The 72089-nt window shown below is 37.7% G+C and overlaps 1 pseudogene; it reads right to left on the bottom strand.

The window, feature by feature from the left end:
• Nucleotides 1-45971: 45971 nt before the first annotated feature.
• On the bottom strand, nucleotides 45972-46726 carry LOC114108329 (translationally-controlled tumor protein-like; annotated as a pseudogene).
• Nucleotides 46727-72089: the final 25363 nt, after the last annotated feature.

Below are 72089 nucleotides of genomic sequence, written 5' to 3'. Positions count from 1 at the left end.
TAACTAAAACCTGCTCAGGAGAGAGAGTAGAGGAATATCCATCTGGTCAATTCTTATTTAATAGGGCAAAGGAGGATCAGAATGTTCAATCCAATATATGGTGAAATACTCAGTGACCTTATAATGAACTAAAACTTTTTAAGGGGGGGGAAAAAAAAAGAAAACCAGCAATGAGAAGAAGGAATCAGAAGATCTAGAAAGGACAGACGGAAAATTTGTTTTTTATTTAAGAAGTACAACTTGTATTATAAAATATGGAGAGAATATTGGAAACCTAGGTTTTGTGGCATTAATCACAGGGAATGTTTTCAGTTTATTTAAAAATAAGTATATTTTATTCTGGAAGTACATAAGGATGTTGAGTTTTAAAAGGTGATTAAAGATAAAAGAAACTGGGATTATTTAGCCTCAGGAGGTTGGAAATTACTTAATATCTGACCCACCATCCCAGGAAGTTATGCCTGGGATTTTAGTTAGCAAGAGACCCATATTTCCTTAGTAGAAGAAATAAGGTCAGGCCACACACAAAGTTTAGTTTTAGGGAAAAACTCCTTTAGTGCTCTGAAATACGTTATTAAGAGGGTATATCATGCTATTAGCTTCTCCAAAGTTGATTCTTTGTTTGCAGTAGTTTTGATTTTCTGTCAAAGAAAGTGGTCCTCAAACTTCAATATACATTAGAATTAAGGGAGAACTTTATAAAACAACATTCTGGGTCCCACCTGAAGAATTTCTAATCAGTAGTTTGGCTGGGGCTGGAGAATCTATTTCCAAGTGCCCTAATAGTGTCAATGCTGTCCAAGAGCCACACTTTTTGGACCACTGGACACGAAAGCCTTTTACTCAGTTCTACTTTCTAGAATAATGCATTCATTAAGTAGTAAAACCCACCATCTGTAGTACTTCTTTACCATGAAACTCCAGGATAAATATGCATATTTTGCTGCTTTTCCTAACCAAGAATAGGAAAAGGAGTAAAGGAAATGACATTACCCCTTAATAATACTTTCACAGTAGGCAATGAATTTGATTTCACTTTGAGCTTAAAAGCAAGCATTGGAGCCTAGAATAAATGCCTTAGACAAATTTAGATCATCCATAAAATCTCCAAAGGATTTCAGCTAACCAACATAGTAAGATTCAAGTGTATTTGATTTTACCACTTTGGAACACTTTAACTTTTGGTGATTCAAGTATAATAATGTACTTGAAATCAAGACCTATTTTAACAGAGCTCATGGTTTAACTTTGATCTGGAATGGGTCAGATGTTCTAGGAAAAGACATGTCAGAAATACTTGGCTTCTTAGTCTGAAGGTTCTGAGTAGACAATCTCTAGAGCTAATGAAAATATTAGTTCCTTGGCATTTTCAACACTGTAAATGTTTGAAATTGTCTTTTGTCTTTTCAGTATGTACTCTGCCAGTATTATACATAGTTAAGCTCAGTTCTTAGTTGTAGACAGCATAACTCTTTTTAGGATAAGCAGAAAAGATACTTACTTTTCAAAGCTTGTTGATATCCAGGGAAGACCAGATAGTTGGACGTAGGTGCAGCCAGCTCTGAACATGCGCAAACCACTCTTAAAACTTAGCAGTGAAGACTCATTTGTTACTGGAGCCTTTGTCACCCTTGAAAGCTGGATTTATCACAGCAGTGATAGGAGGATTCTTCACATTGCTCTGTTGGGTATCAAATTCCTGGGCAGTATGTCTGAGTGTAGGGCCTTGGTCATGTCCTTCTGTCCTAGCAGTCAGCTAAGAAAACAAACCAAGTCTGCCTTGGGTAGAGCATATATTATTCAAAAGATGCTGGATGGTCAAGGAATCATGACAGTTGTCAACTACAATATAACAAAGTGGAGCTGGAGAGAAGGCTTACACTTTTTGGTAGGAAAGGACTCTGCCCTTTAGCTGTATTTTCATTTTCAGTTAGTCTCCAAAGATGACCTCTGCAAAGTCTCCCCTCACCTCTTGGTCTCATACAAATAGATGCAGAGAAGTATTATGGAGCTTTATGCTCTACCAGCAATATTTAGTGGCTTTTCCACTAAATACTTAAAAGTTCTGTTTAGATAGCTGTTTGTTGACTTTCTACCAAGAGTAATGACTGTTTTTTTTTCTAATTCTTTCCCTCCTCTTCCACCTAAACTCATCTGACTCAATGATTATATAATTTTTATGACATATCTTTTAGACTTTGAAGTACACTTACAGCTGTACCATATGGTTTATTAGCTTTAATAATCTTTCTGTTCTCTGTTCTACTAGATGAGAAATTCAGCGTACCCAGCCACACCTTGTCCTTTTTGTCTCCAAACCTTTTCTGTGTTATTTCTGTAATGTTGGAGATTATAACATTTAAATTCTGTTCTGTGACCATAATATCCACACTTGTTTATTCTTTTTAAAAATATTTTTATTCGTTGTTGATGAATTTTATTCATTTATTTTTTTGTACATGGTGCTGAGAATCAAACCCAGGGCCTCACACATGCTAGGCAAGCACTCCACCACTGAGCCACAACCCCAACCCCACACTTGTTTATTTTTAGTCCTAAAGTTAGGTGGAGTCAATACTCAGGACCTGTTCTCCCCATTTATCTCTTTGATTTTCAGAGTTTGGCCTCTAGTGGTTTCTTCAAGAAGGGTTTCGGGACTACATTCCCTCAGTTTTTCCAAGTTCAAAATGTTTCTTGTCCCTACACTTTAATGACTATTTAGCTTTGTACATTTCTTAGATCACACCCTTTATTTCCCTAAGGATTTCATCCCATTGTCTTTGAGTTTTGAACTTTGCTGTGAAGAGTAGCATTCAACTTTGTGCCTCATTTCATAACTGATTTTTCTCTTAATTCCAGTAACGTTACTAAAACATGAATCAAAGTTGAATGTTTTGTGTCAATTTTTCCTGGGTTTCAGCATGCCCCCTGAAGTCTATAGATTCATGACTTATTTTTCTGAAAAGTTACTTTGAAGTATACCTTTGATCTTTTTCCTGTTTTCTTAGGATTTTTTAACCTCTTCTTCAGGATGCTGGTTGTTAAATACAAAGTCTTTTTTATCTGTCCTTTCTAGCTATTATTTTATCCAGTTCTTTTGAATTATTTTTTTCTACTTCATTTTGCACTCTTTTCCATTCCTGTCATCCTTGTTATTTCCATATTTCCCCCCACAGTCTGGTTGCTGCCAATATAATGTTTATGTCCTGGGCTCTATCAAATCATGTTTCATTTCCTATTGTCTTGCAGTATCTTCCCTGAGCCCTTGTATATTTGATATAAACTCTTGCTTTATAGATAAGGTAGTTTTGTTTAGTTTTTTTTTGTTTTTAAATTGATGGCAATAACTTTGGTTCAAATTTTTATCTATTCCATGGAAATGTCTTTCCTGGTGAGTAATCTTTTTTTCCCCATTTTTTTCTCATCTATTTCTTATTTTTTCACAGTAGTTTTATATAGGTGCTCATTTCTTAATGAAGTCAGTTTTTTTCTGGGCCTGCTACAGACAAAAAGTTGTATGGAGATATGTCATACCCATGCTTAGTGGAAATTTATGTTATTTGCAGACACTTAAGTTCCTTATGACACAGAAATGAGTATTTGTTTTTTATTTGGGCCTTCATTCTCCCTAGCCACTAGTGATCAACAGGTTTTAGGGCTACTCACTATGCCATTCTTTTCTTTGGCCCTTCCTCAACAACAGGATGCTTCTGGCAAATATAGTTTGCTATATGATTTTTCTTTTAACTTTACTTCTCCTCCTCCTTTTTGATGCCAGACTGGGTCGTGAGCAATGTCTGGTGCCAGCCCATGAATATTCGTAGAAGATCTAGGTTCATCTTCCTGGTTTGTGCCACCTACTTTGATCTGTTGCCTTGGTCTGAAGCTAAGGAGTTAGAATTTGTATTAAGTGTTACATTTGAATAGGAAGAATTGTTATGTTTGGAATGAATATAAATTCTAATTCACTTTGAAATAGTAGAAGCAACAGCAACTCTAAGACCGAAAGTGCTAAGAAATTGGGGCTGAAGCTGCAATGCCTGAGGCATCTGTTACTATTCAGTATCTCACCCTCAGATAAAATTCATCTTCCCCACTGGAATGTGGAGGGGAATAATAAATAAAACTGATTCTGAGAAGCGCCTGGCATGTAGAAACTGTGCTAAAATTCCAGTTATTCTCTACAAAAAAGGTGGAAAATCAGACGTTTAAAAATAGACTTATTTGAGCAATACAAGACTAATCTTTTTATATGCATGAACATGTGCTTTCTGTTCCAGTTCTACCTACTGGGCACCCTTTAAGCTCATTCGTCACTAAGCAACATCAGAAAAGAAGGTTCAAATCAGAAGCCATTTCTCACTTTTTTTACTTACTGTAACAACTGGTTTCTATCATTCTTACAATAAAATTATTGCATTTTGTCTTTTTCTGAGTCTCTTTCTATGGCAGGCAGGTTGCAGAAACAGGAGGAAGCAGTGTGGGGAGGGGTTTATGCTATGTAGTGTCAGCATTACAAAGCAGTGCTAGTAGAGGGATCTCTAACCTGTAGCTTTGCAAGTCTGGGACTCAAAGAATCAAGTGGAGAGAAATCTGTCAGTAAAAGGCTCTCAGTGCATCAGCAAAGACATAATTCTGGGATGGATATAGGGATCCAGACTTTAAACTAGGAGATTGCAGACTAAGGACATGGGGGCTGGTGGCAAACAAGTGAAACAGGGATGGTATAGGTCAGAGATCTGATTGGCCAGAGTTTTCTTCCTTCATCACGATAGCACACTATACCTGGAACTTGCATAGGGGCAGTCTTATGTTTGGTTTGTCCCTTGAGTGGGAATTCTGAAGGGTAACCTTGTAACCAGCTCTGAGCCCATTATAATATCCTGTGCAGCACCTTACAGTGAACGAATGCTCCAGTTTTACTTGTTTATTTACAAGATAAGTATTGATTTGGATAAATACAGATGTTTATAAAATGAGACCAGTCCATAAGTTAATCATACAGTCCAAAATACAGATAGAGCATATACAACATTGCTAGGGACCTAAGTTCCAATAGTAATTTTTCATAAAATAACCAGCTCAACTTTGATATATTTTAACTTTAGGGCTGTGATACAGAAATGGTACATTTTCCACTGACTTTTCTAATTTCGGATGCTGAAACTTGCTGGATAAGTTGCAAATGTATGAAAAAGGGTTTGGGAAAACAATTTTTATTCATTAAGCTGTTTGTTTTGATAGACAAAAAAGCACATATCTTTTTTTAAATGATGTTTATTTCATGTTTTGAGTGGCAGCAAAAAATAATTGAATGTTTGAAATCTTTGAAATCTGTTTTAATGCTTTTAAAATGACTTGAGAGCTAATGTGCCAAATTTACTTACTGTATAAGCCATTCCATGGTTGAAAGTCAGTTTCACTTTCCAAACTATGGAACTACTTAATATGTTATTATATTATGTCCTTTAAACTGCAGTCACTGTATCTGGTAGACTGATTCAAACATTTGGCACACCTGGAGCAAGGTTTTACAAAGGAAGAGAGATTATAGTTGTATGAATGCTTGATTTGAGCTTTAAAAGTGCATATGAATATTTTTGGATATAATATAATAGAATTATGTAAACATTGCCTTATAATAGGATTTCAGTTGGTAGACTCAATATTTATGCTGAGAATTAGTTTTCAAAAAAGACTAACTGCCTTTATAATTTGAAAAACCTTTTGTTTTGATGAGTCTGTGTTAAAAAGGTTTGGATAAGGTCCGTTAAACTCAAACCTAAGAACAGTCTCCAGTGTTTCTTTTGTGCCTACTAAATGTGTATCTCAAGTTATGGTGGATTCAGAATTCCTTGTACCCATATTAGGTAGGTAGTAATTGATAATTTATTGTACATTTAGTATGTGGTGGGCACTGTGCTATATGCCTAATCTATATTAAATGTTTGATCTTACAACAAGCCTATGAAATAGGTATGATTGTTATCATCATTTTACAGATGCGTTGATAGATGAAGTCACGGAGAAATTAGTAATTTGTCTTAAGGCTACACAGAGCCAGGATTTGAGGCCAATTAACTGCTCCGGCTCCAGTGCCTGTGCTTTTAATAAATATCACAGACTGTGGGCTAGACACTCTGGGAAAATGATGCCTTCATGCTAACCTTTCAAGAATTTCAGGTGGGTAAGAATACACCCCAAAGTCATTTAATCTAGCCATCTAGCCAGTGACCATGTTCTCATGCAGTTTGTGGGCTGCTGTAGAGATAGGGGGAAATAGCAGTGCAGTGGAACCTCTGTAATGAGCCGCTTAGGGACAAAACAGTGCCCTCCATTAGGTTAAACATGCTATATGAGGCTCTATTATATTTACCAGTGGTCTTAAGTTCTGGGATTCAGCCCATGTTATTTCCAAATCCTTAAACGATGAACTGTGACACTACAGTTTTCTGTTATTATAGCTATAAATATGAAACACACAAAGGCATCCACCCCAAGAATAAGCTAAGAGGAAAATAAGAAGAATAAAACACACATTTTTAGGTTTAGAGGATAATTAGATAGCATTGGTCTGGCTAGATCTAGATAGGAAATGAGGGTAATTTGTAAAGATTTCAGGGCGAGGGTAAAAGTTGGATAGATTTGTGAGGGTCAAATGATGCAGACAGATTTCAAATGATGCAATGACACGTGTAAGTTATTTTGCAGTGAAATAAGGATGTCTGTGTGCATGGTGCTTCAAAATTTGTTGAAAGAAAAAAAATGTCAGGAATAAAAACTCGGAACTGTATCAGAGATGCTGTCAGATATCTTTTCCCCTATTTTTTGAAGGTAGATATAGCATCTTATTTGTATTTTTATCCTTGGAACCCTGTATAAAATATCTTAATATCACTGAAATTTGTTTTATGTAAAACAATGCCATGTGGCAGAGGGGAGACTACATTAGGAAGTTAAGTGAAGTTTCACGCAGGAGGTGATGCTTGAGAATGAGTAGAGATTTTGCAGGTGGAGAATGTGGGCTGGGCTGTGGGAGATTGTTGAATGGAAGATAGACTTTATCCCCTTCCCTGTTTTCTATGAAGAGAAGTCCTTAGTGTACCACTCCTGGTTTCTTTTTTTCTCTCAGTCCTCCCTGTCCAGAAAGATGGAATGCTTTTACCTTGTTTGGGATATGGGATTAGAAGGATGAGGAACTGGGTATTTGTATGTGGCTCCAGTCTTTCCTTGTTCCTCCCCTTAGGAATGAGCCCTTTCTCCATTATCAAAATGTAATTGTGGGGTAGGCGACTGTATCTGGGAAGTCTAGTGCTGCCTGCAGATCTAGGGGTAGAATATTAAGAAGCCCATTGTTGCCATACAGTAAGCTCCATTCTTCAGAATCAACTCTTAGGCAATTAGAATGATACAGGGTTCTCTCCCTGTGTGTTTCTTTTGTTCTGCCTCCGTTTATTAAGAAGTTGGAGGTTGTTTATATTTTTATTTTTTTATTGGGTAACCCCTAAAGCCCCAATCTCTATAGGACAGGCATTTTTGGAAGACAGAATAATATGTGTAAAAGCATGTAGAACTGAAAATTCATAATGTATTTCAGAAGGAATCAGAATTCAGAATGGCTTTAAGAAGAAATATGCCAGAGAAGAAAACCGAGGAAGATTTAGGGTTGAATCATGAAGGAATTTATATATGACATGTCTAAGAATTATATGTCACTCTTGGATTTTATTGTTCCTAAAGTCCAGACACCTCTAGGGGATACAGTAACTTTCCAAGAGATTCATAAAGCCAAAACTATATCCAAATAATACCAAGATATTATTATTATTAATTTATTCTTGCTCTGATGAGTATATGAGGGGGGCCCAGAAGCTACACAATTATAGGAGATTGAATGCAGAAGTAGATAAGACCTTTCAGCTTCTTTCAAAACAGAATGTCTTCTTTTAAGCCTGTTACTAAAGGTATAATGCAATGCCACATGCCTCACTAGTAGTTCTTTTTTCTTTCAATAGGTATCTTTCATTAAAAAACTTATTTGTTGGGCTTGGGATGTGGCTCAAGTGGTAGCGCGCTTGCCTGGCATGCGCGGGGTGCTGGGTTCAATCCTCAGCACCACATTAAAATAAATAAATAAATAAAGATGTTGTGTCCACCAAAAACTAAAATATTAAAAAAAATCGTCTTTCTCTCTCTAAAAAAAGTTATTTGTCTTAACACAGAATAGATAAATGATTTCTTTGAATTGTATATGTTAGCATACATTAAAATATTAATATATCATATATTAAATATTAGCAAATATAATCAGCATGAACAAAAGCTCTTATTATGAGGTCCTGATACTAAAAAGTTTGAGGATGGCTAGCATAGACAGTGGGGAGACATTTGGGGCTTCATAGAATCAACAAAATTCATATTGATACTTAATTCTTCAAAAGTCAGAGAGACTGGCTGTGTCTGGTGTTGGCAATGGTGTGGAAAGTGAGTGTTACTCTGTTCCACTGCAGGAGTAGGAATTGAAACAGCCTTTAAGAAGGGTCTTTTGGCAACATGGACCAAGGCACTGGAAGTGCATACTCTGACTTAAAGATTTGCACATTTAGGACTTATCCTAAGGAAATTGCTGGACAGATGTTAAAGATACAAATATCATATATAAATGTTATGATAATAGTGTTTATAATAATTAAAAACAAGAAAACAACTTTAATGCCCATGTTTTAAGTTTTGTTCATTGTGGAATTCATTCCACTGCCTGGGACAGGCTGTGACTTGATATTTTTAATTATAATAAGATGGAGAATTCAGCATTTCAAGAAACAGGCTGGTCAAAGGATCCATGTGCCCTTTATTCTTTATCAAATTCAGCACCCAAATAATATTCCAAACTTACCCACTCTATCACTGGCTATTTGCATCAAGATGAAAGTATTTAAAGTCCAAAAGGTTCAGATTTCTAGAGTTGGTATTGTTTTCTCAAGGACCCAGGAGGCTGTAGGGATGGAGAAGTCTGCAGATTTGACTGGAATACCCTTCCTGAGACAAAATTGTCTACAATAAAACTCAATTATATCTTCCTATTACCATATTTGGGATATAAAAAATTAGGTTTTCACAAAACTTATGAAGACATATTGAAAATTACAAAGTAACATGGTTTATAAACTAATAGGGTCTAATCAAAAGATTCACAGGTGTGACTCATTTCCAATAGTGCAAATGTTTAGATTCCTCAAGGTGTTAACAGTATGGTGACTCTTAACAATATTAGATTTTTTCCCCAAAGAAGAAAAAAAATGCTTAGTTGACCAGAATTTTTAAGCCCTCTTGGAATTTCCCCAAGAATCCCTAACAATAATACAATAATAGGGCATTGGTAAAATAGTGGTGTGTGAGTAAAATGAACTTCTACTAACCTCAAGAATGAAGATATAAAGGTGATTTTTAAGATGTGGGAAGAAGTTTATAATATGTTCAATATAGGAAAATTGCTTATAATAATAAGAACATGCTGTATGATTATAAAATGATTATATCAATCTATCACAGTGTATTCTTCTGGTTATAGAGAGCAGAAATCAGGCTAATGTGGGACTTTATTATTACTAACTGGTAAGACTAGAATAGCAACCAAAGCCATGCAATCAGGCTTCACAGGAAAGCAAGGAACTATGGTTCTGCTGGGATTCACGGAGCCTCTCCAAGCCATCATGGCAGCAGTGTTGGTCATTCCTCTTGTGCTCTTAGCAGAATTCAGTTTCTGCCCTTCCTGGTATTTGCCATCTGTCTTAGCTCTGTATCTTCCAATACTTGTTCTTTTCCCAACTGCATTGCTCTCTTTTTATCTTTCTAATTTAAATTCTTTAGAGAAAATCTGATCATGCAAGTTAATATTTGTTTTCTTCATTTGAACCATGCCTTTGACTGGGTTGTCTGGTTGGCTCCTTTACCCAACACTATCAGTCACATTTAAGGAAGCAGAGTTACATGGTGTAGAGAATGGGGACCTACTTACAAGGAAGGACTTGGAGCTACTTTCCTCAACAAGAAGATGAAGATACAGTGCCTTAGAAGAAAGGCATGGGCATGGTATAACATGATGAGCCTTGCCCTGTTCAGTAAAAAATGTACTTACCTGTGTTTTTCAGTGTAGAAAAAACTCTGGGAGATTACTTTCTGAAGTTTCACCAGCAACAGTTATCTTTAGGTTGAACAATTACAGATATATTTAAAAATTTTCTTTTGACCTATTTATTATCTTGAGTTTCTTTCATTTAAGACAATGTCTATGAGATGTATCCATATGGTTGCTGTATCAAGAATTTGCTCCTTTTTATTGTTGAATAGTATTGCATTGTATATCAAGAGGTTTATCCATTCACTTGGGGATGGGTATTTGGATTACTTCCAGTCCAGGATTTTTATGACTAAAGTGGCTAGCTAAATTCCTGTATAAGCCTTTTCAAAAACACATTTTAAATTTTTCTTGGGTAAGCACCTGAAAATGGAATTGTGGAGTCATTGGGTGGGCTCTGTTAAGCTTCAAAAGAAGCTCCCAAGGTAGATATGCTACTTCACGTTCCCACCAGCAGTTTTTCTGTGTTCTGATTACTTCATCTCTTCCCCAAGAGAATGGGAATATCAGTCTTTTAGTTTTGTCCATTTGACTGGGTATGTCGTTGTCTCATTTTGATTTTATTTGCATTTCTTTGATGACTCAGGATGTTGAGCAATTTGCCCTCATTTCTAGTCCTTTGTGCTGAACTTGATGTCCATGATCACATAGGGATGTTACAATTTAAAATCCACATCAACTGTGGAAACTACTTGGTGCAGTTTGCTTATTGATTTACTTTATTCCCACCCGGTTGAAGTATAATTGTACCTACACCTTAGGACATTGTGTTAGTTTCTATCTCTTCCATGCATTTTTTTCTTCCATTATTTAGTTGGATTTAACATGAAGTAACTACTTTCTAGGTAAAATCCTCTTGATAATTTATATGATAATCATGAAGTGGAGCCTTTCAGATTACTTAATGCCTTGTATTTGGAGCATGTCTTTCTTCAGGAGTGCTCTAAGCCCTTTGAAGTTAATATTCACAACATCTTTGTGAGGTGGGTAGGAAGCACTGGGAGAAGAAACTGAAATTCCAGAAGGTGAAGCAACTTAGCCCACATCTCAGAGTAAACCAGCGAGATTCAGACTGTCACTCGTATCACAGTCACTGGACGTGTCGCCAGACTCCAACCTAGCAAAAAACCAAGTTACCTCTCCTTATAGGGCAATAAAAGTTTCAAATAAAGTCAAGCAGCTTCATCTGCTGATGTGAAGTTAATATAGCTCCCCCCAAGTCTTTCAGAACAAGAAAGTGTTCATGATCTGTGCCATGCAGAGTCCCTGTGGATTTGTTCACGATGGTTATAAAGAAAACCAGAGTCATTCTGCCCACAGAAAAAGATGTGTGAGAATGCAGTAATGCAAAAAGCAAGTTTGAGAGAACAATGCACAAAATCTATCGTCTCATGCACACATAAATATTTTCAAAAAAAGAAGAGTCTGTGTTTTGAGGGAAAAACAACAAAGGCAGGCATAAGACCTCTAGCAACAAAGAAATAAAACACACCGGTGTTCCAGGTTTGCTTTTCCTGTATCTGAACATATTGCATATTTAAAGAGTCACTCAAAAGTAATATGTCTGATGTTTAACAAACATGTCAGAATCCACACACCCAAATAGGTACTTTTTTTTTTCCCTCAAAGGAGGCATCTGGGGATGTTATACACCTACTTCAATGTCACTTTGTCACTGATAAAAACATTTTTGGAATTGCTGCTTTGGAATTGCCTTCAGAGCCTTAGGAACACGTGAATATCTTCAGGATTCTGTAGTTACATAAAAAAGATGCTTCAAATATTCTCTCACAATTTTATTCCCTTAAGTCTTAGGCTCCTTATTCTTGGTTTCTTCTTACTCTAGAGCTCCACCCAATTGATTCTCATCCCCAGTTTAAAAATTTTTATTGACACATAATAATCACATACATTTATGGGGTACAGTGTGATCATTTGTTACATGTATATAACATGTAAATGATAGAATCAGCATAATTTGCATTTCATCTGCTTAAACAGTTTTCATTGTTTTGGAAAATCTCAAACTCTTCTAGTTTTTATAAAACATGCGATACCTTGTTGTAAACTATGTCACCCTTCTTGGCTGTAGAACACTAATACTTACTCTATCTCCCTGTGTTTTGGTATCCATTCCTGATCCCCTGCCCCACCTTCGTTTTTCATTGGCACTGGGAATTGTTCCTAGGGTCTCACGCATGCTAGACAAAGAATCTACCACTGAGGTACATCCCCAGCCCATATTTTCTGTTTTTTGAATCTATTACTTAATGTCTTGCTAACTTCTCATGATTCAGACAACAATTAACCCCACAATTTTTACTTCTTTTATTGACCATAATCCTGATTTTTCTTCTGCCCAATGTACTACAGGCTACTTTAGGTAAAAATCTTGGTGCAGCCTGAGCCTGACACCTAGAGTTCTTAACTGGTCCCACCCTAGACATATTAGGACACACCTACTGCACACATCATCTCCATGAGCTATGGCTAGTGACTTGGTGTCTGATGATCATCTTCTAAGAGCAATAATAATTTTTCAAAATAGCCCAAACATTTAGTACCAAACCTGGCGAATGGCATGAAGATTTGAATTCTATAAGGAAAATAAAGTATAAAATAGTGGCTACAAAGCCATGAGGCTGGAGTACCCTATGGCTCTAAGTGCTGCATTGAATCACTTGCTGTGGACGAGGGAATGCTGCTTCCACCTGCAGCCAAGGTTCATATTTGCTCTCACTACCTGCAGGTCAGCTGGCCTGTGCTTCCTGATGACTTCATTCTGCATCCCATGCCAATGGGACTCATCTCCCAAGAGGGGAAAATGACACACAGTGAACCACACAAACATTTGGGGATATTGATGGTAGACTAGGAATAAGCATAGATGGTTGAAGGAAAACTAATTTTGGTGTTTTTAAAAGTGTTTTTGGTTTAGTTTTATATATCTTTATTAGGGGAGAGTGCTCATGTTTGATATGTCTCCAAAAACTTTGAAATATTCATTTATCAGTAATGTATGGTTAAATAAAAACGACAATAATAAATATACATTAGTATTATTTTGGGGATAGTGCACTTTTATATTGGCATTTTCAATTTAATTTCCTAATTGCATTTTGCCTGGGTTAATATAAAAATGAATTTATATTTCCCAAGCATGGGAGAATAGATTACCCCAAACAGAAACAGGCAAGCCGACTGTTTGGCTATGGTCATCCCTCATGCTGGAAGATGACATACTTGTGGAATCTCTGGATAGTGTTTATGTGTCGGCTTAAGTCAAAAAGTCCGGTGCATCATTTGCAATGCTTCTCAGGTTGGATTTACCTGAAGAATTTCATTTAAAAACAAAAGCAACTCACCTAACAAAAATGCTAAAGATTAGTGCCAGGATTCACAGGAATGAATAAGAGAAGCTGGTAGTTCTCCAAGCCCATGTGGGAAGGAGGGAATCATCAGAATTGGCACTGAGGGCAGGTCAGGCCAGGCAGGAGGAATGGGGAGGCCTAGGCAGCAAGGCCCTTTTCTCCACTGGCAAGGCTGGAACCTAACCTCATGAAGGGAAGAGGAGACACGTGCAGGCAGGAAGTTATATCTCATTTTGTCTTCCCTCCATGCACTTAGCTCAGGGTTTCCGACGTGCAGGGAGAGGATAGAAAGGGCGCTCTGTCAACGCTCCATCATACAATCCTACAAAGGAAACAGATTTTAAAAGCTGCAAGAAGGATTTATGACTTCAGGGACCTTTGTGAGTCCTTTTATTAGCCTAGTACATCACCTCTCTCCCATCTTTATGCTGACAACACTTCTCAGCCCTTCTCTGGATTTCTTGTCAAACTGGGCAACTATAAAATGAACAGACAAGAGCTGCTGCACAGAGCTGATTGATTCCAGTGTGCGCCTGCACCATTAGGAGCAATCTTATTCTGCTAAGAGGTTCTCTTATGCAGTCTTCCAGTGGGGGAATCTTGGATTGTTTCTGACAACTATGTGTTTTTAAGGAGTTTTATTTTTTCTTATGGTCTTCCTAAGAGCATAAGTCAACATGTAAAGAGTATAACACACTAGCCTAAATAGTTCTACAAAAGTTGTTTGAAAGTTTGGAGTTGGCTCTGATGAGTTTGGCTTGGTCATTAAGGTCAGTTAATGGTGCAGGCCTCTTCAAGCCTGACTGCCCCCACCCACCCTTTCCAATTGCTTCACTTATGAATGTGAAGTTCAGAAGGGGCAGCCCGATTGTAAAGCCCTTCTCTGTAAAGCCTCCCTTGATTCCTCCAGATCATTAATGTCTTCTCCCTGTATTCCAGCAACAAAAATTAGTAGCAAAATTCATAGTTATAAAAATTGGATGGACATCTACATGTTCTCTTGACCTTAGTCTAGGTACACAGACTCACCAGTTCTCTTCAACAATCCTAAAATGACTTTACGGTGATTTTATGAGGCCCAGCATAGTTCAGTGACTTGTCCAGGATGATACAACAAGAAAGTGGACTTTAACCTAGAAATAGGCAGATGACTCCAGAACCTGCATTCTTAACCTTTTTTCTGTGGCTTCTGTTTTAAATTCTTAATGGCACAAAACTTCAGGAACAATTAGAACCCCAGTAGCCATCATTTTCCAAATGCCATGCAAAGCTAACTTCAGTGTTTTCATTTGACTTAGTGAGATGTGAACATTCTGTTCATGCTCTCTACTTTTGGATTACTGATGAGTAAAGAAGGATAGAAAAGAAGTGAAACCAAGTGTTGCCCTGTCTTTGCCTTTCCTTCAATGCCATCATTTTCAGCATAAGAAGCAGAAAAGTAGGAGAGGATCTAACAGGCTTCCTTAGTTGTTCATATTTCTTGGAATGCAATTCTCTTCTTTCTCTATTTTGAATAGTTCTGATTCAAAGGGAAAGAGTGGCCTCTTGGGCTGTCAGTCCTTGCCTCATCTACTAGTCATAGATGTAATGCACCTAGTGTTTGCTTTCAATCTCTCTGACCTTCCATCTGTGTCAGGTCCACTGGAATTGTGTGGGCATGAGGCATCTCTAGTGCTCTGCAGTAATGCAGTGGCAATGGACTGAGGCAGACTCGCTACCTGTGCTATTGCTTCTGCTCAGTGCATGCTCCAGGCTCTCATTGGGCTTTGCCGCAGTCTGGCTGGGCACAAAATCACGAGCCACCACACAGCTTGTAGATTCAAACAGCAACTCTTTATTCCCGAACTCACACCAGCCGTCTACACACGTTCTGGGGAAATCCACGTTCTCTGCCCAAATCCACCCCCACTGGGCTTCTGTCTCCCAAAAAATACTGTCTGAATCCCGTGAGAACTCAAGGGGAACTCAGGCAGCAGGATACGCCCTATTCCCAGCAGGAATAATCTTAAACCTGGAACCACCCTAAACTCGGATCATCCTAAACCGGGAACACCCTAAACCCGGATCCGCCTTGGTCCTTGAGCAAGGTCACCTACATGCAATGTCACTGCAAAATGTCCTATTTCCACGAGTCCTTCCACTAAGCAACATGGGGTACGCTGGCAAGGAAATTGTCATACCTACTTGGCTAATGGCTCCCAGCAGGGCTTTACTTACAAAATACAAGTTCAAAAAAAATTATTGTGAAAGTGACAACAGAGCATCCAGCCAAGTGCAGGGCCCTCTGAACACAGCTTTGTGTGACCTACACACAGGTTGCATGTACATGAAGCCACCCTGGCTACAAAGGAATTAGTTACTTTAATTTTCATTTTTCAGAAATGGACTTGGTAACTTAAGTCCAATAAATGGTAATTGCAAAAGTCTGGATTTGAACCCAGGTCTGTCTATCTGAACCCAAAGTTCACACTCATAACTATTTAGTACAGTAACTCAGTTATGCAACTGTCTAAATTTTGATTGATTTTAGTTATCTAAAAATAAGCATTAAAATGTGAGTTATAGAAAGTTCAAATTTTCTTCCTTTGTAGTCATTCTCCATGTAGCATTTGACTAATGCACCGTGCCTTGTATTGCAGTTTATATTTTTCTAAATACTTTGCCAATACATTATTTCATTTGATAACCAACACAATCTTAAGAGAACCAGAAGCTGTTATTCATTTTGTAGGTGAAGAAATTGAGGATCAGAGGCAGAAAGTGACTCCTCCAGGTAGCATGCAGCAACAAAGCAGTTTTCTCTAAAGGAGAGAAAACCAGCCCTTACCAGATGCTGAATCTGCCAGTTCCTTGATCTTGGACTTTCCAGCCTCTAGAACTGTGAGAAATACATTTTCATTATGTATAAATTATCTAGTTTTAAATATTTTGTTATAGTACTATGTATTAGTCCATTTTGTGTTGATTTAAGAGAATATATGAGATTGAAAGTCCAAGATTAAGAGGCTCCATCTATTTGTACTCTGGTGCGGGCCTCGTGGCTGCATCACAACATGATAGAGAAGCAGAAAGGGAACCAATTGTGTGCTGAAGGGTGTAGGGTAAACTCGTTTTAAAATAGTCCTCTTCCTGAGAACTTGCCCTGTGGGACCATCATTAATCTCTCTGAGGATGGTGCCCTCAAGACCTAACCATCTCCTACTACATCCCACCTTTTACACATTTTACCACTTCAGCATCAGAACACTGGAGAACAAGCCTCCAGCACCTGAACCCTTGGGAAACAAACTACATCCAAGCTTCAGCACAGCAAAAACAGACTAAGGCAACAAACCACTTCTTGAGTCGGAACTGAAATAAATACCGTAGGACTTGTACACAAATGATAGGAAAGGAAGAACACTGGGTCATAAAGCAAAATGAGGTTTTTATACAATTCCCTTTATGTGACAGAGAGCATGGTTAGTGGAAGGAATCTGTGAGCTGAGGTCTCAGACTGGGTCCAAGTACAGCTCTGCCCCTTCATTGGGAAAACTTGGCTACTTTCATTTCTGAGCTTCAAAGTCTTCATATGCTAAAAGAAACATTAGTATTTACCTTGAAGGACTATTGCATCAGATGAGAAAACAGCTGGGGCCCGTAACAGCGAGTTTCACTGTCCTGTGGATCATGATCTACAGGTCATTCCAGCAGTGGAGAGCTCAGCATCCTCTACTGCAGGGAAGCTCACTGCCAGACATGAACTTGGTGAAGGAAAGCTCCGAGGGTCTTGCATTGATTCTTCTTCCTCCCAGTCTCTGCTTCTGCTTCTATCATGTCATCAGCATTTGGTTTTGAAGAAGAAACACCGTCAGGTACTGTGATTAATACATAAAGATGTGCAAAATGTGCTGGGCTGTGAACATTCCAGTCTTCCTGCAATACTAGTTGAGAGATTTCATTGTGAAATCATTTTAAAGGATGAACTAATGGGTAGTTTGGCTGTACTCATTAGATTTGAAATCATTATTAATTTTTTTAGTACCACAATAACATTGATTCAGATGAACCTTTATAACACAGAAAGTGTATAGTATTTAGGAGTAATTAACATCCTTTAATTAGGAGGAATTGCCAAGTAGTTCTCTCTCTTGGCTCTGTTGTAGCTAGTGCAGCTGGATAAAATTTAATCACAAAGGAAACAGCTTGTGTTTTATGTTATATTTGCCTTTAATGAATTAAAATATTCATTGGTATTATATTTTATCATAAAAAGGTACGTTCGAATCATCAATGTTACAAAATGTGAATAGTCCAAATGCCATAAACGTTATGGATAAAACCTTTCACCTAGATATGCACACACAGGGTATAAGTAAGTTTAGAAACTTGATCTGTCTGTCCATATGCTCACTGAGTTGTGTAGATCTTAATACTGGCTTTGCTATTTTTATTCCTCTAGGATCACAATATAAAGTTTCATATTTTCATGTGCATTTAGAGTAAATGTTACTTCTTGCTAACCAGAGAGGCATTTAGGCAATCACTGGGTATGAAAATTGCTGACATTTTCTGAATTTCAGATGACAAATGAAATGCTCCTGTCAGTTTACTGTGTAACTCCAGAGCATATGGTGCTTCTGCTGGTGGGTGTTATTTCAAAGTTTGCAAATCACACCATGAGAAAGTCCCTCTGGTGGGCTCCTGGAATACTTAGCAACTGTGAATCTGAAGTGACAGTACAGAGAGAAGGGACAAAAAAAAAAATACATAGCTTTTTACCCCCCTTTTTTTTTTTGACAAGGAGAAGGCAGTACGAAGTGAATGATAAGTTAATTCAGGGAGGTGGAGGGGTAGAAGTACTAATCTAGCAAGAGAAAAAGAAGCAGTTTCTCCTTTTATAGGACAAACTAGGAAATCATCTAAATTCTTAAAACAGTGTTTAATATCAGATTTCAGAGAAAGAATAAAGATTTAGGCAATGACTAGAATTAGAGGAATTGTCAAAGACCCTAACAAAAGCTTAGAAAAAGGAGGAAAGCGTTGTTTCAAGCAGTAGAGAATGGTGACAAAATTATATCTCTCCCTGAAATCACAAAACAACTCCAAATAATGAAAACTTGAAAAGAAAGCCTCTTGCCATTCAAGCTGGGGAAGTTTATTTAAATCTAGTTCCCAGCAGAGCCTCATTTCTTTCATTGTGTCTATTTTAATGGGGCACTTTGTTTTGTTCAATAATGCCTGCATTCAAGGGCATTTCTGCAGTGGTCAAGCAACCAGTCAATTAAATGGAAAAGCCAGTGAAATTGGTTGCTGGGACTAATTGATCAGCCAGTTCCACTGCAGTAGTTTGCCAGCTGTCCTCAGGACACTGTCCAAGGCTTGTGTTTTCTTGTATATTTATTCCTCCTTGGAATCCAAAACTTTCCACTGGTCTTCCACCACACACATGATTTTTTTTTTAAATTTATGCCTAAAGGGTACAGAAGAGATGTGAGTGACCTAAAATGATGATATTTCTCTAAAAGTTGAAAGTAATTTTACCCCCAAATTAATGGAACCCTAGATTTTTCATATGGGAAATGCAGAATCTTTAGTAAACTATGCAAGTGTGCTGACTGGTCTTGAATCCCTTCAGGTATTCTTAAACCTTCAGGTATTAGGAGTAGACCTCAGATAATAACAACAATTAATAAATAAAATGCATTGCATTCTAAGTATGACATGTGAATTATATCATATAATCCTCACAGTCACACACAAACTTACTATCGCCATTTCACAGATGAGGAAATTGAGGACTGGGAGACCAAGCATCCTACTTAAGTTTCCTTGGGAAGTAGTGTAGCATTTACTTCTCTGTAGTATTGATGTACAGGAAAATTTGATTAGTTTTCCTTTAAAACCTTCAGGCCCTCCAAACTCCCACACACTCACCAGCCCTACGCTGAGTCATTACAGACCCACATTTGTGTTTTATGACTCTGACTTTTCTTCTCAGGCTATATAGGTCATTGGATCTAAGGGTGGATCATATATAGGCTGCACTGGGCCCATCGTTTCTTTTTGTTAATCAAAGCTTCTGGACTTATCTTAGGTTTGGGGTAGCACAGAGGTACCTGAGCAGGAAAAAGAGGCTAGCAGGCTGACAGAAACAAGAATCCTAGTAGAGATCAGTGGGCATGAGGAACCATGTTAACCTTGGAGAGAAGGAAAAAGCAAACTCTGTTGTTGGTGCTTTCCTCCCCATTCTTAGCTACAGATTTGATGGACTTCTTACAATTGAGTTTTGTGGGAAATCCCTCTGATCTTCTGCTGAAACCCTTTATTTATTTTTTATTAACCATGTTTGAGTGAGTTTTTGTTATATATCTATATATCTATCTATATCTATATCTATATCTATATCTATATCTATATATCCAAATGATTTGTTATAGTCAGGTTTTTCACTGCTGTGACTAAAAAATCTGACCAGAACAATTGTAGAGGAGGAAAAGTTTATTTGAGAGCTCACAGTTTCAGAGGTCTCAGTCCATAGATAGCTGGCTCTATTCTTCAGTGCTCAAGGTAAGGCAGAACATCATGACAGAAGGGTGTGGCAGAGAAAAGCCACTCATATAATGATCAGGAAGCAGAGAGAGACTGCCTTTACCACATACAAAATATATACCCAAAAGAATGGCCTCGGTGCCTCACCTCCTCCAGACACACTCTACCTGTCTTTTTTTTTTTTTTTTTGTGAGGGGGCGGTACTGGGGATTGAACTCAGGGGCACTTGGCCAGTGAGCCATATCCACAGTTGGCCAGTGAGCCATATCCAAATTTTATAGTTTATTTAGAGACAGAGTCTCACTGAGTTGCTTAGCACCTTGTTATTGCTGAGGCTGGCTTTGAACTCATGATCCTCCTGTCTTGGTCTCCCAAACTGCTGGGATTATAGGCATGTGCCAACATGCCCAACTCTACCTGTTTTCAGTTACCACTCAATTAATTCTGTCAGGGGATTAATTCATTGATTGGGTTAAAGCTCTCATGACCCAATCATTTCTCCTCTAAGCCTTCTGGTATTTTCTTGCATAGAAGCTTTTTAGATACCTATGGTTATCTAAACTATAACATGTTTCTTAAGAAAATTATGACTCTTCTTGGAGGAGCTTATGTTCTACCTAACCCCAACCACTCTGAATAGTTACTCCAGACCAGGTATTCATTTATGGACTTCAAAAATGCCCTTCTTCTTCCCAGTATTGATACTGTTATCAGAAGACAGGACTGACAGAATGAAAATAAAGATGCTAAGTACCTCTTATTGCCATGAAGACTATGAATGAGTTTTAACAATATAGTTTGTCAGGTAACCCACTATATGTCTCTTTCATTTAAAGAGACATATTGGTCTCTTTAAAAATGTTTGTTTTCCTCAATTCCATTTATTCAGTAAAATATAGCAAGTATGGGTTTTATCATTTATAGGTTTTGCCTCTGGAAATCTGTTCTTCCATAAATATGTTAACACACATTAAAGTGGATGTCTCTATTTTCAATTGGGGACATGTAAGTGGCACAGTACATTAAAAGTGGAGTCAGGCTGGCCCATAATAGCTATAGCTACTTTGTAGGCTCAGAAGAGTGCATGGCTCACCAAAAGAGTTCAGAGAATGCTAAGTAGCATTAATTATCATTTTGGTAACATCATTACACTTTTGGCCTCTTTCCTTTTTCAACTGCATTATTCCTACACTCTTTTGATTGGTACTAACCAATATTGTTCTTTAAATTCAGTGCAAGACATCATTGATGAGTAAATTTGATTTATAGTAGCTGTTTTTCCTTTCTTAAAAGTAATGGTCATTAGCTTTCTGTATCTTATTTGCTTGTGAATCTATTTTTTTTCAGTATGTCTCCAAAAAATATAGAAAAACACTCAAAGATTCTCTGTAGATTTTTAGTTTGTGTTATAGTTTTATAGAATGTAAAAATTGTTCCTTCCTTCCTTTCTTCCTTCCTTCCCTCCCTCACTCCCTCCCTCCTCACCTCCATCTCTCCCTTCCTCCCTCCTTCCCTTCTTTCCTTCTTTCTTTTTTAAAAAAATAGGATATAAGAAACTACTGATCAGAGATGTCTTACCAGAACCAAATTAAATGTACTTTCCAACTCTTTCCTTTGTCTATGATTCTTTAGTAATTGAGGATGTACATCTCAAGGGTGGTTTGTAGTGATAACCAACAAAATCTAGAACATGGATTTTGATGCAGCTCTTCCAAAAATATCTTCTTGATATTTTATTTAATATCAAAATATAAGAGAAATAGTGTAAGAAAGAGTTTAGTGCAGAGAATCCAACAGGAAGCCATGACAGAAAATAGTAGGTTGTATGTTACTTTAGGATATATCTTCTGCTTATAGCTTCACTCTCAATCAATGTCGACTAAACCAACTGATTTTTAATTCTGCTTTAGTACACTGGAAGTAGAATGTTTTCATCCATCATAAGTTAGTGTATTTCTTCAGAGCGGCAGAATGAACAGCTTGGTGTTTACGGCAATACTATCATTTCATTTATAGAAAAATAATACATATAGGAAGAGAGGAGAAGCTGTAGTTTTATGCTGTGTATCTCTATGCAAGTATCTATTACTATTATATCCCTTTTAGTGAAGATACTGTTGTGACTTTGTATCACAAAATGTTACCCCTGACAGGTATTAGACCAAGCTGCTTGGATGAGCCACTCATCCTAAAAATGACAGAAGTCCTGTGTCCTCATCAGATTCAGCATTGGGGGAGCATACATAACATCTGTTGCAAGGACCACCTTTGTAATAACAAGATTTCCAGGTGTTCTGTGGACGCCAGGGCTCAGAAAATATAGGCTGCTGTGTCGTTGTGGGAAAGGAAGCCTCCAGGAGTTGTCTGTGTGTGAACTCAGATGTGAGCCATGAAGGAGTGCCAACTGGATAATGAGTTCAGATTGACGGCGTGGTCAAGGAACTAACTGAGATGACACCTGCACAAACGATCTCTGAGAAGCAGCAGAGCAGCTGCCAAGAACAACCAGACCAAGAAAAGCTTTGAACACCAGGTGCCCCATACTCCATCTCATGGCTCTTTAAACAACCACCAGGGCCATAGAATGCCTCTGTGTGAGTCTGAGAAAGGTGTCCCTCTGGATGGACAAAGGAGAAGAAGGCCACTTTCTAGCTGGATGTGGCAACTATCAAACAATTGCTTCTCTGCCACAGATCAATACTTTGTGACCCTGATAATTGGTTCTGTAATATTTCTTCCTTGCCAAATGCCACTAAGCTAGGTTTGTCAATAGGGTGTGCTGGCAGGGACAGTGGAGAAGAAGGGGCTCTTCCTTGTGATTGCAACGTGCATTCTCTTATGGCATTTGTGGCAGTTATGGGGAAGACTCAGTTGGTCTCTTCCCCCAGCTCTGCAAACAATGGCTTCCCAGCAGGTCATGCTCTTGCTGCATGTTGTCTCTGACATTCAGTGGACCCCATTGTGTTCTGTCCCTCAGCGCGGTAGCAGGGATCTTTTTATAGACTTACTTCTTATTTGGATACTTTGCCTCCGTCCTATGGGTAGTGGCTCTCTCCTATGTCTCTGTATCGTGTGTCTGGAGTTCCCTCTCCCTTACTGGATGACCCTCGACTACCTCTATCTCCCCTTGTAGCTATTTTTTCTACTACATTTTCCCTATTCAAATTATGTGTGGATTTTGCCTCCTGCATGAACCCTGACTGACACAATGAATGCATTAGAAAGGTGGCCCTTTGACAAGATTTAATGAATAAAAGTGCCTTTGTGCAAAGTAAAAAAAAAGGTCTTTCTTTTCCAGAGGCAGCATCCCTCACCAAGGCTTATTTGGTGACAACTGGACTTCAGTCTCTATTTGCTCCAGCACACTGGGCAGGCACATGTGAAGAAGTGCATATCATGTCCAACCATTAGGAATAGTCCTTGTCCAGATCTCTGAAGCTCTGTGAACTCAAAGTTTCATCGCTGTGTTTCTGATCTTAAGATTATCTCATGCTGGTGGAGGAGATGAGTAAGTAGACAATTGGAATAATTTTGATGGAAAGAAATATAGAGTACTAGGGAAAATGTAGAATAGACCCTGTATCTATTGTTACCTACCAAATTACTCCACAACATAGAAGCTTGCAACAATATTTGTTGTCTTTCACAGTTTCTGTGAGTCAGAAAATCGGGAACCGCTCAGCTGAATGATCTGGCTTGGGATCTCTCATAATCTTCTAGTTAGGATGTCAACCAGGACTTCTGTCATCTAAAGACTTAACTGGAGCTGGACAATTTGCTTCTAAGATGGTTCACTTACACAGCAGGCAAGTTGATGCTAGTTGTTGGCAGAAGGCCTCCTCATTGACCTCTCCAAAGGGATGGTAAATGGCAGGTGGTTTCCCCCAGAGTAGATTGTTAAAGAAAGAACAAGGTAGACTAATTTCCTTTTATGGCCTAGTCTCAAAAGTCACACATTTGACAGTTTCCCATAGTTTATTCAGAGTGTGAATATCAGGAGGCAAGAATTATGGCCATTGTAAAAGTGGGCTACTGTAGACCCCCCCAGAACAAGCTGGAGGGAGGCAAGCTCTCTGTAGCAGAGAGAGTTGGAAGTGAGTCTGGAAGTCCAAGTTAACAAGCCAAATGCAGCAGAAGAAGTTTCCCAGCAAGACATCAGTATGTGGAAAGGGAGGGAGAAGAAGTTACAGATCATACTCTTGTAGGACTCAGAGTTTTGAGGTAGGAATGGTGCTGAGCATACACAGTGCAAAATAGTAATGTAAGGCTGAATAAATCACCCAAGGTGAAGCCATAAAGGTTAGCATTTATTTTTATAAGATATGGGTATCCATGATTCTTAATACTTGCATTTCAAAAGGCAGCCAAAGAGATTCAGTATTCTTGGTGCTATATTAATTTCCAACTCTTAGAAGTAGAGTGGAATGCCTTTAGAGGGCATCTCCTGTCTTCTTCACTTTTCCTTCTTCTGTTCACTTCTCCTTAAGCACATTTGAGGGGCACAGCTGGCATGAACTGAGAGATTATATTAGTCAATTTTTTTACCACTGTCACCAAAATACCTGATTTTAAAAACAACTTTAGAAGAGGAAGAGCTTATTTGGGGCTCAGGGTTTCAGAAGTCTCAGTGCATAGACAGCTAACTCCATTGCTCTGGGCCCAAGGTGAGGCAGAACATCAGAGTAAAAGGGTGTGACTGAGGAAAGCATCACAGGACCGGGCAATAAGGAAACACAGAGAGAATTTCACTTACCAGGAGCGAAATATAAACCCCAAAGTCACACCCCAGTGACCACCCCCTACCTGCCTGCAGTTACTACACAGTTAATCTGTCTACAGTTACCACATAATTAATATTCTACTTTCTGTTGCTCTTACCTAACAGACCAAGAAGAACTTTTTTTTTCTTCAAAATCTTCACCCTAATATTAGTAAAGAGGGATGGATCTCCATCTGAAAGCTTAATCAACACACTTATTATTAATGGGAAAACTTGAAAACTTGCTTTTGATACAGAAGAAATCCTAGGGAGATAGATTCTAATGGAACTGGACAGGCATGTGAATGAAATTTTGAAGGTGGATAGAATAGGAAGGTATTTTTGTCTTAGTTTGCAGAGCTTTAACTTTTACTGTGCTATTTGATGCCTCTAGATAACAATGTTAACAAAGAAAACCTAAAGCTAGTTGAAATTGTGAGTAAATATAAAAAAAGTCATAATACACATCAAACTTATAGATACAAGAAATAACTATAGCAATATAATTGTAAAAACACAATTACTTTGGGAAATTATTCAATATTCCAAGTGTTTAAAGAATTAACATTGGATTATGGTCTGGCATTGTTTTAAGTGTTTTACCTGTTTCAATCCATGTAGTTATCTGTAATCCTACTTCTCTCATTTTATAGATAGAAATTATGACAGAGAGACATTAAGTAACTTGCCAATAATCACACAGCTCTAAGAGGCAGAGCTAGGATTTGAATTCAGATGTTATGGTTCTTAAACTCCCCTCTACATTGTTCGTAAAAACATCTGGATTAAAAAAATCCCTTCAAATCATATTATAAACCTTAGTTTCCTTATCTGTTCGGAGGGATAATAATGCTTGCATCATAAGATTGTTGTACATTGTAGTTATTACATTGTAGATGATACAATATTTGTTAGAAGTTCTAATACAGTGTTTGTTAATGTATGAAGCCCTTAATTAATGACAGTTATTTAAAATTCTGATTATCTTCACTGAATTAGGTAAAATGTCAGTAGTCTGGGGAGTAAAACAAGCAAATCTGTAACCAATATTAATGACTGAAGGAAGAGATCATATTGGTCACAAATTCAGCGTGATAAGGAGTAAGATGTTCTGTGAAGAACAGTATGGATTTTCTTATCTGCTTTCAAAACTGTTTATATAAAAAAAAAATTATCTGAATAATCATCTTAATTTTTAAAGCCCAAATTTACTCAGTAGATGAAGAAGCAACAACAATAATGACAAAAAACCATTACCAGCATCGCTCTGTACCTTTTGGCCTGCCCCATTAGCCTACTCAATCTGCACTCAAGAAGGAAAAAATACCATTTTGGGGACTGAAATAGAGATGGGTCATAAGGTGACTGTTTTTTCCATTTGCTTTTAAGAAAAGGGAGATGAGAGTATAATATGGAGTAATGGCTGTACCCTATGATTATAGGTAAATCGAATATAATAATGTGCTATTCTAGCACAAAACAACAACTGATTCATTCTCATTGTTCTAAAAGTCCATGAACATGTGCATACACGTGTTCTAAATGAAAGCTCTCTCTTGCAGGCTTATTTATTGTAAAGACCTCACAAAACTATCCATATAAGACCAGATCTCTCTGTTGGTTTAAACTAACTTGGATGGGCCACAGAGAAGAAAATAAAAGAACGCAACACTTTGCTCTTGGGGGATTTTAGGAAATTTAGAAACATGGCTAAAACTGAAATACCGCAGCATCTCAGGTTTGTAACCAAGGCAACTCTTCCTGCTCTGCATTCAGGCTTTCCTGTTGATTATCTATTGTAATGCCAATAATTGCAGCTGAGAGGAGTCTCTGTTTGTTGTGAGAGACAATTAGCACTTGAAATAAAATAACAGATTCAAATAAATTGGGGGACTCAACAGTGTGACCTGATCTCTTAGGAACAAGCAACAGCTTTGGAATAGAACTGACTCTTATGTTTGCAGCAGTCTCCAGAGGGAGAGAGTCATCATCCAACCTTACTGAGGTCTTACTGGTGATTACTCTAGTTGTTATGATTGAAAACCATTTGTTTCTTCTCATATTATATTGGAAAATAGCTTAATAAATCCAAATCTGCAAGAAGGTGATACTGAATTTTCAAGGATAGACTTATTCGAACAACTTGTCTCTATATGTAATGTTTCATTAAAAATATTTTCCCCAATTACTGCTATAATCACTCTTCACTTTTATAATAGACTGTATTTTAAAATGCTGTTTATTTTAATTCATATGTGAATGGAAAGCTTACAACTCTTGATCTCCCTATCTTTGCCTCACCTATAATTTTTGCTTCCATAATGAAAATCCCCATTAGCATTATGACCATTTCCGGAAACCATTGCAAGTTACAAACTCTCAAAATCCCTGTTAATTAGCCTGTAGACCCATGACTCCCAGAGAGTTTTCACAAGTTGCAGTAAATCTTTAGTGTTCCAAGGACAAATAGGTTTTCCCTGATTCAGCTATATTTGTTTTCAGAGATTCATTTATTATTTGCATAATCACCCTGGTCTTGGTTTCCATATGATGGTATTTCTGCTAGAATAATATTCCTAACCCCTCCTGTCACCTATTTGATTTGTTCAACAGAAGAAACTGAACAAGCTGGACATGTTCAGGCCCTTCCTAGACGTTTCTTTCTCCGAGTGAACATGTCCACAGGATTCGTGCATTCTTGTCAGCCCTCTGCCATGTGGTAAGGGGTCTGTTTCTAGGGGGGATGGCCTGCAGCTGTCAAACTAAACCCGTGAACAAGGAAAAAAGTATTTTAAATTCAGCGATAAAGGCAGATCTAAAGCCACATTCTCCAATCAGCTTTAACAGTAATAAAGCTGTTGGTTTGATCTCCATCTGTCTATCTTTTCTATCTCTAAATTGGTTCTGAATTCAATTGGGACAGAGGGATCTTATTTACTGGCTGTTCCCGAACACCTAACATATGTTTTCCATATCAAATGTAGTCGATAAATATTAACTAATGACAAAGTCATGGAATATAAATTCCTTGAGAGCAAAGCCTTTGCTTATCTCATTCACTGACATTTCTCTAGCACATAAAAGTTGTTTAAAAAAAAAAAACCCACACAGTTCAGATCACAAATATTCTCACTCCCATTTCAGAATAAAGCTTTGGGAGTACTTCAAGTTTTTTTGTAACGCCCAAGAGATTAATGAAAGATGATCTCAATGTGAATGAAAGGAACAGAATCACTTCAGAGTCCCTGAATTATTCACATCAAAGATTGACAGTGTGATGTGCCTCAGCCTGCTATGTGGGCTTACTGAAGGCTTGATTTTTGCTCAGGACCATGTACTGAAAAATCTCAAGAGATTAGAAAAGGAACAAAGAAATGGACACAGGCCAGTAGTAAAGCCCTCAGGAACACAGGAAAAGGATCTGAGGATGTGAACGGTGGATCCCAAAGTAGATTTGGAGCCCAGTGAGTACTGTCTATGAAACAATCGGAAACTGCTTCCAATAGAACATGTAGACCGACAGAGGACATTATGCCACGAGATGCTGGGAAATACGTTTTCCAAATGTGAAGCCACTCTTGTCACTAATGAGTATGGTCTCTAAAATCCACACTGTGATTCTGTCTGCTAAAGAGACAGTCATTGGCAAGGGGAACTCCTTGAGGAGAACAAGCATCTACATGTTGGACGGGAAAAGTCCCAGGGGAAATCCTTCAGTGGGGTGCCCAAGGACAACCATGGACATTTGAAGTTGAAAAGAGCAAGAATTTGTCCCAGGGACCCCCCAAATGATGAGAAGATGATGAATATTGCTCTCATTCTGTGTGTGGAATTCAATTTTCCAGAAACCTCTTAAGGAAATCTCAAAGCTACATCCTTCTTCTGGTTATTGTTATATTTAAGACACAACTATTAGAGTTAACACCATGGTGCCTAGCATTGGTCAGAATCTGCAAACAGAAGAGCATTATTTTGTCTTAATAAGGCATATTATGTAAGCATCAGGGGCCCTGGAGTTCTGCAGTAGTTCCTAAGTGTAGGCTTTGGGATTGGAGTGCCCGGGTTTGAACTCTACCTAGCCATTCAGATAGCTATTACAAAAACCTTGGGTTAAGTTATTTGTCATTTTTAGCCTAAGTTTCTTCTTTGTATAAAGGTACAGATGAGGATTAGGCCAGTACTTATCACATAGAACTGTAGCAAGAATTTGAGAAGGTGAGTCATATGTATTAAGTAAATATATATGTAAAATGAATCAATTACCCATTTATATAAATTTAATGCTTTTCAAAATGGGCAATCCATATAAAGCCCTTTACACTGTGACTGGCATATGATCAGGTTCATGCACATAGTAAGATATTGCTATTAACAGATCCTGCAAGCATGTATTGAGTTCCTGCTGTGTACTGACTGTCAAAAATGTGCTAAATATCCTATGACAGTTATCCAACCGTACTTTATATTTCATCTTTATTCTCAGTCTCTGAAAGATGAGAATTTTCAACACTGATGTTTTTTCTTCCAAAAAGCATAAACAGCATATAAGTGAATTACCATTCCCACTATCTTCCTCTTTGCTGCAGGAACTTCAGTGATAATAAGTTGGTGAGGTGATCAGAAAGCCCTGGATCTCTGCTTTTACCATCTTGTGTTCCTTAAGGAATCTTATTCCTATTGCAATTTCCCCATTTCCCCTCCCCTTTCTCCTTCTTTGAATATTTTAAAGACCCTAGTATGTTTATTGTATAGTGCTAAAAGCTGTGGAAATCTCAAGAGGTGTAACACATACAGTCTCTGTCTCTGTCTGTCTCTTTCTCCATATTTTCAAGCATTTAGAATCTTAGTAGACAAAGCATTAAAACCTAAATATAATAGTTGAATGACAACACAAGACCCTGTTGTGAGACATGAAAGTTGACGATATACAATTCCTTACTAACCTAGCATATCACACTATCAACTTCTGCTGTGAATAATTTAGGGTTTTTTTTTCTTTCACAAACAGATAACTTTACTTTACAGATTGCAATGTAAATATTACCTAATTCCAAGTTGTTAGATGAACTTACTACCTCAATCAAGAATAAGTTAGAGATACAAATGACTATACAAGGGGAACTCATTATCAATAACATATTTGGAATTTGACTCAATTATTTATTAGAGGAACTTGAAAATCATCACCAAATCATATTGGGTGAGCATAGGCGATGGGCAGGGAAGAAGGTGGTACAGGGGAGGTACTGGGGAATGAAATTATGCAATTTGTATGTATGGATATATCATAATGAACCCCACTTTTATATATAATTATAATTTACCAATTAAGAAAACAAATAGAAGGGAGACCAGTAAAATAGACTTAGGGAATCAGGGTTGAGGGAGGAGGGGAAAATATAATATGAAACACAGATACTTTTAAAAAAGGGGAAACTTGGAAAGTAGCAAAGCCAAAATGATTGGGGTGATCACTGGTAGCAAATTAACGTGAGCATGTAACTATAGTGAGTGCAGGGATAAAAAAGGCAACATGACTTTAAACTAAGCAAAGAAATCACATTAGAAATCAAACTATAGGCAAGTCTGAATCTATCTCCTTAGTGAAGACACTTTTGGAATAATACACATGGAAATGAAGACTCAGACATGAAAAGCACAAGTGATTATAAGGACCTGCCAGATTGATTTATGAGGTCTGAATGGCACAGCCACCACCTAAATAGGTGCATATACGTGGATATCTCTCACAGATACCAAATGATTATCAAAATAATTACAGTTTTCTTTGTAGCTCTATTGTGAGGGACAAGTCTTTGTTGGCTTAAGTACAATTCTTTGCCTTGCAGAAATAATTTAAAAATGTGTCACCAGGCAGTCCCTAACCAGGAAATAAAACTATATGCAGTTATCAGACACTGAAATTCAAGCTCATTTGTAATAAGCCAAGGAGACCATAGTTCTATAAACAGATGGTTCTAGAGGCAATATAATGGTAATAGAATTAAAAAACAACCTTAGCTAAAAGATAACTAGTAGTTATTGCTGGACTTGTGTTTTGGCCAATCGCCCAAGTGCAGAGCTTGAAATTTTATTTTATAACTATGCTAACATTGTAAGGGGAGAGGTGACTGACAACTTCAGGAGAGGAAAGGTAATAGATGGAAAAAATTGTTTTTAAATGGCTAAAGGATGGAATGTGTCCACTCAGTGACACCTTAGAAACAGTGAGAGTTTAAACTAACTTAATTATCATCAGGAAGGTGCTTCAAGTTACCTTGTTTATGTTAAAAAATAATAACTATTATAAGCCATAAATTACTAAAATTTTTAAATGAATATATGAAGAAAACATTAATGTTTTAAGTATAGGATAAAAATAGTCCTTGTTAGAGACACTATTTGCTCAAAAAGGCTGACTATACATTTATAAATGTAATGAAAGAAATAACTTTAAATTCTTTATTGTGATCAATTGACATTTTGGCATTTTACAGTGATCTTCAAAAAATTCAACAGAAAATGTAAAGAATTTTAGAATATATATGTCTCAAAAATGATTGCTTTCTATTTAAAAATGGACTTTGGAATATATTCAGCATGAATTATTTTCCATTTGGAAATAATTGCCTATAAGTGGTATTAAAAAAGTTATAGCAAACACACAACTTATAAAACTAAAGTATTTTAATGATTGTGGTTCCACATATATTTATGCTTGAGTTTATGGGAAGTATTTTGAAATTCATGAAGAGCACTGAAAAAAATTATAAGACAAATGATTCAAATTGAGGTCAACCAAGTTATAAATCAAAACATAAATGTACTTCACAGTACATTTAGTTCCAACATAGTTCATAAAATAACCTGTTTACTTGCTGAAACAAAGCATATAAATTTGAAATTTATTTTAGTCAGAATTAACATCTTTTGAAAAAGCCAAATTAACTCCAGTTCATCACTCCTCTACACAAAAAATTTCCATTGCCTGCTATTGTTTACTGACTCAAATTCACAACTTAAAGCTTATAGGCAACTCAATTATTTTCTCCACAGTGTAAGTGATTCGATCTGCGTTTCCTATTTCATTAATTCATGGCTTTATAAACCTAACAGCCAGTCACTTATTTGTGAAGCAAACAGTATAGATAATTTTAAGTACTTTTCTAATCATATTGAAATTATTTCAAATTTTCAAATTAACTTATCTTAGAAGATGTCTTATGTGTTTCTTTTGAGAGAATTATTGCAAACTCAAAGCCTATGGAGGCCACGTAGGTAACAAAATGGGTACAGTGGGTCTGAAGGAGACCAGATAAATGGGAGCCCTTACCCTCTGTTTATGTGTTAGTCGCTATATAGCCCTAAGAATTGATGTGCAGTAACGGCACCTCTGGTTGCTAGCTCTTCCAATTCTTTAAGAGAAGTCAAATATGTAACTTTCATTTTTTATCTTCTAACTTTTGGATACTGTCAACTGATTGAAATTGATTTATTGTAATTTTTTTTTAGGTGCTGAGGGTCGAATCCAGGGCTTTGCACATACTAGGCAAGTGTTCTACCATGGAGCCACATCCCCAGCCCATGATTTAAATATACCAAACCAAAACAAACCAAAACAAAAAAACTGTGTAAACCAAAAAAGAAAATAAAGTTTTTAGGCTCAATATTGTCCTTGGACTTCTAGTTTTAACCTCTATGGCAAACTACAAACCAATTAAACCTTTGGGCTCTAGTTCAATTTTCTACCCAGCTCTCCTAATTCATTCAAATTCCTGGGCCAGGACAGCTGTCTTTCTTCTTTTTTCCTGTCAATTCACTCTGTCTGAAAATTCTCATCTCTTTGCTGTGGCCCAAATGTTTTTGTCTTCCCCTGAGTTCCTATATTGAAATGCTAAACCTCAAGGTTATGGAATTGGGAGGTGGGGCCTTCAGAGGTAATTAGGCCGGGAGAGTAGGGCCCAATTAGGTCCAGAGAGTGGGGCCCTCATGAATGGGATTAGTGCACTTTATATAAGAGGCCTGGAGAGGAACAAAATAAACAAGTAAATAAATAAACATAAACAGACATCTGATTTTCTGTATCTATGGCTTATTGAATACATTTTCTAAGCCAGATTCTGCCTGTATCATACTCAATTGTTCTAGGTGTTTTATTTGTACTGTAAAAATATAAACTATCTGGAGGCAGAGATTGTTTTACTATACCTGATACTTAAGAGTCACTCAGTGAATGCTTGTAGAATTGGATGGAATGGGATATGGAGGATATCACTTGCAGATGTCTCAATAGCAATATTTTTCATGGAGATTTTCATCTGAGTTGAACATACAGAGTTAATATTTACAGGGCTAAAGTCTAGTGAAAAAAAAATCTGTTAAATCATGTTCCTTAACAGATGGTGCATTTGTTTCCTTAATGCAATATCCTGACTGTGTAGAGTTGTCATAATTAAGTAATAGCTGCCTGCACAATCTTTGGTAACTGAAGACTTTCCTATGTGTCAACTCTGTGTGTTCCAAGCTTGATGTGTAGCTACTCTTGAATTTGGCTCAGTGTGAACTGTTTCTGGGTGAATTTTCTTTTTTGATCTCAAACAGTTATTGAAGTCCTTGTTGGTTTTAGTTTGAGAAGGTGGTGAACTAGACCTTAATATGGTTTATTTCTAAAATGATCCTGGAATTCAGGACACAGAATTTTTTGTATGTTTGTTTTTGGGTTATTCACAGCTTGGACTGATGCTTGAGTTAATACCATGGAGGTTTCAATAGGGCTGGAGAGTGTTGATGGATTTTCCTCCCACTCTATTGAGTACTCCCTACTCCTGTAGAAATTATCACTCATCCCTTTCTGTTTGATCTGTATAAATAATGTATTCTTTACATGCCAGCTGGGTGTGTGGTAGAAAGAGCATTTAAACTGTAATCAAGAAACCAGCTGTTTGACCTTGAAGAGCAAAGAAGTTACCTGATGTCCTGCAGGGGTTTATACCATGGGAAAAATGTTTGGAATTGGAGCAGCTGAAAAAAGTAGTGAGGTACAGTTGGGATTGCAGACATGCTTTATTTGAAGGCAGCAGCAGGTGCCTGAGTCTTTCCAATAGGCTTTTTTTCTATGTGCAAACCAAACAAAGAAGACCTGGTGCCAACAAGGTACATAAGTGAGCTCATGCTCATAAGCAGATATTTATTACCTTGAGTGTATATGCTGAATCAAGGTATTTATGACCTTGACTACACACTAAATCATAGTGGGCCAGAAGTCTCAGGGAGGGAGCCCAAATCTAGCCATCTTGGGTCTGTCCCATACCTGAGCACCTCAAGTCTTATTTTCTTATGTATAAGATCAGAAAATGAGAATGCCTACATCTCAGAATAATCCCTATCTATGATTAAATGAAATAATATATTTGAAAGCCCTTTGTGAACATGCTTTTCTAGGGTTATTGTTTATTTAAACAACTTGTGCACTTTTTCCTTGGCGGGAGATGTTTAGTTTCTTGGGAACCCTTTGGAGTCAGCAAACTATGGCTGTATCTATGGATTACTGAATCCTTTCCTAAACCGAATTCTGCCTTGTGTCATACATATGGCTAGACCAAATCTGACCAAGCCCACTGGTTTGCATCTTGTCTATGGCTGCTTCACTCGACAATCAAGAGTCAAGTAGTTTCAACAGAGAGCTTATATCCTGAAAAATTGAAAATATTTAATATCTAGCTCTTTAGAGTTTGCTGACTCGGGCACAGTTTTTCACTCACAGGAAATATTCAAACATTTGGCTTCAAGTCTGAACTTGAAGAGTGCCCCCAACAAGACCTTCTCAGGCTTACTATTTATTTTTCCTGTGGTCACAGGGCAGGAATGAAAACACCTGTGGGATTTGGGACCAAGACAATAATTACTTCTCAGTCTTATCTCCTGCAGCCAGAAGAAAACATCTGCTTTTTTAATTCTTCAGAGAAGGGCAGAATTAAAACTGTCTAGGGACTTCCTCTGTATCTCTGAATAGAGAAGGAAGGGTGGAAGGCAGGCAAGAACATTTCCGGTTTAACCAAATGAAAAGTTGAGGAAAATCAAAGGAGAAGGGTGAGTGTTGGCTTTAAAGTTTAAATCTAAATAAGTCTCATTGCCATTCTTGTACCAGTGGATAGATAGATGTTGGCAATAGTCCCACTAATTCTTTGATTTGCTTAATAAAAGTCATTTTAAAAAATCAAATGGATCACCGGGCAGGAATTTGACCAGAAACACCTTCCAAGTGATAATTAGCTTGCCAATTTTTCTCCGAGTTTTATGTTAGCATAAATATTCATGACACATTCCCCATCAAATTGTAAGTTCTTCAGGAAACACTGTTATCAGTTTAAGAAGAACATGAATCAGACTGATAAAGCTAATTGGTTAGGGTTCTTTTTTCTCCTTCATTTTAAATAAAGCTGTCGAAGGTTCCCAGGGTAATGAAGAGCTTTGTTGTTATGACAACTGCTTATTCCTTCCCTTTGAAGAAGCTTGTGATGTGATAGGCAACACATCAGGAATAATTAAAACAAATGATAAGCGAGACGCACCCACGTAGTTGAAGAAACCAGCACAGGCTCAAACCGTTTTACTGGTCTTCAGTTACTATTTTCTTGGTAGGAAATTCATATAAACTGAGATGGGCATTTGTACAATTTCCACCATTTCTATAACTGAGGATGATACTACTCAAGGAGATTTAGATACAGACTGTGGTCTCTTTTGCCTACTGTGTCTCACTGTCCAACCAACTCTTCTCCAAGAAGTGATGGTTTTTCAGGGTGATGGTGCACTCTGAACTGATTGAGAAAGCTCACTTAGGTATACCTCAATTTCTTGCAGTAAGTAGGGCCCATTGTACAACACTGCAGAGCTCACTGCCTGGAACCACAAAACACTTGTCTTTTTCCAGGGCTCTTCCATTTCTTTTCTCTTCTAACTGTTCTCTCAACAACTCTGTGAACTTGTTGGCATTATACCTACCTCACAGTGAAAGAATGCAATCCCTGAAGAGTGTAAAGGACACATCCAAGGTCATCCAGCTGGAAGTAGTTAAGTGCTAATTCCTGCTCCAGTCTTTTTATTCCAATAGATCTTTACAGGATGCTATAGCTGAAAGAAAAAACCAGTTTGAATAATTAAAACATAGCAGATAATTCTCTACTGAGGAATGCTATTACTATTACTTTATTTCCTTCTCATTTCCTTGCTATACTCTTAGCCTAGCTAGACAAATCATTTTATCTCCTAGCTTCAGGTAATGAACCTTTGGAAGTTATGAAAATTTTATGCTTAAAACACAGATTCTTTTCTTTTTTTTTTTTTAAAAATGACACAGACTAGGATATAAAATATCTGAGTTTCTTCACACATAGTAAAGACAAGTATGGTTTTATGAGATGTTTATTTCTTTTTATATATACATGGGTACACTTGGTTATAATTTGTAGTCTACAAAGTTTGAAAGCCACCTCTCTGACACAGTTATTGACTCTCATTTGATTCTCTAATTTCATTTCACTTCTCTTTTCTGTTTTTTTTTTAATGCCAATAGACATGAAATACACTAGGAGATGCTTGTGTTTAATAAATGGTGACTGTAAAAACAGACTTGGATATCTCTTTCTCAATAATAATAATAATAAGTATACTGTCCTTCTTACATAAAATTAAAATTCTGTTGTCATTGTCGTAGTCTGTTCTGACTGTTGTAGCCAAACACCTTCTGTTGGGTGTTTTATCAAAAACGGAAATTTATTTCTCAGTCCTGGAGCCTGGGAAGTTCAAGATCAAGGCCCTGGGGGTCAGTGTTTATGAGGGACCACTTTCTCAAAGACAGATGACTTCTCACTGTGACCCGATACATGGAAGAGGTGTGTGTGGGGTTCTCTGGGATCTCTTTAATGAAGGTACTGATCCTATTCCTAAGGGCTTCACTCTCATGACCTAAATCACTTTCCAGGACCATCCCTTGGGGCTTAGGATTAGAACATAACATTTGAGAGTCACAAACATTCAGACCATAGCAGCCAACCAAAAAAAAAGAGGTTCAGAGAACTGGGACCTCAATGAAAATGGTGCTGTGGCCAACTGATGTGGTGTACATTGGACAAGCTTTTCTTCCTCGTTTCCTGTCAACCTTCTCAATCATACTGAAGGGTTCCTGCTTGAATCCTTGCTGGACCACTGCTGGAAATGTTCATGGAGAATGGAGAATAAGTTTTATGAAAAGAATGGGTATGAAAGTTTATCGATCAGATGTACAGACAGAGTGTCCTATGAAGTAATTCTTGTTCCAAATATTTGACTGAAATTCACCAAACCTCTGGACCTAACACCTAGAGAGGAAATACAGGTGACAGAGGCAAAAGTAAAGTACCACCATAAAGAGGTGGACAAATACAAAGTGTGAAAGATACTAAAAGACAAGTTGGTTGGCATTTCCCAGAAAGAAAATGTCATGAAGAAAAAAAGAAGTAGGGTTAATGTCCTAAATTGAATGAGTTTGAATATTGTATGAAAAAAAGTGTATAAAAGTCATTTGGGGCATAATTGAAGAAAATTGAATATGGATTGAATATTCAAATAACAGATATATTGTTAATTTTCTTAGGTATGATAGATAATATTATGATTATATAGAAAAATGGCTTTATTCTTAAGATATGGATGGTGAAGTATTTAAAAATGGATGTCATATCAAAAATCTGTAATTTATTCTCTAATGATTCAGCCATGTATCATCTCTCTGTCAAGAAAGACATAGATAAGCAAGTGTAAACCAATACAATCTAGGTAAATCTTCGTAAATTTAGGTTTAAAAATACATGAATTATTTTATATTATTCCTTCAACTTTTCTGAGTTTTAAAAGTTTTCAAAATTTTGTTACGGTAGATTGCAGAAAAAAAATCTCTGACATATAGGGTTTCTATTTTATACCATTTGTCTTCATTTTAAAAACCACTATAACTTAAAACCTTTTTCAGTGTTCTTGACTGCTAATTTCATCATTGTGTTATTTGTGGGCAGAATTATATGATGGAATATGTTTCCTTTACATTCTAGGGAGACCCAATGAAGAGCCCCACAGAGCTTTCTCTGAAGCCTTCTTTCTGGTACACTCAGAATTCCAACTGCCTTGATCTAGTCAGACTTCCAGCTCGGCTTCCTCTATAGGAGTACATCTCTAAGCTTTTCCTTTCCTGTTCTACAGACTGGGAATTCTCTCCAGTTAATAAGATAGGGCATTCATTAGGCTCACCTAATTTTTTTTTCTCCTGAATTTCAGTGGCATTGCTATTAATTTTCTGATGTTCAAATTCCTAAAAACCATTTTTTCCATATATATTGTTTTGTTTTTCTGCTTTTTAAATTTTGTTTTGTTTTAGGTATTTTAGCCAGGGGTAAATCTTGTTTCTTTTTTTTTTTTTTTGGCTAGAAGTGGACGCCTCTGTCATTTGTGAGGCCCTAGCAGAGAATCCTAGGAAATAAAGTGTTAAGAATACTGGTGAAAAAATCTAAATTCTTTGGATGAAATGGATAACAAAGGTTAGTTACTCAGATTAATAAGCAAAGTACTATGTTTGGAGGAGATAGTTTTGAGAAGAAAAGCAGAGGGGGAGATCAAGCAGGATTGCATACGGGCCCTCTTCAAACCATATCTCACTGGATGACAGAAAGAGGGTCTTCAAGATGTCATTGGCCAGGTACTTCTTTCTACAAAGCCACAGTGGCAAGTGTAGATGCCAGGGAAAAGAAGCATTACTCTTTGGCAGGACACTTCAATTTTTCATGCTAATGTCTTCACAGAAATAAAAGAAAATACATTTCAACAGATTCTTTAAAAAAGTGGATGAAAAATACAGCATCTACATTATAAAATATCTTTGGATTGAGATATCCAGTTTATAAAATGAAGTCACAGCACTTCAAAAGACCAGTCTCTTGCTGCCTTGATCCCACTCTGAAATTTCTTCTTTCTTCACCAGTGAAACAATGTCTTGCATGAATGTAGTGATATTTGGGGAGAGCCCAGTGTGTCAATGTAGAACATTATCCCAGCTGTGTGTAATGAGGAGTCCTGCGGCCTGAAAAAATGGGAGACTGCTGTGCCTACCAGCATTACTGTGAGCACATTATTCTCCACATAAAGCCAGGGGCCACTGGGAATTTGAAAAGAAAAAACATGCACTAAGCTGTCTGAGAATTATGTAATTCTTGAAATACAAACTGTCCTTCGCTTTTCTTTTAAATCCACTTAAGTACCTGCAAAGCTTTGAAGAGGGATTTTAATGACTTAATGCAAAAACTGTGTGTAGATTTGGTGTGTCTGAAACTTTTTCCTCTCCTTTTTAACTATTGAATAAAGGACATGAGAATTTCTGAGGTTGAGATATATGGCTTATTGACATGCCCAAATCAGAAGGGCCATTTTAGTCCAGTGGAATGCAGCCTTGTTTTTACCTCTCAGGGAGTGGCCACCTTTCCACTGATTAGCACACACAGTCCATGTTACTGAGAGGGCAAATAAGAGGATGAGCTAAGACCATGGTTTCCATATAGTCGATGACGGAGTTGGAATTTACCCTAGTCTTTTTTCAAACCAAAATAAGTTTAGTTATTGTTATATCATGTAGGGATTCTATCTCTGCTATACACAGGCAACATGAGATGGCTGCAAAATTCTTTGATAAATCCCATAATGCCTTTTACTTGGCACTCATTTGTTTTGATTAAATTATGCTCTCCCATTGGCTCCTCAACAGAAAAATATTTTTAGGAAAGCTGTTACACATCGCACAGTGAAAGTGTTTAATTAGGTCATTTCTTCATGTAACAAGAGAGAAGGACCCACACGAAAGACCTGAATACTTTGGAGGAAGGAGTAATAGAAGGGATGTGGAAAAGGAAGGTGGAGACCAAAGATATACTTCCTACTTCAGAATTTGGCCAACGAGCATGATGCCATCATTCATTCAATCATTTATTCAATTCAACAAATTTTTATAATATGAAAACAAATAAGTAATTTATCTCTTTCATCTTATCAAATAGGATTTTTGTGTTATGGTCTGGGAATAGAAATCCAGTTCCCAGTGTGGACATGACATAGACTAAAAGATCATAGGATCATAGGTTATAGAAAGAAATAGAAAGTATGAAAGTATGAAAAGCCAATCATAGTTCAAAGCATAAAGTGCTACATAAAGTGCTACATAATTAACATCGTGCAAGTTATGACATTCACAGCTCAGAGGGAAGAAGAACTCTAAGGAAAAAAGGGTTAGGACTTGATGGATAACTAGAAGTAGAGATGGCACTAAGATTTCTAGCCTGGACAACAAGGTACTATCATAGAGTCATCATAGCTGAGGTATAAAATGCAGGGAAAGGAACAAGTTTTGGGGAGAAGATCATGAATTTGGTTTTGGAAATAAAGAGTTTGAAGGCAATGTCCACTGGTGTTTGAATGTAGTGGCCTGGACAAAGGAAATCATTTTTAGACTAGAGGTAGATAGAGGAGTTATTTGTTTTGAAGTGTTTAATATGTCATTGATGAGATTACCCAAAGACAAAAATCCACTGAAAAAATAGGTTAAGGATAGCTTAAAAACTTTAACAAGAGGCACAAGCAATGTGGAAAAAACTGATTTGGAAGGTGGAGGCATACAAAGACCAGGATGAATCTAGGGGATGGTAATATGATAGGGAAAAAAAAGCAGAGAAAGTGTTATGGGGGTAAGAAGGAATTGTTGATGGTGCCACATGTTTTAGAAGAATTGGTGAGACCAATCTAGAAACCTGACACTGGAGGACACTGCAAATCGATTCAGTAGCACCGTGAGAATGGAAGCCAGTCTTCAGTGAGCTGAAGAGTAAATGTCAGGGAAAGAGGTATAGATGTTGAGTGAACTCTTCCAAAGCAGGTTAGCTGTGAATATATTAAGCCTATCCACAATGGGGTCTCTGGTCAAGAATAGCTTTGGTTATTAAAGACAGTATCAGAGAAAGGCACGAAAGAGTACATATATAGGTACTCAACATGGCATTTTTTAAAAAAATGATTTAAAAGAAATTGGAAACAACCTTAATGTTCAACTTAAGGTATTAAGTAATTGATGATTCAGTTCTATGATAAAAAAAATCACCTTTAAAATTATGATGAAGAAAAATGCAGACATAAAAAATGCCTGTGAAACATGTTTTCTAAGACTTTTGCATGGAAACTGTAGTCATTTTTTTAATTTTAGAGAAAGTGGTTAGAAAGGCCACCTGCAGGGCTGGGGATTTATAAGAGTGCTTGCCTGGTATGCACAAGGCCATGGTTCAATCCCCAGCACCACACACACATACACAAACACACACACACACACACACACATACACACAAAATAAAGGCCTAAGCTGCATTATGCATAGAAAGCAAAGAAAAGGTAGTTAGTGGAGGAGACTCAATCCATAACAGATTTTTTTTTCTTCTTCCTCCCCTTCCTTCATTATCTTTCTTTATCTTTAATTATTTAGACAATCTTGAACATACTTATTTGTTCTGAGGAAGTAGCTGATAAAAAAAAAAGGTTTAAAATACTGATTGTTGGGCCTGGAATAGGGAAGAATAAGTGAAAAAATAGGATTTATCTGAATGAGAAGAAAATCAGATCCATAGAAGTTATATTAATTACACACTTCAAAAAAAAAGATGGGGAAGAAGAAAGATAGACATACAAATGCATGTATCGTGACATTCAGAAGAGAGTTTGAGAAATGTTCCTCCAATGCTTTTACTTTCCTGTAAAAAGGAAAAAAAAAAAGCCTGGTCACCCATCTGCAGAATATAAGTTGGGTACAGGTGAGACTGTAGAATTGAGAAAGGTTGAAGTTTAGGAGTAGGGAAAGGGAAAGGACACATGAGCTTTATGGATGCAAATTTACAATGTGTTACAATGTGCGCCTTGCTTCTTTTGGCAGTAATTCCATAATAAGCCACAATGGGTGCAGGGAGGAAGCAGAGTGCTGGTGTATTAATGATAGGACTTTGCCTGTTTAACTGTGTGAGTAAATAAGGTCCTGCTTCTCCATCTTGTCACAATCCTTAACAGGTATTTGTTGAATTCACATGATCAAGACACTGAGGAGAATGCAAAAATGATGAGAGATGGTACCCAGCCTGATGGAACTTACACTCGGTTCGGGAGATGAATCATAGCCACTTGAAAAGTTAACTACATTTCAAGGTAATTTTGCCATAAGTGATGAAAGTAGCATAAAGAATCAGAGAGATGATTAATCACTTACAACTGGAGCAGTCAAGGAAGATTTCATATTATTTTTACATTGCCTTTGTGTATTTATTTATTTCTCCTTTCCAGTAGGATAGGCACTGCCATATTCATCTTCAACCCCTATCACACTTCCTGGTATGTGACATGCACTTAGTAACCATCACTGATTAAGTGGACTAATGAATAAATGAATAAACAAATCAAGTCAGATTTGAATAGGTGGAAGGGATAGAATTTCATTCCAGTAGGATTATGGTCATATATAAAAATATAGAAGAAGGGAGAAAAGAAAATAATTTTCACTGAGTATGTATATTCTGGGCACTGGGTTATGTGTTTTCACCTACATTAACAATTTTTTTAATTGTTACAACAACCCTCTGAAATAGATCTAAATATTCCTACTTTAGAGGATGCAAACATGGTAAGAACAGTGGTGCATTCCTGTAATTCCAACTATATGGGAAACCAAAGTAGGAAGGCCACAGTTTGAGGCCAACCACAGTAATTTAGTGAGACCTGTCTCAAATTAGAAATAAGCAAAGTGCTGGGGATGTCACTCAGTGGTAGAGTACTGACCTACCTAGTGTATGTGAGGTCCTGTTTAAAATTAAAAACAACAGCAACAAAAAAATAAAAACACTCCAAGTTTTAGTCAGTTTTTGCATCACTCTCACCAAAATACCCGACAAGAACAATTTAGAGGAGTAAAAGTTTATTTGGGGCTCACAGTTTCAGAGATCTCACTCTCAAGATGGATGATTCCATTGCTCTGGGACCAAGGGGAGGCAACTCATCATGGTGGAAGGACCCAGTGGAGAAAATCTGCTCAGCTCATGGTAGGGTCAGGAAATAGAGACAGAAGTGGGGAAAGGGGCCACAGAGCAGATGCACCCTTCCAGTACATGCCTGTAGTGACCCACCTCCTCTAGCCATGCCCCACCTGCCTACAGTTACCACCCAGTCAGTCCATTTAAACTTGGATGGACTGACTGAGTTAACAGCTCTCACAATCTAATCCTTCTTACTTCTGAATATTCCTGCATTAACACAGGAGGTTTGGAGGGACACCTCATACCCAAACCGTAATAGGAAGTTTTAAGGCGATTAGACAACCTGTGCACATAGGGAGTAAATGTCATTGTTCAGACTGGAAGCTCTGGGCTCCATGCTGGGTTTGGGACAGTGAAGACTGTTTCATATACTTCCTTGCAAGGAAATGGCTGGCTCTAGCTTGATGGCAGCACATGTGACTTCTAGTTATATCTCAGTACATGGTTGTGGTGGTTCCTTGAATCCACCTAAGACATTAAGAAAAAAGTCTTCAGTGTGGTAAAAAGGCCTTGCAAGGCCTGGCCCTGCTTCCTCTCTCCAGCCTCATTCTCATCTAACTATTCCTATTCACCAATATCCATGCTCTGTTTTTCCTGACCTATGCTTGCTCATTTACCCTTTTGGCCTTCTTTCTTCCTATTTTTATGTCTCTAGTGCCCTTTCTCTTTTGGGTACCTATTCACCTTTTTAAACTTAACTCCACAGTTACTTCCTCTTTTCCTCACTTGTAAATAATATTGGTTGCATAAATTGATCTTTTGTCTTCCTGGGGCTCCATCAAATTATCTTCTCTTTTCCCCAAACAGCTATGCTAATGGATTTTTGTCTTCTTTTTCCTTCCCAAAAAAAGGCCCTCAGTCAAAGGGTAGTTTAAATATTTCTACAGTTACATGTAGCCTTCTCTACTTCAATCTTGTGAAACACAAGGGAAATGTAGGTACTTGTCCCCAAGGCTATGGCTTTGAAATTTTGTACCTTCTGTAACTATTGAAACTTCTCCCCTTACCCCGTGGGATAAAGAAAAAAGGGAAATTGAAGTTATGCATACATGTATACTGATCCATTCAGAGTCCATATAATTCTTTAGTTTTATCAAGTTGTGAAATTCCTGAACTGTTTCCCCTGAATCTTGTTCTGCCTCCACTTGCTTTCTATTCATTTCAGAGCTATGTGCTAAGCTGCTGGAGAGGAATACAGAGAAATTTTCTATGGACTTTGTCCTGGGGTGGCAACCAGAGAGTAACTGCATAGGCCACCTCCAGAGAACTTTGGAATCTCAGAGACTGGAAAGAAAATGTTGGTGCCCCCAGAGAGGTTCTTTCTCAGGAACAGCATGAAACAACACTCTCAACTAGCTCTGGGGGTTAATTAGCACTGCTCTAATATAAATCCTTTAGAGAATTTTACTTCTCTGCAACAGAAAGCTATTTTCAAATTTAGATCATTTTGCAATTATTAAATGAGACTAAAGATGGTCTCCTTGTGTATCCCTTTTAATCTGTACGCTGCTGATGTCTCCAAATCTATATACTACCCTTCCTCCCATGGTGGCCACGCCTAACTATAGGGCCTGGGTGCAAAATATCAGTGTGATCCTTGGTACAACTGGGCCTGGAGTTAAATGGCCACGGAGATAGGGATTTATGCACAGTTTAGCCTAACTTAAGTTCAAAGATATTTAGAGACAGCTCTGTAATTCACCAGCAGGAAAAGGAGGATTGTTCCAGGAGGTCTTAGGAGATTTTGCTACTCCCCTTCTCTACAGTTAGACTGCAGGTGGAAGAGCTGAAGCAATCACAACTGCACCCGCCTTGTCCAGTAAGCAGGGGTCCCAGCTTGTTCACTTCTCCTCCATCATCAGAATCTCTCCCCCATGTGTGCTCAGCAGCTCCCTGAGGGACCTTAACCTTCACTTTTCTGTCAACTTGCTCTGATAAAGTAGTATCATAGAACATTGGTCTGTGCCTTCTTCCAAAATCTGATAAAACTTCTCTTGCTTATCAAAGAGAACAAATGTCAGATGCAAGATGAAATTAGGGTGGGAAATTAAAACACAGGTCAAAATTTTATCTTTAGGTATTCATTTATGCAGTTGCTAAAAATGTAGGTGTAGTCCTAAAATATCTATGCATTGATAACTTCTAAAAGCCATACAAATTTCCAATCTTTGTTAAAGGGTCAAATTTCATTTCTTTTTGAGTTTTTAAAATGAAAATTTAGGGATCCTGGAAGCAGTTTTCCTCTGTAGAATGTGTTCCCTAAGCTAAAGGAAGTACACTGAGTAAATATAATACTGGCCACCCAAGTTTCCAAGAAGCATCACAGAAATAAAAAGAAAAAACTCTTCAATTTCTTTCTTTCATGTTCTGTAGTTTTCATTGTGGAGGTCTTTCACCTCTTTCATTAGATTGATTCCCAGGTACTTTTTTTTGAGGCTATTGTGAATGGAGTCGTTTCCCCAATTTCTCTTTCAGTGGATTCATCACTGATGTATAAGAATGCATTTGATTGTGGGTGTTGATTTTATATCCTGCTATTTTGCTAAATTCATTTATGAGTTCTAGAAGTTTTCTGGTGGAAGTTTTTGGATTTTCTAGATATAGAATCATGTCATCAGCAAATAGTGATAGTTTGAGTTCTTCTTTTCCTATTTGTATCCCTTTAATTTCTTTCTTTTGTCTAATTGCTCTGACTAAAATTTCAAGGATGATGTGAAAGAGGATATCCTTGTCTTGTTCCAGTTTTTAGAGGGAATGTTTTCATTTTTTCTCCATTCAGAATTCTGTTGGTCTTGGGTTTAGCATAAATAGCTTTTACAATGTTAAGGTATGTTCCTACTATCCCTAGTTTTTCTAGTGTTTTGAACATGTAGGGATGCTGAATTTTGTCAAATGCTTTTTCTGCATCTATTGAGATGATCATATGATTCTTGTTTTTAAGTCTATTAATATGATGAATTACATTTATTGATTTCCATATGTTGAACCAACCCTACATCCTTGGGGTGAATCCCACTTGATTGTGGTGCGCTATCTTTTTAATATTTTTTTTTTTTTTTTGAGTTTAAATGCACTTTATTTTTAGACAACCTACATGACATGTTTTCTTAAAAAACAATGCCTCCATTCCAAATAAATCACGGTCAAAATAAATTGCTCAAGATGACATCAATTCCATTTGTCTTAAGTCCTGGTGTTGTGTGGATGACAAGCAGCAGCCAGTTATGATGACAGATGATAGGTCCAAAGTAACTGCCAAGTTTGTTAACATTTCTCCATTTCTAAACCATCCTTAAAGAAAATCATATATGGGGTCACACCATCCTCACGGTAGTCCAGGAGAGCAACCATGCCATCTGGATTCATGTTTTCACCAATAAAGAACTGGTAATTTTTGAAATTAGCTAGGATATGCTTGACTTGTTCTGCAGCCCCTGTCATAAAAGGTTTTACTCTCTCTGGTCTCTGTTCTTCAAGTTTGCCTTTGATTGATTTCATGTAATCTTTGATGTACTTCTTGTATGCTTCTTTTGTGAAGCTGATTTCCTGCAAGTGATGGTTCATGACAATATCAACACCAGAGATTACGGTGCTTTCAGTACCTTCGCCCTCGTGTCCTTCAGCGGAGGCATTTTCACCAATGAGCAAGTCATCAATGTTACCCTGGGTCCTAGGTCCTACTGACCATCTTGCCCTCCACCTCCAGGCAGAGCCTGTTTGTGATCTCCCAGATCTTGTAAATGTCGGAGAACATCTCATTGTAGCTGATGAGGTCCAGGTAGATAATCATGATGGCGACTAGACTGAGACGGCAGCAGCGCTAGCTTAGCAGGAGCCTGGAGCTTGGAGTGAGCACGGTGGCGCTTGGGGGTAGGGGGAGCGGGCAGAAAAGCTTTAATATGTTTTTGTATGTGATTTTACAGAATTTTATTGAGAATTTTTGCATCTATTTCATCAGGGATATTGGTCTGAAGTTTTCTTTCCTTGATGTATCTTTGTCTGGTTTTGGTATCATAGGTATCATAGCCTCATAGAATATAAGTTTGGAAGGGTTCCCTCCTTTTCTGTTTCATAGAATACTTTGAGGAGTATTGGTGTTAATTTGTCTTTGAAAGTCTTATAGAACTCAGCTGAGAATCCATCTGGTCTTGGGCTTTTCTTGGGTGGTAGGCTTTTGATGGCATTTTCTATTTCATTACTTGAAATTGATCTGTTTAAATCATGTTTGACCTCCTCATTCAGTTTAGGTAGGAGGTCATTTGTCTCTAGAAATTGAAGAAAACCTCAGAAAATGGAAAGATCTCCCATGCTCCTGGGTAGGCAGAATTAATATTGTCAAAATGGCCATACTACCAAAAGCATTATACAGATTTAGTGCAATTCCTATTAAAATCCCAATGACATTCTTCATAGAAATATAAAAAGCAATCATGAAATTTATTTGGAAAAATAAGAGACCCAGAATAGCTAAAGCAAGCCTTAGCAAGAAAAGTGAAGCAGGAGGCATCACAATACCAGACCTAAACTATACTACAGAGCTATAGTAGCAAAAATGGCATGATATTGGCACCAAAATAGACTTGTAGACAAATGTACAGAATAGAGTATACAGAGACAAACCCACATAAATATGATTATCTCATACTGGACAAAGATGCCAAAAATATTCACTGGAGAAAAGATAGCTTATTCAACAAATGGTGCTGGCAAAGCTTGAAATCCATGTGTAGCAAAATGAAATTATACCTCTATCTCTCATTCTGCACAAAAATCAATTCAAAGTGGATCAAAGGCTTAGACACTAGAACAGAGATCCTGCACTTAACAGAAGAAAAAATAGGCCCAAATCTTTACCATATCAGCCTAGGATCTGACTTCCTTGATAAGACTCTGAAAGTGCAAGAAGTAAAATCCAGAATCAATAAATGGGATGGATTAAAATTAAAAAGCTTCCTCTCAGCAAAGGAAACAATTAATAATGTGAGGAGAGAACCTACAGATTAGGAGAAAATCTTTACCACATGCACCTCTGATAAAGCATTAATCTCTAGGATATGTAAAGAACACAAAAAACTTGACACCAAAAAACCAAATAACCTAGTCAATAAATGGGCTAAGGAACTGAACAGACACTTCACAGAGGAAGAAATACAATTGACCAATTAATTTATGAAAAAGCATTCAACATCTCTAGCAATTAGAGAAATGCAAATCAAAACTACTAGAGTAGTTTTGATCTCACTCCTGTCAGAATGGCAGTCATCAAGAATATAGGCAACAATAAATGTTGGTGAGGATGTGGTGAAAAAGGTATACTCATACATTGCTGGTGGGACTGAAAATTGGTGCAACCACTGTGGAAAGCTGTATGGAGATTCCTTAGAAAATTTGGAATGGAACCACAATTTGATCCAGCTATCTCACTCCTTGGTTTATACCCAAAGGACTTAAAATCAGCATACTATAGTGGCGCAGCCACATCAATGTTTATAGCAGCTCAATTTGCAATAGCTGGACTATGGAACCAACGTAGGTGTCCCTCAATTGATGAGTGGATAAAGAAAATATGGCATAAATACTCAATGGAATATTACTCAGCTTTAACGAAGAGAGAAATTATGGCATTTGCCTGTAAATGGTTGGAGTTGGAGAATATCACGCTAAGCAAAATAAGCCAATCCTACAAAACCAAAGGCTGAATGTTTTCTCTAATATGCTGATGATAATTCACAATAAGGTGGGGTGCACTAGGGAAGAACAGCATTACCTTAGATTAGGTAAAGGGAAGTGATGAAAGGGGAGGGGAGGGAAAAGGAGATAGAAAAATAGTAGAATGAAACAGACATTATTACTGTATGTATATATGTGACTTCATGACCAATACGGTTCTGCAACATGTACACTCATAAAAATGAGAAATTATACCCATCTATGTATATCAAAGTGAATAAATGTATTATATTATCATGTATAACTAATTAAAACAAATAAAAATTATCAAAAAGAAAAACTGAAATATGATTTTAGCTACATATTTATATGTACATTAAAAATTTTTGGAGGGATAAATTCTTAGATGTGAATGTTTGTGTTCAAGTGTATACAAATTTTGTAGATATTATCAGATTGCTCTCATGAAAGGTGAAAACAATTTATATCAGGTCTCATTTTCGTTATTACTAGATGTTACTACAGGAAAATTATTTGAAGCCAGTGAAATTTAATTTTGAAATTTTGAACTCACTTCTACTCAATTCTGATAGAAATGCAAAACAGCTACTTTAATATTAACGAGGGCAATTTTTAAATTTCATGCACATATCATATAGCAGCGCATGTCCTCAAGTTTAATTAATCTTAACACACTTGTTTAGCATGCTTAATTGATTGTGTCTCTCCTAAGTCCAAGGGACTGCATTATGGCTGGTAACAAAAATGTATATATCATATGGGACCCTACTCTGAAGGAATTCCTAATAGCCTATGAGCCCCAGCATGCAAATCATGACAAGAGAGCTAGAGAATGGCAATAATGATAATAAGCAACATTTTAAAGAGAGGAGTATGTTCCTTTGTTCAAGTGCCATGTTTAGGCTCTAAAGGCAGAAATGTGAAAAACCCATGGAGAATCAAACCCCAACACATGACCATTTATTGATGTAAAATAATAAACGACACAAAATGATTACAAAAACAGGTGGTATTTCAGTCAGCTTTTTGGCAACTCTGACTAAAAGACCTGACAAGAACAATTTTAGAGGAGGAAAAGTGATGAAAGGGGGGCTTATTTGGGGGCTCATGATTTCAGTGGTCTCAGTCCACAGCCAGCCAGCTCCATTCCTCAGGGTTCAATGTGAGGCAGGGCATCAGGGCAGAGGAGTGGTAGAGGAATGCAGGTCAGGACATGGCCTCCAAGAAGGAGGGAGGGAGGGAGGGAGGGAGGGAGGGAGAGAGAGAGAGAGAGAGAGAGAGAGAGAGAGAGAGAGAGAGAGAGAGAGACTCATCAGATACAAAATATATACTCCAAAGACACACCCCCAATGACCTACCTCCCCTAGCCACACCCTACCTGCCTTCAGTTACCACTCAGTTAATCCCTATCATGGGATTAATTCACTGATTAGGTTAAGGCTCTCATTTCCCAGTCATTTCACTTTATGCATTGCTCACATGAGATTTTGGGGGACACCTCACATCCAAAACATAACAGGAGGTGTTATATAAACTCACAACACTACAAAGGTATCCTAAACAGCGTCTTGAATTGCTATCTAAAGTCCCTGCTAAATTCTTTAGGCGAAAATCTCAAATAGATATCAAGTTAATGAAGCCACATAGCCCAGAGAAGAAATGTCACAGAAAAATGCTGATATATTATAGATTTTTCAAGGATGGCATAATTATCTCCTATGGCATTCATCACCAGAATGGAGGTGAACGGATGACTCTGAACATGGGCAGAATGTCATTATGCAGAATTGAACAACATTGAATAATAAGAGAAGACAGTAAACTTTAGGCAGAAAGGGATTCTATCTGTTCAACACCATGTTTCCACTGCTTTGGTTCTAGTGCTCAGACCTAGAAAGCATTTAGTAAATACTGGTGGAATGAGTGAACAAGAATGTTGTGATACTAGCAATCTGTTGCAAGCTTTCACTCAAATTGAATTTCAATATATGTGGAAAACCTTTTAAAGGCCAAACTCCTAGACATCTTTGAAACTTTGAGGCAAAATTCTTCTTCAGAACATGAACTCCAAAGACTCTGAAGTGGCAAGGTGAAATGCAAGTTTGCAGAGACTAAGTAAGCTTGCTGCATAGATTGACTGAAAAGTGGAATGGTTGAATTGCTCTCAGTAGTGGATGCTTTGGCAAGCTGAGCAGTCCCTCCTCATTCCATGATGTCTGTTAATGCCAGAAGTCGACAGTTTTCAGCTGAATGGGGCTCCGGGAATTGCCCTCAGGGAGAATTCCTTAGCTTGAGGTGTGCTTCCCCTAGAGCAGGCCAAACATGTGACTGGCTAGTGAGGGCAGGGTGGAGTGTGTGTAAGTGAGTCCCATGCTCTTTGCCTCATGGTGGAACTACTTGAAATAACTATCTCAGCTCCAGTGCCTTCTGTGGGATTGTTTGAGATGTATATTTTGCCTGCATCAGTGTTCCATTCTTCTGTCCACAGGATCCGTCTTCTTCCACTTGCTCACAGGTCTTAGTTCTCATAGGCACTCTGAAAAAAATGCCACACATGCAGGTATGTTTCAGAACGGCTTGTTAGGGTGTCTGGCAAGACATTCCATGTACCTATTATTTATAAACAGAGAGGAGACACTCTAAAGCTAAAATATCTCAGAGAGATTTGGGCTTAGTGCTTTGGTTTAAACTCAAGGCTAGGCAACCATGTATCTCCAGAATTTAAAAATGATCATCAGAGAATCAGAAATGACTGGATTGGGTTACAAGAGTTAAAATAAAACTTTGTTTTCTTACACAGAGATGCATCTCCTTTACACTGAATGTCTGCTGAGTGCTACATGTCCATACTTTTTAATACCAAAATACTTTGCTAGAGTTTTGATTTTCTTTACCCAGTGTTCCAAAGTCTATTCCTTTTGATATTTTTTTCCCATAGAACTTACAGTTTATTCTTTCCTTCTTTGAACAGTTGTATTTCTGATAGGATAGGTAACTGTCTGTTTGGACCCAGGAAAGTATCAAAACAAAACTTTTTCATTCTGTATCTTCAACTATAGTCAGTCCTCAAGATGAATGCCAAATAGAGGTATTTCCTGAAATTTTCTTAGAATGTCTTAATTTTGAATCCCTGTTTTCTACCATGGCTGCTTATTATGATGTTGTGATATTGGAAAATATTTTCAATTTAATTTTTAAGTATGGTTAATATTTATTTAGCATCTATCTAGTCATTTGATAATTTTATTGTAAAATAAAATGCAGATCCAGTCAATCACACAGAATCATGTAGATTAATTAACTAACATTTGTGGTAACCACTACCTGGATTTAGAAATAGAATTTTTCAGTATTGCAGAAGCTCCTCCTGATACTTTATCCCAAACTCAACACTCCTTCCCTTAGAGCAACCTCTATCCTAACTTATAATAACCACTTTCTGGAATTTTTTCACAGTTTCATAAAAAAAAATGTGTATCCTCAATGGAGTATTACTCAGCCACAATGAAGAATGACTTTATGACATTTGCCGGTAAATGGATAGATCTGGAGACTATCACACTAACTGATAGTAGAGTGGAGGAAGGGAAGAATAGAAGTTCAGTGGACTAGACAAAGGATGATAAAGGGAAGGAAGTAGGAGAATAGGAAAAGGAAAGACGGGAATGAATCCGACATAACTTTCCTATGTACATATATGAATACACCACAGTGAATCCCACCATGGTGTACAGCCGCAAGACTGGGGGCCTAATTAGAATAAGATATGTTCCATGCTTGTACAATTGTATCAAAATGGACTCTACTATCATGTATAACTAAAAAAATAGTAAAATAAAAAAAATGTGTATTCCCTACTGGCTGTAATTTTGTCTTGCCTATTTAAAATCTTTTACATTTCTTTTCGTCTTCCAATTTTCCTCCTTCCTTTTCTTTTCCTTACAGATTATCTGTTGAAGAACTTAAGGGACTTGACCCATAGTTTCCCATGGTCTGGATTGTTCATTAACACTTTTTTCTGACTTCTGCATTCCCTACAAATTGGCAACTGGATCCAGTCAGTCAACCAAACTCCTGTATGCTTCCTTTTGCAAGATGAAGGGATGTCAATTCCCATCCCACCCTTTCAGACATCTCAGTGAAAACCCGGATTGTCCTGTAATTGGCTTCTGGGTCTTTTAACACCACCTTTGATCACTTTTTCCTTAGTTGGCATGACCAGGGCTTTGCAGGCTCATCTTGTATATTTCTTGCCTCAGATGTGGTCATAGTCACTTCTTCAAGAATCCCTGGGTGGTTTTGGAGGGAAGAACCTCCCCACAGATGTTTCAATACGGCCATCTATCTGTATGCTGGAGATGGTCATTGTTTCTAGGTGTCTTTGGTAGACAAAATTACTTCATGAGATCATCCTGGTAGTTCTAATTTAAATTTGGGAACGCAGGGTTTTTAACTTTTGTGTTGCGGCTGTATTTCCTTTCTTGAATACCAAAATCTTAGTTCTCAAGGATATAGTGATAGAATCAGAACACCGCCTAATTACTTATTTACCCAATTCCGATGTTATATATTCAAACAACACTAACACCACCAGCAATTCATTAGTGAAAAATAACTACATTTTTTGCATATACTTCCCTCATTCTCCCATTTGTTTTTATAGCTGCTATACATTTTCTAAGCATATAGCCACTAATATTATACTTTCTCCTGTTAATGCTTGTTTGATCTCTATTCTATAATAACTGCATGTTGTATATATTTAGCTCTTGTCATCAGTCCTTGTGTCTATATCTCTCTAGTGACTTTGTTTCTCTGAAGCTCATTTTTAGTATATTCCCTAGGAGGGGCACATGGGAATAATGTTCTTTGAGTTCTTGCATGTTGATAACTGTTTGTTTATGCTCTTTGTATCTAAAAGTCAGTTTTACTGGATAAAAAAAACTTTATATTTCCTTTAGACATTTCTTTCCTTGAGTATATTAATTAGGTTACTCTATTTTCTTCTGTCATAGAGCAGGGCTGCTGTAAAGTCTCATAGTAACCTATTTTTTTCCCTTTGTAAGTCATTTGCTTTTTGTTTCTGACATGTTCCAAAAATTTTTGTTAGCATATGCCTTGGTGCTGGACATTTTGAATTGATTTTCGCAGATATATTTTAGTATATGGTTTCAGTTCCTTTTTAAATTCAGGAAAGTATCTTCGCTTTGTTGTTTTTAGAATTTGCTCTTTCTGTATTTTCTTCTTCCTCGGGGATTCTTTATATTGTGTGGTGCACATTTTCTTTGTCAGTTTCTCTTTAATACTTCTTATTTCTTTTTTGATTTTAAAAAGTCTCCTCAATTTCACCTTGTATCCTCTTAAGACATATTCTGGGCTTATTTGCTTTTGTGTTCCTTCTAGTTTACTCTTCATTTCCAAAGTGACTTTTTCATTTATTTATAATTCTTTCCCGTGTTCTGTCACCTGGTTTATGAGTTTTTCCTAATTCTGAGGTATGCTGTTCTTTTACATTTTGTATCATTTTCATAATGTCTTTTAGCTTGTTTTGAAATAAGTTACAGTTTTGATCTGTCTCTTTCTGATATGCTTTATTATCTATAGTGAAGTTACTCTGCTCTTTCTTCTCTTTTATCTTCTAACAACTTTGCAGAGCATTTGACGTCAGTACTTTCTTGTTGCTCATTTTTAGGTGAAGTCAGTTCTCTGAGATGTCAGAAGCTGGTTTGAAGTAGTTTTGGAGAATTCCCTCTTCTGTTGTTTCCCAAACCTTCCTAGTTCTGTTCTCTACCTCCACTCTTAACTGAATTCCAGCTTTTCTTTCCTTTGTCTCTATTGGGATATGCTGATAGATCTCAATTCCACTCCAGTAGCTTCTCCTCAGGGCAGGGACTTTTCCTGAAAGGGAGGCCTGTTCTGGAAGAAAGTTCATAGAACGATGCTTTGTCTCCCTTTTCTCCTGCACAGACATAGGCACCTCTCTGGTCTTGGGGCTATTAGTGGATTGTTCTCACCAGCTCATGTTCTGGGTTTACAAAAAAAAAAAATCTTTAACTGTAAATGCCAGCCATAGGTTTTTGGTTTGCTATAGAGATTAAAAGACAGAGATAGATATAAATATAAATGTCTATACACATACCATGTCCACTGCTACCATCTTCTCTTGAGCACAAAGAATTTGCTAAGCACTCTCTCTATATTTTTTCTTTTTCAATTTTTATAATATCTCAGTGGGGATAGTAATAATTATTATTCTTATTTTACACAGAAGCAATCTTGGGTTCAAGAGGCCAAATAGTTTTTTAAGTGATAGAGAATTTGTACCTATGTCTGATTGATCACTAAATCTGCTAATCTTTATGTCAAAAATATTTTTAAATCAGCTCTTCAAAATATATATTACAACAGAATGTTTTCTTACCAAAATGTTGTAATTTCTAGTTAAGAAAATATTAGAAAATGTTCATCTTTGGTTGTTTTTTTTTCCCTTTTCTCTTGTGCACATTCTCAAAAATTTCTAATGAATAGATATTAACTTTGAAATGAGATAACCAATATATTTTACTTTAAAAATGAAAGGATGTAGATCGTAGCCAACTTTTTCTTCTATCAGACGGCGTGTCTCTGATTTGATATCAAGCTCCTTGATCCATTTTGAATTAACTTTTGTGCATGGCGAGAGAAAGGGATTCAGTTTCATTTTGTTGCATATGGATTTCCAGTTTTCCCAGCACCATTTGTTGAAGACGCTATCCTTCCTCCATTGCATGCTTTTAGCCCCTTTATCAAATATAAGGTAGTTGTAGTTTTGTGGATTGGTTTCTGTGTCCTCTATTCTGTACCATTGGTCCACCCGCCTGTTTTGGTACCAGTACCATGCTGTTTTTGTTACTATTGCTCTGTAGTATAGTTTGAAGTCTGGTATCGCTATACCGCCTGATTCACACTTCCTGCTTAGCATTGTTTTTGCTATTCTGGGTCTTTTATTTTTCCATATGAATTTCATGATTGCTTTCTCTATTTCTACAAGAAATGCCATTGGGATTTTGATTGGCATTGCATTAAACCTATAGAGAACTTTTGGTAATATCGCCATTTTGATGATGTTAGTTCTGCCTATCCATGAACAGGGTATATTTTTCCATCTTCTAAGATCTTCTTCTATTTCTCTCTTTAGGGTTCTGTAGTTTTCATTGTATAAGTCTTTCACCTCTTTTGTTAGGTTGATTCCCAAGTATTTTATTTTTTTTTGAAGATATTGTGAATGGAGTGGTTGTCCTCATTTCCATTTCAGAGGATTTGTCGCTGATATACAGGAATGCCTTTGATTTATGCGTGTTGATTTTATATCCTGCCACTTTGCTGAATTCATTTATTAGCTCTAATAGTTTCTTTGTAGACCCATTTGGGTCTGCTAGGTATAGAATCATGTCGGCCGCAAATAGTGATAATTTAAGTTCTTCTTTTCCTATTTTGATGCCTTTAATTTCTTTCGTCTGTCTAATTGCTCTGGCCAGTGTTTTGAGAACTATGTTGAACAGAAGTGGTGAGAGAGGGGTCGGGCTCCAAATTCCTCAATAGGACACCCATAACACAAAAGTTAATAACTAGAATCAACAAATGGGACTTACTCAAACTAAAAAGTTTTTTCTCAGCAAAAGATACAATAAGAGAGGTAAATAGAGAGCCTACATCCTGGGAACAAATCTTTACTCCTCACACTTCAGATAAAGCCCTAATATCCAGAGTATACAAAGAACTCAAAAAATTAGACAATAAGAGAACAAACAACCCAATCAACAAATGGGCCAAGGACCTGAACAGACACTTCTCAGAGGAGGACATACAATCAATCAACAAGTACATGAAAAAATGCTCACCATCTCTAGCAGTCAGAGAAATGCAAATCAAAACCACCCTAAGATACCATCTCACTCCAGTTAGATTGGCAGCCATTATGAAGTCAAACAACAACAAGTGCTGGCGAGGATGTGGGGAAAAGGGTACACTTGTACATTGCTGGTGGGACTGCAAATTGGTGCAGCCAATTTGGAAAGCAGTATGGAGATTTCTTGGAAAGCTGGGAATGGAGCCACCATTTGACCCAGCTATTCCCCTTCTCGGTCTATTCCCTAAAAACCTAAAAAGAGCATGCTACAGGGACACTGCTACATCGATGTTCATAGCAGCACAATTCACAATAGCTAGACTGTGGAACCAACCTAGATGCCCTTCAATGGATGAATGGATAAAAAAATGTGGCATTTATACACAATGGAGTATTACTCTGCATTAAAAAATGGCAAAATCATAGAATTTACAGGGAAATGGATGGCATTAGAGCAGATTATTCTAAGTGAAGCTAGCCAATCCCTAAAAAACAAATGCCAAATGTCTTCTTTGATATAAGGAGAGTAACTAAGAACAGAGTAGGGTCGAAGAGCATGAGAAGAAGATTAACATTAAACAGGGATGAGAGGTGGGAGGGAAAGGGAGAGAGAAGGGAAAATGCATGGAAATGGAAGGAGACCCTCAGAGTTATACAAAAGTACATACAAGAGGAAGTGAGGGGAAGGGGAAAAATAATACAAGGGGGACAAACGAATGTCAGTAGAGGGGGCAGAGAGAGAAGAGGGGAGGGGAGGGGAGGGGGGATAGTAGAGGATAGGAAAGGCAGCAGAATACAACAGACACTAGTATGGCAATATGTAAATCAATGGATGTGTAACTGATGTGATTCTGCAATCTGTATATGGGGTAAAAATGGGAGCTCATAACCCACTTGAATCAAAGTGTGAAATATGATATATCAAGAACTATGTAATGTTTTGAACAGCCAACAATAAAAAATTAAAAAAAAAATGAAAGGATGGCCAAAAGTTACTTTGACTAGTTTTCAAAATTTATTCAATCCATGGTGTACCCAAAATACAGTAATTGTATGTGTGTGTGTGTATGTGTGTGTGTACTTTAATTAAAGCAGTAAATCACACAGCTACAATATTACATAGTTGTTAAGGTGTATGAAGACATCAGATTTCTGTTTAGACAGACCTGAATTTCAATACTAGGTCTTTGTATTTTCTGGGATTTCTGTGGGAAAATTATTTAGCACCTTCAAGTTTTAGTTTCCTTATCTGTAAAATGAGAATAATTTAATAGGGTTGACCTGAGCAGGAAAAATTACTTGAAACAAAGTGCTTGAGGAAGTTCTTAGAAATAATTGGCGTGAACGTACTTTATATACAAAGATGTGAAAAATTGTGCTCTATATGTGTAATAAGAATTGTAATGCATTCCGCTGTCGTGTATTTAAAAAATAAAATCAATAAAAAAGAAATAATAATTATTCACTAAATATGAATAGCTGTTAAACAAGTAAATAAACAAAACAGTATAGGAATTGGGCCTTAGGGGAAGTAGATGGAAGATTATAGACATCATGAAAATACGTTCTGTGTAATATCAAGCCTTTAGAAACAGATTTTTATTTTTTGGTTTGTTTATTAGTTTTAGAATGGAAGATTTTCCCCAAATTTATCAAAAGTCAATGATTGCCTTTTTAAAAGAATTGATAATGGGGGGAGACAAGAGTTACAGTAAATAGCCTTAGATTAGGTGGTCTGGTGTGGCCAGGACGGCTTACATTTCACATAAAAGGCATATATAGATCAGATACTTGTCGTAACTTGGAAATTGACTTCCTGTGGTGTTCTGGGGCAGCCTGGAAATTGCCCTGCTGGGTTAGTATATGCTTGCCAGAAAACTTTGTCAGGTTTCCCCAGGAACTGATTTGGAAGGTCATTTATAACCATGGTAATTGTAAACAAATTGTACTGAAGTGGTAACTTCAAAGGTGCATTGGTGAGTATTGTTAGAATATTCAACTGCAATGAGTTTAATTGGTTGTAAGATTGTGAACTTTTTTTTGCACAATATAATGCACTCCTTTCCTCTACCATTGAGTTTGCAGTTTTATCATGATGGCCGTTGAGATCATAGAAGCGTTTAGTTTTATGGCGCACAAATGAATGACTTGAAATGGCTCCCCCTCTAACTTCTGACTATAGCATCATTTGTTCAGTGATAAGATGCCTGTTGTATCCAGAAGTAGTACAGAGGTTGTTTTCTCTGCCCAGACCCTGGAGGAAGACAGAGAAAGGTTGGTGCATTACTTGCTAGGGACATCTCCTGGTACCTGGGCCATGGTGCTGGCTGAGATACATTTCTGCCCATTAGTGACTGCATTCATATCCCTGCCTTCCAGAGTCCAGCTCCCCACCCTCAGTGAAACCACCTGGGAAGTCTGGGTAGTGCTGACAGTAAGCTTCAATGAGAACAACTTCAGCCTTGGCGCCAGTGAAGGGAAATCATGAAGTGAAAAGAATCTGTTAGCTAATGGAGGGATGTAGTAAATGCAAAAAATAAAAGTAAATCTTTTTATATGTGTTTGCAACTAGTTGTTTCTTCCTAACTATTAAAAATAATCTATCAAAATCAAAAGGCAAAATACAAATTATAATGAATGTAAATTTTAAATGTTATTTAAATAGAGATGACATTTTAAATTTATTTTAAAATATTGAATTAAATCTTGTTAAATATTTTTATAAAGATAAAATTGCTGAAGGTTCTAGTGTTCAATACCCATCAGGTTGGGAGTGCAAAGAAATAATAAGCTGCTTTGTGAATGTTATGCCTAATTGTCTAGTTTAATGGTTCTCAACCAGTGGACCAGTAGGAATTTTGCCTCCTTGGGGAACTTTGGTAATGTCTAGAGATATTTTTGGTTGTCAAAAGTGGTAGGAAAAAGGAAAATGAGGGGAGAGGTTCTACTAGCATCTAATGGATGCTGCTTCATATCTTATAATACACATGACAAAACTCCCCCCAATAAAGAATTATCCTACTCTAAATGTAAAATTTGAGAGTTTAACACACACACACACACACACACACACACACACACGTACATAGATGTGTTGTATGAGTAGTTTAAGATTGCAAGGTTACCCCCAACAAAGAATTATCCTATCTTTGGCTACCATATGCCATGGTTGCATATATTGTACTAATTTGTGAGTACCTCTGGAACCACAAATTGAAACACAAGGAAAAGAAAGAAAACATGCAGCATCACTGGGAAGCAATACTTGGCTTTGCAATAATCTATTATGTTCATGTTATCTCTGAAGAAAGTTTTGACAAGTTAATTAATTTGTCTCATCTCTTAAATGCCTCTGCCCAAGATCTTCCTACTCTAAAGTAGTGCCCATTCAGGAGGAGCACAGCCCACAAACTTTTACAATGAAGTGAAGTTGTATGGGGGATATAGGACAAGCCCTAGAGAGTGTTTCTCTGGGTCTTCCCAGTGTTCCTCATGAGGGTGGATGTTTGCAGTTGTGTTTTGCCAGCTCTGCTCCTGAGGGACTGAGGCACAAATGTAATGTACATGCAGCCTTTAATGTGTGTGTGTGTGTGTGTGTGTGCACATGAGCGTGCGTTTGCTCCATAAACCCCATGGCTACAGCACCAACCTAATACAGAGGCCTCATGTACACAGATGTGCAGACAATAATGACATAAATATTTTAAAAAATTGTGTGAATCTTGAGGCCTTGGATTTTCAATTTGAAACCAGAAAGTATTTAGCTGAGAATCAAGTCAGCAATAAGTGAAGCATATGTTAATATTAGAATTCACTTTACAGTTATACTTGAATACTGCAATAAAGGACAAGCATTTCTGTTGGCTATAAACTTTCAGTAAAGGGCAGTGTATGTGCTTAGAGCAAGTTCATAGGTGAAGAAGCTGGATGTGGGTGAGTCCTGGGCTCAGGGGCCTACTCTGGCAGCTGCCATTGCTTGATTCTACCCTGGGGATCCCAAGTGAAAGAAAACTTCCCTTTAAATACTCTCACTTTGCAGGGTCTTATTTCCCTTCCCCACTCCAATTTCCCTGGTTCATTTTCTCTTAATTGGTCCTGATTGGAAGTCATCATAAATCAGAATAATTTCTCTTTCATGCTCTTCAAATTTTAACTTACCAAAAAAAGTCTTTAGCTGGAAATGTCCATAAAAAATGAATGTCAGTGGTTTCATCTTTAACAGGGAGAAAATGAAACTCAGACATTTTGGAGTCACAGTCAAACTACCTCAGTATGATTGTGAATTGATTTATATAGGGCCTTTAAGAAACTTCATGTCCTTTTTGGAATGTACTAAGCAGGAATCACTCTTTCACAAATCTAGAAATTATAGTCACCCATGAAGTCAAATGCTATATCTGTCTTAGCCTGGGTCTGTACTGGGCTGATAATTTACTTCAAGACTCAAAAAGGCGATTTGACTCTGCTGTCTAGTTCTCAAAATGACTTATTCAATACTGAGTATTTAGATAAAGACTTAAAATACCTCCCTCCCTCCTTCCTGCTTTGCCTGCCTTCCTTCCTTCCTTCCTTCCTTCCTTCCTTCTTTCTTTCCTTCTTTCTTTCTTTCCTTCCTTCCCTCTTTCTTTTTTCCTTCCTTCTTTCAATTTATAACTCACATGCTGTGAGTGACAGCCTGCTGTCACCAGGTAGGAAGCCATGTGGGGAATGCAATTTATGTATGGATAGAGGTTCCTCATGTTCCCTTAGCTCCAAGGTTGCAAATGGCAACAACCTGCATTTCAGCAACTGGTAATCATTTTTGAGTAATTTAAAATCTTCCATATTAAAGAAATTTGTGCATCAGTATTTGTGAGTTTGTTAGAGGTCAACCACCAAATGATTGTGATTGGTATGTGTAAGTTATTTCATTTTGAATAGCTGCTGAAATTATTTTATCTAGTCTATTACTGTGTTCAAGTAGTAGAGTCTGAGCATGAGCAGCCTCAGGGAAAGGCTGAGAAGACATTTTGGAGAAACAAGTCCAAGAACCCAACTCAAATCAAAGGCTAGCCTACTTTGAGTATTCATTTAATTTTTAAGGTTCACTGTAAGAATGCTGCATATGTTGGGCTGGGGATGTGGCTCAAGTGGTAGCGCGCTCGCCTGCCATGTGTGCGGCCCGGGTTCGATCCTCAGCACCACATACAAACAAAGATGTTGTGTCCGCCGAAAACTAAAAAATAAATATTAAAAATTCTCTCTCTCTCTCTCTCTCTCTCCCTCCCTCTCTCACTCTATCTTTAAAAAATAAAAAGAATGCTGCATATGTTAGTAGGAAGGTCCAGATGTCAAGAGAGAAGAAGATTCATCTTGGAATTGTCTTGCTCATTCCCTGTGGTTCAACAGAGACACTTCCTACCAGAGCCTGTCTCATGTCGCCAGCTCAAGAAGGCCAATAGGAAGGCTGCCTTGCATTATTTTTACTTTGGGGCCATATGATCTTGGAAAAGTAGTGAACTTATTTTTCTTTTTTTAAATTAATGAATAGGTTTTATTATTTAGAGCAGTTTAGGTTGGCAGAAAAATTGAACAAAAGAATAGATTTCCCATATCCTCCTACCTGACATCCCTTGTTGTTAACATCTTGCATTAATGGGATATTTGTTACAATTGATGTATTAACTTGGATACATTGTTATTATCTAAAGTCCACAGTTTGCATTACTGAACTTTATTTTATCTGTTCATAAAATGGAGACAGCCGTTTTCCCATATTCCTAAGGCCCAAAGGTGGTAAAGACCAATTATAACCCTGTTGAATCACCAAAACTTCATACTGACTCAAGACAGTGTAAGAAGACAAACACCAATAGTTTCAAGAAGAATGAAGAAAGGGTCGTTGTCATTTTCTGAAGAGGAAAGAGTGTAGTGTGGGATTCTAGAGATCAGGCAAGGGGCCCTGTCCAAGGAAGGCTGAGACATATACATTTTCCCTTCAAATTTTGCTCAGTCTTCATTTAGCATTTCATCATTCCTCTTAACCATCTACGGAAGGAAAAACAGAAATTTTGGAGTGTTCAGATTTTCAGAGTGGCACCAACATGAGATCCACAACGATTTTCTCCTACAGTATGCACTAAACTCTACTTAACCAGAAAACCATGTCCATACCTTTAGCTTTCCAATACCCCTTTGAAAGAAGTTGGAAGTAATGGTGTCTTGAATGGGATTTTTCGTCTCACTTGTTGAGCTAACATAAAGTAATCATGCTCCTAAGATGCTCTTCTGCCTATTCTATGTCTTGTAGTCACATCCGAGAAGGTAGGAGTGGAGAAATGGAAAAAAATAAAGGACAGGATGAGAGAAAGAAGGGGAAAGACCGAGGGAAAGAACAAGACCTTCATTAAACACCTATAATGTGTCAACCACAGCATCAGGCATTTTACATGTTAGAAAGTTAAACCGTTTATCTGGTACTTTCTTTACCCATTCCAAAGACTGCTGGGTATGTGAGATTAACTTACTGTTTTCAGATCAAGTAGTAATAACTTAACAATTACTTGCTATTTCCCTGAGCCAGGTGGCATCTTTAGATGGGGAAAGAGAAAGGCTCTTTTCCTTACTAAATAGATCATGCATAAGCCCATACTCAGAAACAAGAGTTTTTGTATTCTACAGATCCCCTGGGCTCTGACAGTATGCTAAAAGTCCTGATGAAGCTACTCACATCTGTTGAGGGTTTTTCTGTGTTTCCTGAGGAGCAGCAAGTTTAGTGATAAGAGATAGATGAATAAAGCCTAGAGACCAATTAACAGGCTAGATGTGCCTTATCTAATCAGACTGTGACATTCTCACAAAAGCTTTCCTTGAGTGGCTGCCTAGAAGGTATTTTGTGGAGAACACAGATACTTAAAATGAGCACCTGCTTTTTAGGTGAACACATTGGGATTATAGATCTGATTTTTTCTGAGTTGATGAAATCCTTCCTTCCTTCCTTCCTTCCTTCCTTCCTTCCTTCCTTCCTTCCTTCCTTCCTTCCTTCCTTCCTTCCTTCCTTCCTTCCTTCCTTCCTTCCTCTCTATTTTAAAGAGTCCTGTCTTTGGGCTATGGGGATTTGAAGTGTTCAGTGAAATCTTACTCTTTTTTTTTTTTCCAGAACTGAGACAGACTTTAACTTGACTCTGTTAGCCTGCTGGAATTCATAGGCCAAGGGGGAAAAATAAGGGACAGATGAGGAGGGATCAAGCTGAATTTGTTGGTCCAAAGAAAATTTTCCAATAAGCATTATGTGGTGCTTTTGCATATTGTTCCACCTGGTCTGTTATTAAAAGTATCTGCTAAGACCCACTCTCTCTAGACTAAAATCTCCTACATCTCCTCTTCTTGTATGAAGATGAAGAGCTTCTGTTCAAGAGTATAATCTGAAGCAGTAATCACTTTGACTCTCTAACTTTAAAAGGCCCCTGCTCCCTGTTAACTAAAATCAAGAAGGCAAAAGATGGAATGGGTCAGGTAAGGAATGAGTTGAAGGAGGGGCATGAGCAATGAATTCTGTTTGGACATATTGACTATTAGATAGCCATTAGCAGAGGTACCTAACAGATAGAATTAGAGATAGTCCTTAAACTCAAAAGAGAGATATGGGCGGAAGGTTGAGATTTGGTTTATCTGGACATAGTGATATATTATTAAAAAATTTTTTTTCCCAGGGACAGGGGTGCATGCAGTGGGAAATAAATTTTGGGTAGGGGTGTTGACCAGATACAAAGCTCTGTGGCATTGATAGCAAAAGACAGTCAGAAAAAGAAAATTACCACCAGGATTCATGTTACCCAACTGAGGTTGAAAAGAAAACCTCTGGCAGTCTAAACCATGATGAGAAACATCTTCACAAATTGCACTTTGAAATAGATGGTCCAATAAGTGGTGGGTGAGCACAAAACAAGGAATTTTTCAGAGTTCAAGATTACACAAAGATTTGTTTGTACAGGGGACCAGTGTGTGGAAGAATGTGAGAGGTAGAAATTTCATGCTTAAAATGAGGGGAAAGTTATGTGTGTGAAGTTTGAGCTGCAGAATATTCAGAGTACCCCTTTGTATTTAACAGAAATTTATGAGACTAACAGTAGAAATATACTCCAGAAATAACTAATATTTACTTGACTTTTTCCGTACATGCTTCATCCACCCCGTAAAAACTTTAGTATGGAATTTAAGATTCTATACTAAAAAAAAAAAAAAAAAAAAATCCAAGATGTGAGGGAACATAGCCTTCCTTGAGTTCATTTATTAATTTTTAAATTTGTTCAGCAAATGTGTTGTCTTCTTTCTGTCAAACACTATTTAAACAGATATAGGTTCAGGGAAAATGATTTCTCCTCTTGCTGGGCAACAGAGTCACAGAGCAAAGTGGTACTTCAAGAGAAGTAGGGTGGGGCCTGTCTTGAATCCAGCGTGGCTCTCTTCAGAGACCTCCTCAGAAAGGTTGCTCTAGGAGTAAGAGGGCACTGCCACTGTCTGTTTGTGTTCCTATAACAAAGTACCGGAAGCTAGGTGCTTTAAAAGAGGTTAATTTGGCTCACAGTGTTGATGGCTGTTGATGGGTTCAAATAGCACGTGTCAGGTTTCCTGGTGGCAACACAGCATCATGGAGAAGCAGAAAAGAAACTGGCCATGTGCAGAAAGGCTAAGCACAAGCAGTGGCCTCACTTTCTAATAATCTGCTCTTCAGAGAACTCACTCTATGAGACCAGCATTAATCCCTTCCAGAGAGGTGTCCCCATGACCCAGGTACCTACCACGAGGCCTCTTAAAGTTTCCATTACTTCAACACTGCCATGCAGGGGACAGAGCTTCCCATGTGTGAGACTTTGGGTTTCACACTCAAGCGTAAACCACAGCAAGAACCTTGATGTTTTGGTCACAGAATAGCCCGAAGAAAAGCAGCTGGATAAGTGTTAGTCGCACCACAATTGAGAAGTAATGTGTTTAAAACTCAATTCTTCATTGTCCCTTTTTCCCTGCAACTTCTCTTTCTGCATTTAATTCTCTTGGGACAGCATCATCATCTCCTCAGTAAGTGTTTCTCTAAGTGCTTTCTAAAATGTGACCCATTAATGAGTTGTAAAACCAATGTAATGGGCTGTGACCACTATTTAAAAACAAAAGTAGAATAGAAAATTATCAGAGTGCCTTGCACGTAGTAAGGCTGAATTTTTTTAAATGAAACTTTAATCTCACTTACATGTAGGTGTGTGCGTGTGTATCTGTGTGGGGTGTGCATGTGTGTACATAGGATCTTCATGTAAAATATTCCTTAGTGTCGATTATGGTCAAATTTTTTTGGAAGATGTTGCTCTCTGTCATCTAGCTGAGAAACCTGGGGATGACATTTGCTTTCTCCCTCTGGTTAAATATGTCTCATTTTCAGCTTGTCCTCTGTTGCCTTCCTTCAAGTCTTCGGTGTCTCAGTGAGATTTATTTCACCAACCTCTTAACTGCTGTGTCTTCAGTAGTGCCTTTCTCACACTCTCCTGCACTTAGCTGCAGAAGCCATCCTCTGAAATATGCAAGATCTGCTTTGAGCCTACCAACTAGCCCAATCTCCTTCTACCATCCTTCAACTGCTCTTACATAAGTCATACTAAAAGAATTTCTATGCCTTGGACTCTCTTTCTTACTTCTTCCAAAACCCATGTTTTTCTCTCTGCTTGAATGGAAGTCCTTTGTATCTTTCTTATCCCTTGTTGCTATGTACAGTTCTTTCTGGGATCTGAGAGGGAGTGGTTCTAAGGCCCCTAATAGATACCGGTTCCCTTATATACATTGGTGTATGTAGTCTTTGCATCTAACCTACCCACGTTTTCCAGTATACTTTAAATCATCTCTAGATTACTTACAATATGTAATACAATGCAAATGTTATGTAAAGGGTTGATACACTGTATTATCTAGGGAATAATAATAAGAAAAATGTCTCTATAGATGTTCAGTACAGATATATTTCTTTTCTGAATATTTTTCACCTGCAGTTGGTTGGATCTACAGATGTGAAATCCACAGAGTTGAATCATTTAATTTCCCCCCTTCTTCAAGGAGTTAGCTCAAGGTTACTACTTCTGTTAAATATCTCCTGGCCCCTCAGTCTGATATCTCTGCTCTTTGTTGTGCTTCCAAAATACTTTGTGTGCCCTTCTCATACAATTATATAACTATATAATATATAACTATGCTATGGCTCAGTTTGTATTTTGGGGTACCATTATCCCAATATTATTGACAATAAATGTCAGTCAATTTAAGGCTTAACCTCCTTCTTCCAGAGGTTGATTTAAGGAGCTTGCATGGTGCTAAGGCTTGGTCAAGGGAGGTCTGTGAAGGGGAACATGTGATCCTTGATGTTGTCTCTCAAGTTAAAATGCTCTGTACATCCATTATCCCACATTGTAGCTTAAGTTGTGTCTCTCCCGGCAAAAAATATGTTAAACTCCTAATCCTGATGCCTGTGAATGCAATCTTGTTTTGAAATACGGACTTTGAAAATGTAACCAAGTTAAGATGAGGTTGTATTAGATTAGAGTGGGCCTTAAATTTATATGCAGAGAGAGAGAGAAAAGAAGATACAGAAAAGACACAGGAAAGAAGGTCACAAGTCTTCAGAGGGAACATGGTTCTGCCAACACCTTGGTTTTGGACTTGTGTTCTAAACTGAGAACATGTGTTTCTGTTGGTCTAAGCCATCTAGGTGTGGTGTTTTGTTATAATACACCTAGGCAACTAGTCCACTCTGTCACTCATATGGCCCTTTCAGTCCTCCCCAGGTACCCTGACTTGCTAGGTAGGAAATCTTCCTGATTCCTCTGGCACTATGCAGATTTACCAGATAAGACCCAAGCTGGCCTTGAACTTGTGATCCTCCTGACTCATCTGAGTAACTGGAATTATAGGCATGTTCCACTGTGCCCCTCTTCTTATTTCTTTATGGGCAAACTCCCAATAATTTTAATGACCACAACAACATGAGGTCCCCAGTAAACTCAAACTATAGTTAGTTGTGAAAGGAAAATGCATATTTTAAGTTTTTCAAGATAAACTGACTTTTGCAAGCTTCTACCTACTGGATAGTGGCAGGGGGAAAAGCAGTTTTGTCTATAATGTGTACATAGTCTCTTTATGTTAATTGAAATCTGTGTGGATGACTCCAGTAAAATGTTCAGTCTTCTGGAATTCTAACCCCATGCCCACTGTCTTTGTTTTTAAAGGCCTCTTTAACAATGTACCACAGACTGAGTGGCTTAAAACAGAGAAATTCATTGTCTCAGTATTGGAGGCTACAAGTCTGCGGTTAAGTTTCTGGTAGGGTCCTGCTCCATCTGAAACTTCCAGTGAGTCCTTCCTTTTTTTGGGTGGGGGGACTGGGGATTGAACTCAGGGCTACTTGACCACTGAGCCACATCACCAGCCCTATTTTGTATTTTATTTAGAGATAGGGTTTCATTGAGTTGCTTGGCGCCTTGCTATTGCTGAGGTGGGCTTTGAACTCGAGATCCTCCTGCCTCAGCTTTCTGAGTTGCTGGGATTACAGGCATGTGCCACCTTGCCCAGTGAGTCCTTTCTTGCTTCTTCCTAGCTTCTAGGAACTTGGTGGTTTGCTAGCAGTCTTTGGCGGTCCTTGGTTTGCAGCTGCGTAATTCTAAAATATGCCTTTGTCACAGTGTGCATTCCTCCAGTGTCTTCATGTGATCCTCTTCTTATGAGACTACCAGGCACTATAGGTAAGGAACCCACTCTAACATGATGCCATCTTAACTACTTATGTCTATGATTAAGGTCACATTCTGAGGTACTGTGGACTAGGATTTCAACATATTTTGTGGGGAGGGGACATGATTCAAACCACGAGCGACGATGTTTTGTTAAAGATGGCATCAAGGTATATGAGGGAGGGTATGGCTTACCTGGCCACGGGTCACTGCTTTCTGCTGGTCTCTGCTGAGGGGCGGTTGTTCTAAGTTGTTCCTAGGGCTGATTGCTGAAGTGCAACTTGCCCTCGTCCTTTGTTCTAATAGTATTCACTGCTGTTGTGCTGCCTCACCCATGGTCCATTCCCTCTCTGCTTGGTCAATTCTCAATGAATAGCCTAATGTTCCTTTGGGAACATATGGGAAATTCCACTAAAATTTCTCAATTGTGTCCTGCTGTCAGGAACTGAGGGCTTTCAGGAGAACTAAATCTAGCTTCCTCTGCCGAAGGTGATAAGCCAGTCAGATTACATTACTGTAGCCTCTTCTAGATAAGAGATGATGCATAAAACCACCCCACTCCAGAGTCATTAATAGGAGGCAGAGTGAAAACCTCTCATCTTTTAGGCTCTTCTCCTTATGACTGTGGGTTTCTGCAACTTTTCATGAATCCAACTCTATTTCCATGTTGGCCTGAGCAGAGGGCAGGGGAAGAAAATAATAATGAAGGATTCTGATCTCTGTCTTCCTTTTCTACCTCTGTCTTCCATCTTCTTTTCATAATCTCTCGGACTGAAAGAGGTGGTGTTATGTTTAGATGTGGTGTCCCCCACATCTCATGAGTGAGAAAATGCAAGAAGGTTTGGAGGAAAAATGATTGAGTTTTAGCATTAACCTAAGTGGTAACGGGAGGAAGGTGTGGTGTAGCTGGAGGAAGTGGTTCACTGGGGGTGTGGCTATGGGGTATATATTTTGTATCTGGTGAGTGGAGTCTTTCTCTCTGCTTCCTGATCATCATGTGAGCTGCATCCCTCCGCCACACTCTTCTGCCATGATGCTCTGCCTCACTTCAAGCCCCAAGGAATGGAGCTAGTCTTCTATGGACTAAGACCTCTGAAACCATGAGCTCTCAAATAAACTTTTCTTCCCTAAAATTGTTCTAGTCAGTTTTTTAGTCACAGCAGCAAAAAGGCTGATCAAAACAGGTGTTTTTTTTTTTTTTTTTTCCTCTTCGTGTCAAATGAGCCTTCTACCTCAGGACGACAAACCTTCCTGCCAGATCATCCTGAAAGAAGGGGAAGGCCTTTTTCAGTTTGCAAGAAACTGGAATCCTATACATATGGGAATCTTAAGCTTATAAATTAGGAATAAGCAGATAATCATAAACTAGTATCACAGAAATTATCTTACACATTAATAAACAGGATTACATTGTTATATAATGTATAACATATATAATTCGCTATAGTGTATTAGTTAAAATACCGGGCTTCCTGGTGATACTGTCTGGGTTAGATCCCAATTCCATCACTGTTTGAAATTGGAGAAGTCACTTAATCTTTGTGAGTCTCTGTTTCCTGATTTTGAAAACAGTAATAGTAACAATGCCTCCCTTGAGGTTTGTTGTGACGATTGAAAGAAGTTATAATGTCTTCCCAAAATGCCGGACATAGAGTGAGTGCTCAGTGAACGCTGGCCAGTGTTACTAGCACTATTTATTTGGCATTATCTACTTTATGTTATCCTATGCGCTTCCTTTTTTCATCCAGCAAATTGCTGTACTCTTTCTTTGGCATTTTTTAAAATTTATTTTGACAAGACACTGCCTATCACACAGCAGTTCTTCCACGTTGACACAGGTACATTTCAGACTTGGACCAGAAATTGCTAAGGTAACGAGGTGGGTTTGCAGTCCATCCATATGTGGTAGACTGTTTAAGACTCATGAATTCAGTGTTGAATAACTCCTGCCCAGTGACAGGCATCAGCTTTCTAAGCTCAAGAGGACAAATGGTCAGCACCTTAAATGTTAAAATAGAAATGACATTGTTTGCTTTTTGTTTGTTTAAGTAGTGCTTTTAAGTAGTGCTTTTCTTTGTATTTTGCATATAGAAAAGATCCTATTGTAGGACAATTTTCATATTTCTGTGTGATACATGCATCAGTTTAAAATAAATATAATAGAAAGTGTTATGAAACAACCCTTATTCTTCCTGGTGGAAAGGGGATACTTTGATGTCTGATGTTTAATTCATACTGCTATGTGGAGACCACCCCCTCCCCTGATGATTTATTGATTTTTGAGAGTAAGAGCTCAATTGAAAGGGAAAGTTCTATAAGAACAGAAGATGAAGACTGCCATAACCACATTTGAATCTTGCTGATTAATTTTGATGAAGGACTCTTTTGCTGGGCTTGTTTTATTCTATGGAACTCGGCATAGCCAACATCCTTGCAGCCTATATCAAGGAGCACTGGAACCCAGTTCACAAGAGCTCCCCACCTGCTTTGTGCCAGTAAATGCTTATTTAAATCTGACTGTGACTACCAGTTTTCTTTCTGGAAATTATAGGGCTTGGAAATGACGGAAGTGGGACTTAGTGAGGTTCTGCTCTATTTAACCCGAGTTTTTTTTGAATACAGCTTAAAAGCCATTAGTTCTTATTCTGTGTTCTTGACTAATGAGAATAATTGATTCCTGTCTTCTTTTTACATTACCTGTTCATGTATTTTTGTCCATTAAGCTTTTCCCTTTAAAGTGATGTTTTTAAGAAATGCCAGATAGATGAACTCTGAGTAGAAGTTGCAGGCTATACTAATATAAGAGTGGAGTTACCTTATTTCTGGGTCATTAAACTAATTGGGTAGAACTGGAATTAGACAAACAGTATTTTTCCATCTTTGACTTTAGTATGTCTATCAAACTGGGATAAAATGCTCTGCTTAATGCTATTCATTTACCTTCTTACTCACTTATTACTTGGGTTTGTTCTTTGTAGAATTTTAGAGCAGGAAGTATAATTTGAAGCCATGTAGCCTCATTTCATATCTCACAGATGGCCTAGGATCATTAGGTTCTTTCCAGGTGAGTTTTCTCCCAGGCTTGAAATGTCTTTCTCCTTGTTCTTTATATGGCCATCAACCTCTTACCTTTCAGGTCTTAGCGGAAATCTTAAATGTTAGATGTCATGACTTTAAAGAGACCTCTTCTGCTTTCCTTTCTGGAAAGCATCTTTGTCCTTTCCTTATCACGGTGCTTTTTTTTTGATTTTCTTCCCAGAACTAACCACACCAGTCACAGTGTGTTGCATTATTACTTGTTCACTTTCTGCTTTTTCTGCTATACTATGAAATTCATGAAGACGAGGTTGGTGTTATGTTGCTTTCCATTATATCCCCTGTGGCCCAGCAAGATGCTTGATACTGTGTAGGCCCTTTATATGAGGACTGGGAACACAACTTCAACTTCTCTGTTTTCTTGTTTTGTTTTGCACATACACACACACACACACACACAACCCTAATACAAACCAGCATCATTGTTTGCCCCAATACCTGATCTTGTGACTGCCATTAGGCTTTTTTTCCCCCTGGGAAGTGGGGTGTTTACTGGGGATTGAACTCAGGGGCGCTTGACCACTGAGCCACATCCCCAGCCCTATTTTGTATTTTGTTTAGAGACAAGGTCTCACTGAGTTGCTTAGCACCTCACTTTTGCTGAAGCTGGTTTTGAACTCAGGATCCTCTTGCCTTAGCTTCCTGAGTTGCTGGGATTACAAGGATGTGCCACTGCACCTGATGCTATTAAGCTTTTGCAAGTAGTTTTGCACCCTGAGTCCACATAGATTTCT

The sequence above is a fragment of the Marmota flaviventris genome, chromosome 3 (assembly GCF_047511675.1).
Source record: "Marmota flaviventris isolate mMarFla1 chromosome 3, mMarFla1.hap1, whole genome shotgun sequence".
NCBI classification, from domain to species: Eukaryota; Metazoa; Chordata; class Mammalia; order Rodentia; family Sciuridae; genus Marmota; species Marmota flaviventris.
This window is presented reverse-complemented; position numbering and strand designations above follow the sequence as displayed.